This window comes from Filicampus tigris, chromosome 2 (genome assembly GCF_054856515.1).
Source record: "Filicampus tigris isolate MCC_2025a chromosome 2, RoL_Ftig_1.0, whole genome shotgun sequence".
NCBI classification, from domain to species: Eukaryota; Metazoa; Chordata; class Actinopteri; order Syngnathiformes; family Syngnathidae; genus Filicampus; species Filicampus tigris.
The window spans coordinates 18,318,805-18,379,088 of NC_141218.1; the positions used below are offsets into that span (position 1 = coordinate 18,318,805).

Genomic DNA, 60,284 nt, shown 5'->3' on the forward strand with positions numbered 1-60,284 from the left:
TAAAACCTGTGACATAAATAACACCGGGTAACACATTTTTATAAATGTTCTCGATCAATTTTCTCATCCTATTCTGAATCTGCCCTTGTTATTTCTTTATCATATCAGCGTTTAATAATAATGATAATAATAATAATAATAATAATAATAATAATAATAATAATAATAATAATATGTGATATAGTGTTATCTTTAATAATATTTATGAATGAAGGGTTAGGCTCAGAAACAGGTTGATTTTTTTTCTGAAACGTCATAGTTATTAATTACAACACATGGTAAAATCCATATTCCATAAGCTTTTATGGGTCAAACTTAAAAACGAAAAAATTCAAATATCTTAAAAACCTGACATGCAACAAAAAATATTTTTGAATCAGCTTTAAAAATATGTTTACATGCACATAAAGCAATCTCTGATTAAAATGTGCTGTTGACCAATGTAATCAAAACTTATGCAAATGAGATTTCAGAATTTCTACCACTAGAGAGCGCCAACACGCAGTGTGTAAAAACAGTTTAGGTCGGAAATGAATCAACAGAATCGAAATACTGTATCATGCAGTCCGAAATGACCTTGGGTCCCTTGAAAGACCCTATATAACTCTAAATTATTGTAATAATCTTTCTAATTGACTTTTATATCGACAATTTGTCTGACTGCATGTAAAGCAACATTGCCACATTGCACACAGAGGGAATTAACATGACAGAGGCAAATAAAAAAGGGTGAGAAAGGTTTTGTTTTTTTGTACACACATGAGGAAATGCGGCCTCATCATGGGATCTCAGCACATGATTTGTCAAATCACCATATGACATGTGTTGTGATCCATTTGAATAAAAGGAAACATGGTAGTGTGGAAAGAAGACTTAACAATGCTTAACAAATGCGACACGAGCCTTTTGACAATTCCGGTGTGGTTTTGCAATGAAACTGGGCGTCACAGTCAGAGAGGAAGAGAAGGAGGAGGAGGGAGGAAGGGAGGTGGAGGGCCTCACAAATGTCAAACTACTTCACTTGACAGAAGATGGACTTTTTGAGAGTCACTACATTAAAACACTGATATTGTTTGTTAATCATCTGCCTGACTGCTGCAGTGCCTCTCATCTTTTGTGGCACTACAATGGACTCAAGTGTGATGGAGATAATAGAAGAATTCATGGAGAGTGCATTGGTGCACTGGGTATGTCATTTAACATTTATCACTCTTGCCCGGAGAAAAAGGTCATCATTTTTTTGTAACAATGGTGTGCAGAAAGTGTAAAAATCTTACACGGCTTCAGTGTATTATTTCCATGGGTCGTTTACCATTCGCCTGTACATTTGAGCAAATTAAAATACAACATTGATGCTTACTAAATATATCAATTCATTTTGTGCAGCAAAACAAACTACTTCTGCTTTTTAAAGCGTCCTTTGCTTCTTCATGACTGAACCCCCCCCATTTCAGCCCTAACACTTCCGTGTCCTTGGCCGGCTTCTGTTTTTGTCTTGTTAAAATAAGCCAATTGCTGTGTATTCAACTTGTCTCAAAAGCAATTGTCGATTTGTTCGACATTTTTAAAAAAAATCTGTTTTCCACGTGAGATGTTAATCAGCCTGAAGGTTTTGTCCCCTTTTGCTCAATGAGGAGACTGTAAGACATAAGGGGGTATTCAGCAGGCACGTGCACAGACATTTTTGGGGCAGGTGCTCAAGCCAAACAGACAAAAAAAAAGGCACCCACCAACAAAATTAGCAAAAAATGAAGAAAAAAAATTTCATTGATAAAACGGGTCCCGGGTTTCAGCGAGCTGCTTCCCTGAGGGGCCTGTTCCTTTTCTTTAAGCTTTAGACGCCTTTCTTTTCCTGGTTTTATATTGCAGTGTTTTTTAAATCAATTAAATCAATGTTCTGCATAACAATTAGGAGCAACTTACTGAATCACCATCAAGCTGAGAACACAGTATTCATTATTTTACTGTTTTGTGACAGAGTTAGCATTAGTCTAATCATTAATAAACTAATAATATACTGTATCATTACCATTATTAATATAGCTCACCAGACTGTCAATCAGCACAACTTACTGTAAGACCTATCTTTCATTTCAAATCAGAAATATAATTTTGGTAGTTAATGGGCCTATTATTATGCCTATGAAACTCCCTGCCTCCTTTTTGTGTGTATGTTTACAGAAACACTGGGCCGGTAGCAACATCTTTTCAGTGGTACAAAAATGTTAATTGTTGCGGTTACATTTGTACCAAACAGTCAGGGATTGAAAAAAACACTGTCATTACAGTCTACAGGTCAGATGAGACCTGCAGGTGCAACAGTTTGGACATTGTTGAAATTACCTCAAAATTTTACAGAAAATATAGAAATAGATCAAGATTTTATATTTTAATATTCAGAACAAAGTCCTAATGTTCAACACTTGAACTGTTCAATTTCACTGAGCTACACATTGTAGTTTTCAAGATAATTGCTTTTAAAATTATGTCAAATTTTTTAGGACAACCTGCAAATGCCTGCCAGATATCAAAACACTTTTGGGAGGAAATAGGCCACACGTCAAATACGTCATTGTGCCTGCAGCTTGGAGACATTGTGCATCTGCCTCGAGGGGATTTTGCCAATGCACCTACTCAGCAACATGGGAGCGCTACCCTGCGAGTCATGCGCTGAATGACGTGCACCACCTTGTTTATCCTCAAGACCTCAAGCACATGGTCTCACCTCAGATGCCTAGCCATGTCCACGTTGTGTCTCTGTTTACCAACAGTGCAGGTGGGAAAAAAAAAATCTTTAAACCGCCATTTGCATTGGCAGCTCTTCTTAGCAGAGCTTGAAACATTGGCTGAGGGCCCCGTTTGGCTGCTTCTCGCTGTGAAGCGCTTTCTAAGCGTGAGCGCAACAGTCCCACCTGTCCACACGGGTGTAAGAGGCTTCTGCGTGATGGCTTGTGTGAAAAGGCTCCCCGTTTCCATTGTTGTCCTTTCCTGGCTGCCATCCATCAGGTTTGCTGGCTGCCATCCATCAGGACCAAAACCTCATGCTTCAAGAACCACTTTTTCCCACCTACAGTTGGCCTCAGGTCAAAGTTCCCCAGTGACAGTCAGATGCCCATGTTGTTATTAATCTATAATTGATAGGATATATGCAAATATCTGTATTAAGGGCAAAAAGGCTAACTTTATTTATGTACTGCATATCATAACCGCACAACTGGATATGATGAGTTTTACTTACCAAATCACCCCAGCAACTTGGGAAAGACTTGAGTTGACTTTGATTTGGTATCAAAGAGACACAACTTCATTATGACTTGCACAACATTACATGACAAGCCACTTTGTATATGGTTGAAAATCTGGATTCAACACAGTCTGCCTTTTTAGGAAGGAAAGAAAGAAAACCTTTTTTTTGTTTCATTTGGCAACCCAGTCAGTGTCACTTGTTGGCGTCAAGTGGGCAAGTGGCTAGCCAAACCCCAACAGGAGCAATTCCGAGGATCAGTAATTTGACGTAATAAATTATCTTGGTGGTGTTTTGGGCCCCCCAAAAAAGGATGGCATATCGCGTGGTTTGCAACTCTCAGAATGTAGACAAAACAACGACAATGTCTAACTACATTCATCACTACAAGACTCACAAAGGCAGGTAAGTTAATGTCACAATTTGGCTAGCAATATGAAGAGAGGTTCAGGACCAGTGTAAACATATGTGATTTTGAACGTTTACAGCTAAGTAAAACGTAATGAAAATTGTTTGAACCAGGGGCGGAGCCATAGGTGCCTGTGATTGACAGACTGCCCACCCAGTGAGATTCATGACAAATATATACTTATAAATTATTTACTAAATTTTTGAGTTGTGTTGTGTTTTTTATTTCAATGAATATTATGAGTGGCATAATTGTGGTTGTCGAAGCAAGATCTGAACTTCATGTTATTCACTTTGTCATTTTATGTGAATATACGATGTGTCGGGACAGGAGGATTGTTCTCAGTGAGAGAAATATTCAGTCCCACCCTGATTTTTCCAGGCCCGCCCATTAGCCACGTTCTGGCTCCGCGCCTGGTGTGAACCGTTCGTGTCACGATCACGTGCCCAGAACTCCAAAACCCCAAAGCAGAGCCAAACAAAATTTATGAACAAATACAATGCTTTATTAAACCATGGGAGCACGCAAACGTGAGCAAGGAGAAATAAATTCAAACAAAGAAAAACATCAGCATAAGGCTGACGCGATAACACGAAAAACCTGGATGGGCGGAGCAGTGGAAGCTAGACGCTCGAAGAACAGACAACAACACTAAACGGAAATTAATGTAACAGAAGTGCAGCAAAAGATTAACAAAGGAACTCAGCCCAATTGGGAGAAAGACAGATGAGTGCAAGAAACAAAAAGTCAAAAGGAAAGACAGAATCTAAACCAGATTGGTTTAGAAACAAAAGAAAACAAACCTAATCTAGAATTACCAAAACCGGAATTACTTATGTGTGACAAAATCAAACGACGTATTGTGTGGCTGTGGAAATAAGCAGATCGACAAAGGGGGGAACAGAGCAACAGCAACAATTTTCCAGCGACTAGCTTCCACTTCTCCAGCACCTATATACCCAACTTATTGTCATGCCAAACAGGTGTGCACTGGAGGCTCCGCCCATCCACCAGAGTCAGGGACCGAAAAAAATAACAATCAGCCACAATACATGACAGTTCGTTTCGACTGTTGCAGTTTGGTTTGCATAGTCACACGAACATTTAACCCCTCAAATAACAATTTAAGTGGAGTCTATGTACACTTTAAAAGTAGCGATAATGCACGTAAAACAGAGACAACGACCGCTGAATGCAAAATAAGATAAGCTGCGTTGCTAGCAGACAGTTGTGGAGAGAAACAAGGTGTGGAGACATTTGCCTGCATAACGAGCGGAAAAGAGTCGTTACTTGAAGATGCGTCAGCAGCATTAGGTCTGCTGTATATCGATCCACTTTGATACGACTGTAAAAAACACGTCCTTGACGAAAGTGTGTTCCACCCCTAGTAAGTACAGTAGATTGTGAATTGTACAAGTCATACGTTAATGGTGAGAAAAGCTTTGAAATAGTTCAGTGAAATGAAGAAGAAATTAGAGCTGAGTCAAAATAATTTAGTGCAATAAATTCAATCAATCATAATTATACATATTTTTTCAAAGTGTAAACATGTTTCGTGTTAGGATTAGTGGAAAAAACATTTTATCAACACTCCAATATTTGTTGCGACTGAACAAGATTATATGACTTGACGTAGAACTTCCTTTAACCAGGTAATGACTTTACAATATAACAGTGGTCACAGGCAAATATTCTTATGCTCTGCAAATAAACGTCAAAGACTTCTACAGTTTATTGACCTGTTGTGACTGTCTTTTTCATATAGATAGGTGTACATATGCACATAGGGTTTAGAATGTTAAAATGGCATGGACACTGTCACCTTGTTCACAGGTTCTTTCTTCTGATTCTGATTCGCTCGCAGGTTCTTCTCTTTGAGAAGATGGTGGAGATGGAAAACAGTGTCCCACTCTACAGCCAGTACATCGAAGTGAACTCCGTTTCCCATAATCCACGGAATTGCTACCTCAGACTGACCAATGGGATTTTCCTCAACGAGGTCATGAGAATCATGTAAGGCTTTTTGACAACCGTTACATGTTATGATGCCATCGGGCAGCGTGGTGGACAAGTTTATCTTGTTTACCTCGCAGTTCAGGTTTGGGGTTCGAATCTTCGCTTTGGTTGGAGTTTCCATGTACTTTCAAATAACTTGCATGTTATGTTAATTGAAGACTAAATTGTCCATTGGTGTGAATGGTTGTTTGTCTATATGTGCCCTCTGATTTGCTGGTGACCAGTCAGCTCCAGCTCACCTATGATCCTGATGACAAAAAGCGCTAAAATGTTGTATGGATGAATAGCATGCAATATTCTGTGGCAATTGGAATGAAAAAGGTATCCAAGCCTAAAAGGTTAACAAGGGTAAAATTACCATCAGATTAGAAAAAAATACAGCAAAGATGTATTATGCACAGGGGTGCACATAATATTTTTCATGGGGTACTCACATCAGTACCAGGAGATTGTCTTTGGTACTCACTAGTGGTCCAATGGATCACATAAGTCACGGTTCTGATCGGTCACGGATTTTGAGTCATGCATCGGATCGTTTTTTGGATCAGAAAAAAGAAAAAAAAGGTGAATAGAACTTTGTCTTCATTTATTTTAGAAAAACGGTTTTGCCCATGAAAAAAACAACAACTCCTAATGTCTAAAATGGCCATTTAGGATTTAAGAACATAACAAGGCAGGATACATTCTTATTTTGTAAGTGGCACAGTGTATAGATTCCAAGGTATCCTGCCAGACATTTTGAGCTGAATGTTTTCTTTGAATTATTTATTGAGCAAAAGTGTTTTTACAAAATAAATGAAGACGAAGTTAGATTTTTATTTTATTTTTTCCATAATGAAAAAACCTTGAAGGGCAATTTAAGGCACCTTCCTTTCAACATGGGCAGCGCATTACAAAGTAATGGTCAACAATATTGAAAAAGTAAAAAAAAAAAAAGGACAGTACTGAAAGCCAAGGAACAGCTGTTTAACTACCAGCTAATGATAACAGATGCTAGCCACTAACGCCAGAGACTAACAGCGTAATTAACCTGCGGTTTGTTCACGTCCTAAATTAGACACTGAATATGATTTTGGGACGGCATTGCGTTAGTGTTGGTGGCAAGCGTTAAAACTGCCGTAACATTGAAAATGGAAGTCATGTTAGCCGTTACGCCACCACGCGGGTCAATTTCAAAGTAAAAGTCCACTAAGGCATTGGCATCAATTACTCAATGTACTATTTGTTAAGCTTTATTTTGAAGTTAGCCTATGCGGAGGCGGTGTGTTAATTGAGTATGTTTGCAAAACGCTCTCGTACAAGCGATTTACGTGTTATCTTGAGGTTTACCAACTTCCTTTGTTGAATGCAGACTAATCACGTTGACTGTGAGCGCGCACAGTTTTTTCCACCAACCATTCTGCGGATTGTGCTCCTCCTGAACCATGATGCGTGATGCTTACCGATCACGGGTTAAAGATAATTCGTTGCAGTGCACCACTAGTGTGTACAGGTACGCAAATGCGCGTCGTGACGCAAATGATATGGTACGCATCAGTGATTTCTACCTGTACCCGTACCAGTTATGTGCACCCCTGAATATGCACAAATTTGAAGTTTATTCTATGAAGAGTTATTCAAATCAAAAATACTTTTTATTGCCTTGCATAAACTTAACATAACATTTATCACACTCACATTTACAATGGTTGCATTGTTCTACAGTCACTTTGATGAATGGCATTAATTCGCGTTCCATTCATATTTGCCACAAATATCCAATGAAACATGAAATGGGTTCTGCATACATGGCGCGCTGTTAGTCATCTCGACTGAATTCCTCATCAGCGTGTTCATTTTTTTACCACACTGAAGCCATAGCTTTGCAATTGACAAGACAGGATCTTCTGTCAGTAGTGGGCGAAAGGCTGATTAATTTGGCCTGACTTAACCTTGGTTATTTCAACAGCTAATTGCATGAGGGTTCTCACTGGCACCGTGTCAGGCTCATTAAAATTGTATTCACCGACTGCAGAATTCCACCACTGCATACAGATTTTTTTTCATCTGTGGCTAGAATGTGGCAAGGAGCTGTTTGATCAAGCGGCAGTAAATACACTTCCACGTCTACGTGACGCCTGTGATTGTGTGTCCCAGAGACCCCAACCCAAGAGTGGAGAGGTTGTACGACAGTGATCTGGACGACTGCATGCAAAGAATACAGAACTTCTCCATCTTAAATCGACACCTCAGAGCCTTCTACCAGGTAGGGGAGAAGTTGCAGGGAGAGGTCAAGATGCTACATTTGATTATCAGTAAGGCAAGCGTGACATTGGAGTGTGGAAAACTTTTAACATTTGGAATAGACACAATGTCTGTTCAAGTTCCTGAACCGAGCCTGCTTCCTGTCCGTCGGCCGAGAGGAGCCCCCAATATCTCGCAAGCTAGCTGGTGGCTAGCGTGTCTCAGAGAGCCCTGCGCAACCCGATGGCATTGATTCCAGCTACTTTAGGCAGACATATTGTGTCCAAACATGTAAGGATGTGTAGACTTAAGAAAGATGTCCAGCCCATCTTTTGGGGGTTGCTGAAGCACCCCTAAAATAAGTCCAAGCACCCCAAAATTTGAGTCATTTTAAGATTTTACTTGCTTTATGTGCATTTTTAACAAGCTAAAGTGTCAAAACAATACCGTCCTTGGTAGAAACATAATATTTTATCAACAAAAATACTGTACTGCAAGCCAAGCGTGTGCATTCCAGTCACATGAAGTAGTTTGAGTGAGTAGCCTTACCTTACTTGAAGAGGAAAGCAACCCAAACACATTTTTTTAAAGAATATGTTCCAAAAAGGCCCACTAGTTGAAACACGGTATTTTGATTAATATTGCGTTTGTGGAATATGCGTTACGCAGCGAAATCCACCCCTTTTTAGCCATCTCAGGGAGCGGCCATTTTGTCACTTCTGTCGACTGAAAATGACATCACACCACCTCAGGGCTTAGGTAACGACTAATCACGGCTCAGCTTCAGAAAACAGGTCAGCCGTGATTGGTTGTTACCTTAGCCCTGATCAGTTGTGATGTCACTTTCAGTTGACAAAAGTGACAAAATGGCCACCCCCAGAGATGGCTAAAAACGGGTGGATTAACTCTTATTCCACAAACGTCGTATTTATCAGAATGCCTTGTTTCAACTAGTGGTCTTGTGTGTATTATATTCTTGAAAAAAATATGTTTGGGTTGACTTCCCATTTAAAGCAACACTGTGGCGTATGTCAGGTTTAGTTGATTATGGCGGCGCCATGTGGACAAAAGCGGTAGTGTTTTGACAAAAGTGTACCACATTTCTCATGCGCGCCAGCGGTAGTGTCGTGAAATCCTGAGATCTCGCTGGCCTGCAAGTTGGACTGAATTACATTTCTATTTCCAGTGGCTGTGTGAAAGATGAATAGCGATGAGGTAATGAATCTAATTTTGTTTATACAATACTTTTGTTTTTTTGTTCGTTTTGGGGCTTCTGCCATATGACGCCACTAATAACACATAGACGTTCAAATTGACTTCCCTCCTTATAGCGAAAGGAGGAAGTGAGGTTGCCATAAAGCAGTTCAGGACATTTGTATTTTTTGTGTGCCAGGGTTGCTCCCATCTTCCTCAAAGTTGGTTAGTACCAGTAAAAACAATACAGACCGTCACCCCCCCAGGGCATGACAAAAGTTCCATTCAACTACTTGTAAGTCAATGTTTCATCAAAAGAGTTGTGAATTTTTTTTATTAAAGTCGAATTCTTGCCCAGTGCTGCTTTAAAAAAGGATACATGGCAGATTTCTTAACTTCTACCACACAATATCAACATATTATCATTAGCAGGCCTCATTTCTTCTGAATTTAACCATAGGTCCCTGTTTATGTCATTGTGTAGGAGTTGGCTGACATTTTCCAATCTAGGAAACATTACAGATGGTCAGACAGTACCTCTGTCCTTTTTGAATTGCAATGAGAAAAGCGCGCTTTTGCCATGTGCATGTGCTGATATTAAAGTCATGGTTATACTTACTAGCTAACTGACTGAATGCCCATTCTCATTGAAACTCTTATTGTGTGCGTGTGTGTGCATGTTTTAGCAGTAAAATTTGACCAAACCCTCCAATGAATGCCGCCCGTATGTGCGCTGGCGCAAAAATTGTCAGCACCCTTAGACTTCTGATCCTACAATCAGAATCAGGGTCGTTAACTACTCTCTTGTCTGTGATGTGAAAGATTCACCAGACATTTAGTTTCACTTTACTGTGACTTTAAGGATTATATGTTAGTAATTAATGGGTAATTAGTTAATGAGACTTGCTAATGAGGTTTGCTTTGCCAAAAATGCATACCACGTAAAAGCATTTCTACATGAAAAAGAGGTGCAACAGCTCTTTTAGGGCAAGGACTGAAACAACTTCCAGCTCATTATAAATAGAAAAGCCTCTTAAAAGGCAGAAACATTCGTCTACTAAAACATAACTCAAGGCTACAAGGGAAAGGGAGGGATGGAGGAGAGCTTTTCTAGCTGTAAGGTTGCAAAAACAGAGAACAAGATGGAAAAGTGAAGCAACTATTAGTCTCACTACAAGAGCATTTCTCCTAGGGATATTGTAAATAGTTGGAAGTGCACTCAGGGGATGGTGGAGCATTTGCACGAACAAGAAGATGAAACAGAACATTTCCTTCCTCCATTATGAAGCAAATTGGGTTATTTTCTTTTAGCTGTCATTTTGGTTGGTGCTAGGGCTAGTGTTGAGGAGAGGAACAGACAATCTATCATATAAGTTGCAGTATCATTTTTGTGCAGTTCGCATGTGCTGGTGTCATTTGAGGAAATTACTCTTCTAGTTTCGCTCCAGGAGGATTGACGAGACAAAGAAAGTCTCCCTGAGCGCCAGTCGGATGGAGTTGCTAGTCACACAACATTGCAACCACAGTTTTGGGGGTTTCACTTCCCTATTTTTAGTGAATCACTCATATTCTTGAAAGCTCAGAGCAACGCAAGTGTCTGACACCAGTGATAATTGATTCATATTAAGTCAGTCGAAGACAATGTGAATGTGTGTTTGACGCTTGGCCTCAAGGCAGCAATATTTTCCTTACTTAGAGCGGAAGTCAAACCAAACATATTTTTTTCAAGAATTTGTTCCCAGCAGGCCCACGAGTTGAGACACGGCATTCTGGTTAATTTTGCCTTTGTGGAATATAAGTTAAGCAGAAAAATGCACTCGTTTTTTGCCATCCTCTTGGGCGGCCATTTTGTCTTCTGTTGACTGAAAATGACATCACAACTGCTCACAATGACCAATCACGGCTGACCTGTTTTCTGAATCTGAGCCGTGATTGGTCGTTGTGATGCCCATGAAAAAAACAACAACTCCTAATGTCTAAAATAGCCATTTAGGATTTAAGAACATAACTTAACGCAATATAAGGCAGGATACATTCTTATTTTGTAAGTGGCACAGTTTATAGATTCCAAGGTATCCTGCCAGACATTTTGAGCTGAATATTTTCTTTGAATTATTGAGTTGAAATTCTTGGACTGGTTCAAGGAGGATGAATGAATTTTCTCATTAACCAACAATGAAAGTCAGAGCCATGAAAACTGTCGCAGTTTCAGTCATGAACAATAGCGACTACTGTAGTGATCCAACAGCTTTTATAGAATTTAATTTGTCTAAACATGAGAAACCTCAAAGAATTGACAGCCTGTTAGCGTTTTGTTGATTCTGTGGGTGGAGGTGCATGGCTGTGCTTTGGTAGTGGAGTGAATTGTCTGATTTAAAGGGGAGCTTGCAATGTGAAAACAACAGCAACATTTGAATGTAGCCTCATTATACTAATCTCCCTAGGGTGCACAAGAGCGATTCTTAAACATGGACATACATAAATGTCATGCAAATATGAAAGGTCGCATTAACACTGAAAACACCTCAACATTAGTCACGGCTGCTTCGTTGGTAGCACGATGTATTCCTAATAGTGGTACCACATCACTACATTTAAATGTGTGAGATTTTATTGTTTGGAATCTGCAGTCACTTAAAAATCAAAAAGAGGTGACAAATGTACCCGTTGAGCAGAAATGTTGCTAATTCTGCATTGTTTCCGAATCCTCTCAGCTGCCTGAGATCCCGTTGCTCTGCTTCTGTTTGCTAATCGTACACCAAGTTTTTAGCAAACAAGGGACGGGCAATTTTTCCCTCACAGATGAAAAATAGTACCAGCAAAGTCCCGATGCCAAAGCTAACAGGTCAGTGCAAGGCTGCGGGGGCTGTGACCAGCTATGAGTGTGTTCATTCCGATTGGTGGTTATGCAACACTGTGTGGCTGGCTGATGAAAACACCAGACTGTATGCTTTGACTCCGTTAAAACTGTAGTTTAGTCGTCTGAGACTGTGAAAATCGGCAGGCGTACACACATCTTAACTCATTTGACAAACATAGCTATTAGCAGAGCTGGGCATTCCGTCCAACCGACGGTCCGGTTCGTCTATCTGCCTATGAGGGACACCCATTTGGTAGGCGATAAATGATCGATGGGAAACTCATAAAAAAAGACTAAGCATAGGCGGAAGTGCATTTTTCTCCGTCTATGTAATCATCTCTCTTTCACTATTCACGGTCAGGCTGTCTCCCACAAATAGCGGGGGTCCACTGTATGCATTATTTGTAATGGACCTACTGCAGCTATTTAAGATCCCTCCATTTTCTATAGTGCTTATCGTCATTAGGGTCGTGGGTGAGTTGGAGCCTATCCCAGCTGTCTTTGGGTGAAAGATGAGTTATACCCTGGAGTGGTCTCACAGGGATCTGTTCAATATAAGATTTAATAAAAATGTGGATCTGTCACCTCTGCCTCCAGATATAATGCTAATGAGCATCCAAAAATGACATTTTAATTAAGCTGGATACAGTACAGAGGAAATCTGGTGTGTAAAAGTGCATCAATCTCAACAGCCTCCAATAGGCAGCGGGCCAAATGGAAGACGTTGCGATATGCAGATCATAATGTTGCAGATTGATTTGAATTCTCTTCACTAGTGCAGCCAGAAGCCTGGTGGAAATTTTGATTTCTGAATGTGTCACCAGGTGACTCAGCCCTAGCCTGACCCATAATTGACGCACTGATTGGCAACAATTAATCCCAACCAGATGCAGGTGCGCAGCCTGGGCCAAGGGGACTGTGATTGGAGGACAGGGTACACGAGTTGTGCTCTTAAATCCCTCTCTGTCAGACAGTTAGGGAGAGCCACAGGTGCAACACGTCACGTGAGAGGGCCGAAGTGACTGCTGTGCTGTGCTGCGCTGCACTATCCATGGGGGAGGGTGATTTTTGGAGAACCAAACACTTGAGCGACGAAGTTCTTGCCGACCTGGACTGTGGACTGCGGGTTGTCCCTCACTTGAACTCTTTTTTAACATTTTTTTTTTGTTTTTATTTTTTTAGTCTCTTGTTTTTAAATGCATGTTGTGGTGTGATGAGCTTTAATGCGACGTTGCTGTGAGGTCATAACCGCAGGCTCTGGACCGAGGTGGCATTGGACAGGGATGGCAGCTGGATTGATCGGGACCCTAAACTAACGCGATACCCATTGAGTGAGGGGTGAAAGTGGCCTTCAAGAGACCCCCACGGCGCTCAACAGTGCCTTCTATTAAAGAAACTGGTGTCACTAGACTGTTTCACCTTGGGCTAGAATAAATAAAAGAAGCAAGTTGCTGATCCTCTGTACTCCATTGACGTGTGTCATTCCTTGGGGCAAACGGGTACACGGCGGTTGGCCTGGCACCCCCAACCGGTCACAAATGCAGAACTTAAAAGCAGCTGATTTATTTTCAGAGGCAGACTTGTAGAGAGATCAAGACTAATTCCTCATCTGCTCATTTGATATGGAAAACTGCACTTCCACTAGAGATTCAGGCTGGCAGATGCTGCCGTGTAGCGTGGCAACAGATAATTGCACGTGTGTCAGCCATGTTGTTAATCCGTGGAATAAACGGCGTATTGACGATGGCGCCAAATGGTGATGTACACACAACAATAGACTACACTTTTTGACTGTCAAGCTGCAGAGGCAATTGCCCTCAAGCGTGACGACAGCAACAGCAATCTTCAACACTAAACTGTTCCGTTTCCTGCAAGATGTCTGTTTGGCTGCACCACGACTAGCACAGAGCCGCACTGCTTCACATTATACATTCTGCGCTCTAAGGCCATCGGCCCTGTGTACATTGCCTCTCGAACAGCGTGCACTTAAGTCATATGGGATGTGGCAGAGTGAGCTGTAATTGGCACTATCCCCCCGCGCTCTGTTGATTGTGTGTCCGTGGATACATGCAGGGAAATGCGAACAGGTGGTAGAGAAGCAAGCCAAAGTCCGCCTGTGGCTCTGTGACAATAAGCATTTTTTAATTAACAGCAAAATAGTTTGGTCGTCATCACTGAAGCCCATGCTCTATGCTTGGCAAATTAGCAGCTTGGTAGGAGGCACAGTTTGTCTGTCTTTAGTGTGAAAAAACCCCCCAAAAAACAAAACAAAGACTTGAAGTTGTTAATGCCAGAAATGACAGGTTTCTGGACAGGCAATGTATGACACTATCCAGTTAGATTGAATATTTCTCAGAATTTGCCAAAATATTTGTTCAAATTGAGTTGGCAACCATGCTATCTCATTATCTATCTCGCTATCTATCTGTAACTGACAAAACGGGTTGAACAAAATGGACAAGATTCTTGATATTCGTGCCAGTTATCTCGATAGTGCTACTATATGACTATGCGTTCATTAAAAACTAAGCACTTTTCAAAAAACTAAAAACATCATCATACGAATGGATGTGTAAAGTGCAGTTTTATTGGTTAGTTAGATGATGATCTCAATAAGTCATCAACATTAACATAAAGTCACTCCAGAGCATACAGCAGGCCATTGGATAGCTGAATAAACTGGATAGTTTATACACAGATATTAGCGTTTAGCATTAGGTTTCTATTCAGTGCAGTGCTTGTTGTACATCTTTTCTTGCATGCTATTTGTTCATTTCCTTTATCCACTAATGCGGCTGAAACAATACAAAACTTGTGAACCATGTCTGACTTAAGACAGGCCCTCACACATCTTTCAATATTGCCCGATGTGTTGAAAATTCTCCCTGAGGGACAGCTTGTGGCATGTATTTAAGTATTTTCCTGCCATGTTTCTGAGTGAGGAAAAGTTGATTCACTGCAGTTTTTGCCAAGCATGAGCTGCACAACACCTCACTCTGGTTTGGATCCTCTTTTTTTTATCCAAAATACCTCCAAATAATTGGAGGATGACTTATTTTTGTGCTACAAAATCTGTCTAATGTGCAGATTCTCTACCGGCCTCATCTTAGGCACGCATTTCTCTTTTTGCTAATGTCCCCACTGTTTATCTAAGGTGTGTATGTGTTTCTCATGGCTGGATTTAGCTAGCGTGCTACTTACCTATCTACCATTTTAGAGATTATTGACACTGGAAAATATCATTTCTATTTCCATTATTTCCAATGGAAGAAAATATTTTGAACAAAAACAATGTTGTTTGTTAAAGTGCTTTACATGTGTACCCGTGGGAGTGAATGCTGAACATTTGTCACATGCTGGCTCATCCTGCATGCTGGTCTCAGTGAACTGGCATCGTCATCATCATCAAAACTTTCCACCAGCCTGTTTGTGTTGGAAACAAAGAGAGGAGCTTTTGCTTCTCCAGTACTTTTTTAAGTGTTTTTTGTTCAGTAGAACAGATTGTTAATAGACCCAAGTGAAGCACATTCTGTTGCAACAGAGGGACTCAAGATGTCGTTAGAGTAGAAGAACTTCACAAAGGTACTACTTTGTGGTCATAACATAGAGTTTGTGTCAAGGCAGTGGCAGCAGTTGCATCATGCTGCTGTACGTCTCTCGTCAGGCTCCATTGATATTGTGTACTGTACACTTGAGATGTGAACAAACAGTGCTGACAAGCGTGTAAAACTAAGGGAATGTTTCCACTCGCAGCCAAATGTTTGCTCCACCCAAATGATATTTTTTACACAGAATTTGGGAGCTGGAAAACAAAGTACACTGCATTTTTATATTTCATAGTAAAATGATTTTAATTCAAATATTCAGAAACATAGTTAGGTGTTTTCATTTTTTCTAAACTTAATTCCTTTTCTTTTTTAGATTTTCACTGTCATAACACTCAGATGATTTTGTATCAGGCTTTTTGTGTGCTAATTACCACGTGAAATTAGTATAGAATGTTCAATCTTGAATGAATTTGAAAAAATTGTGAAAAAAATATATGAATGTGCGATTGGTCCATTGATGATTATATATCATACATGAATTGAATTGAATTTATTTAATTGATATACAGTCATAACTACAATTCGGATTTTCAGTAGTACAATTGCAAAATATGTTAAAATCTGGCATTATCTTAAACTCCACTTTTACTAGAACATTTGATCAATCTAATTTAAATAAAAGAAATCAACAGACTAAGATTGTAAGTAATTGATATACTCTTGCAATCCTGTCAACTTTAAAAATGCTTATTCAAATGTGTATGAAGCCAAAATGTTTTTCCCCACACTCATCACTTGGTTTTTTTTTTTTGCATAGGAGGACCTGCAGCAGTTGATTTTGATGCTTCTTCCAAACGTTGCCATCTTGGGCCAGGACCCCTTCACAGGTACAAGATAATCATGTGATTCAATCTGTGCAACAGTATAGCCATTCTATTTCATTCACCACCAGTCCTTATCAGCGCAAAGCATTACTGTGATAATGACAGTGAGGCCATGATGGTGATGATAATGGTAATGATGACACTTACTTTATCTCTGTGTGTTCAGAGGCAGCTGTGGAGGAACTGAGGCGCTTGCTGCTGCTCCTACTTGGATGTGCTGTGCAGGTGAGTCAAGTGCTATTCTCTTTCCATGTGAGGTCAAGAAGTATCACAAGCGGAGAGTAGTTGGACTGCCTGGCTCACTTGAAGATAGCAAACAAAATGTGGCTTACGGGAACCCCTTACTCACTTTTCTCATTTTTACAACTGTTTTACAACTTGTGGCCTGTTTGAAAGTGTCAGACCTATGCCGAAGACAGTTAGATTTAACTGAATTACTATGATGATGATGACTAAATACACAATCAATTTATCTAATACTGTATGTGAGATTTATGAGAGGATTATGCGCAAAAAATATTATACTATACGTTGGGTAGAAATTTGAATACAGTGTTCCCTCACTTTTCCGCGGGTGATAGTCCATGATCTCCCGCAATAGGTGAATTTGAGAAAAGTAGAGGATGACTTCTTTTTAATGCTTCTATTAATTCATTATGAACCCTCCCACATGGTTTCCACCCTTTCAAATACTTGTTGCACAAAATGAAGAGTACCGGCACTGTAAATCCTTTTATCCTTGTACTTCTGGCGGAAGAAGAAGGAGAAGAAGAAGAGAAAGAGGAAGAAGAACAACTACTAAACTAATTGAATGGTAGTCATGGAAAGTAGATTTCAGTTTCACAACCAGGGTTTACAGCGTCAAAAGGCATATTAACCCACCAGGATTGTACCTCTGGCTACAATGAGACATCGGATTCCGGTTAGGGTAGGCGAATTTTAAACTAAAAAGAAACACTTTAATGTACCGTAGTTATTAAGTGGATGTTTCGTCATACTTGTGTGCTGCGGGAGGCAGAGCGCACTCCTCTCACATTTTTTCTGAACGGAGCCTGTAATCAGCAGCCTGATGCACTGGGCTTCGGTACTCTGTACTTTGGGCACTCTGAATAACCTACCGTCACATTTGAACAACCTTCTGAGTTTCCAATCAGTCTGAGTGAAGCAGAGCGCTCGGAGCGTATTTCAGAAGACATCCACGATGAGGGAACGGGGATTTTGGGGGCGACAGGCTCTAATGTTCATGGTCTCGGTTTTTGCAAAACAAATTTGCCTCCAAAAATCTTTTCTTTTGTTGATCCGATTTAAAAGGAAGAAAAAAAGTCAGAAAACATAAAATAGTGAGAAAAACCATAATACATGAAGTTATTGGTCACAAATGAAAACCCTGTGATAGTGAAGCCGCATTAACTGAACTGCGAAGTAGTCAGTCAATCCGTCAGTTTAGTCCGTCAGAAGTCTGTTGGCCCGCCAGTCAGCCCCCCCAAAAAACGTCAGAAAATGGGGGCCCGCCAGCGACGGATTTACATACAGTGACGGATGAAAACCCCTTCCTGTCATTCATCAGTTTGTCTTTTTTAAAAGGTGTCCCGTCATTCGTCATTCGTCAGTAAAACGGGCGTCCATCAGTGTCGGACTGATGGACCGGTCCGTCAGTCTGACGGAGTGTTCACCTCTGGATTATAGGCTATATGGGCAAGTATTGGGATACCTGGTCATTCCTGCTATAAAAGAGAAAAACATTGGATGTCAACTTTCTACAAGAGTGTAGCGTGTGTCTGCAGGAATGAACAAATGTAGTTGGACCTGAAAGAAGGTCTCACATTCTCACCCTTGTAGGTCAATCCAAGGGTGGATATTATTTCCAAGGAAAAAATGATGACGAAAACAATGCTAAGACTACTACACTTCTGAAAAATTCTGGGATTGTACTTTTTTAGGGTGTTCATTAAGTAGGACTTTGTGAAGGGTTCATAAGGCAGAGTAGAGAGAGCCCAGGGTTTGGAGTGTGGGCTAACGCTGTCCAGCGAAGCACTGAAGCCTTAAAACCTTTTGTGGCATTTAGAAACTTGCCATCCAACGCTCGTGGAAAAGCTGCTAGATTATTTAAGAGAAAAGAAAATGGGCTACGGACACTGAAAAAGCTTGTCAAGCAAAAACAAAGATTGTTGAAGTAATTCAGCAAATTTATTTGTAGATTCAGAATCAAGTGCCTCCCTTTTTGGCTGTGGTCAAATCTAGTCATTGGTCATTTATGTCTTTTTAATCTTTACCCAAGACTTGAAATTGTTTTTTTTGTTGCTGCTTGGTTTATTCCATAAATTGTTAGACTAGTTGCCATCTTGTTGTATGTGCAGACTTATGTACAGTACATATTGCATGATAACTGTCATGTGACGATCACATTTTTTACAAAATTGTTTGTAAAATTAGCAGAGGTGGGCATTTTACTGAATTTTGCTAATCCATCATTCGTCATCCGTCTGTGGCCACGGTACCCGTCCGTCGTTTGACAGTCCGTCATTTTTCACGACGAACTGAATTGTAATCATCAGTCCGTCAATCCGTCAGTCAGTCCGTCATTTAAGTCCTGTCGGTTAGTCCGTCAGAAGTCCGTTGGTCCGTCAGTCTCTCCTCACAAAAAACAGGCGTCTGCCAGTGACCGCCATTCGTCAATCGTCAGCAGGGGGGGTTCCGTTTGACTGTGCCAGGGCTTCAAATGTGCTCTAAAGCTGCCTGCCGTTCACGTTTTATCCGGAGAAAGCTTCGACGGAACATGAGAAATGTGAGGGACACCATCAGAATGATACGGCCGGGATGGAACATCCTTGCATCCATCGTAAAACATGAGCTGAACCTTGAATACAAGTCTACCCAGAGTTACATCAATTAAACATACTAATGTACATATTTCATTGTTATATTTGAATGGGCCCCAGGCCACTTTGTGCAGCAAGAGTTGAGCCCTGAGGTTAAAAAAAAAAAAAATCTAATCAACTACAAATTGGTTTACTGATTGCTCAAGAGACTTTGTGTATCAAGTGTACTGAAATAAAAGATTTTTCTGTGCCACTAATGAACACACCTGATTGAGTTTATTTCTTGTATCCGCAGTGTGAACAAAAAGAGACGTTCATTCAGCAGATCCAGTCTCTGGACATCGAGACACAGACTGCGCTCGCCGTTTGCATTCAACAGGTGCGTTCAGGTGCAGGCTGAACCTAATCCACAATGACTTTAATATTATTCACAGATTGACCCTAATTTCCGGGGAGATTTTCTATGGGGATTTGTATTCTTTAAAAGGATTTAGCAAAGGGTTATTTTTCTCTTTTTAACTGAAGCGTGAAAAAGAACTCCTTTTCATTCCAGCAGCAGCAGCAGCAGCAGCCTAAAAGGACCTCCACCTGTTATACACAAACCTCTCTCCCTGCTCTCATTTTCTGTCAAACTGTCCGTTTCAATAAAGCACGGATGCCAATTGGACATTTAAAAAAAAAAAGAAATAAAAAAAACGCCCCGTGAATAATTGCCCACATTACAGAAACAGCATGATGCAGAGCAGCATGACTGAATTACAGTAACAGCATGCTGCCCATGAGTCTTTTTCATTCCAGGCTTCCTTGCCTCATAAATCAGAGTAGTGAAGAGGTGTCATCCCTGTGGGGATAGATGCACCCCTGCTTGCTGCTTACAACATGCACCTGAGGGCATTTCGGATCTTCTCTCCTTTACAAGCGATCATTGCTTTTGCATGCATGAGTGGGCCATTTATGGACACAGTGTTTTTTTTTTTTTTAATACAAAAAAGGTTAATCTTACTTGGCCTTCACACTGCTGAGTGAAGGATTAGTTAGTTTGTGTCCCACCTAGTCACGGTGTACTCGCTGCAGGTGACTCAGGATCCGCGCTCGGTGCTGCCGCTCCAGTGGGAAGAGCTGCTGGAGGTGGAAGGTGCGGACCTAAAGTTGGTATTTAGCTCCATGGCCAAACAGATCCAGAATATGTTGGCCCAGAGAGACACACACCTGGAGGTATGCAAACATAATGTAAACACATTAAGCTTTCGTGATGCATCAAACTGCTCCATTGTACTTGTTCCAATACTTGCCAGTCTCTCCATCTATTCATTTCTACAGCACTTGTCACAGATGACTTTTAGGTAAAAGGCGGGGTTCACTCTGGACTGCTTTCCAGCCAATCATAGGGCACATATAGACAAACAACCATTTGAAGTCACATTCACACTGAATTTCTCCTTCTTGACACCGTCACTCTTCGGCTGACCCCCACCCAGCGCATCGCGGAGTTGTGTCGGGAGCGGGAGGGCCACACTGACTCACCCTTGGCGCCCCTGGGTGGTCACAATGACGAGCCTCCCCAGGGTCTGGCACTGCAGCTTGCTGACAGCAAAGCCAAAGTCCGCCGCCTGAAACAGCAACTGTGAGTCTGTGCACATTAATAAGTTTACATTAAATGGGAGCACCTGCAGGCGCTGCATCACTGCCAGAATACGAATTTAGGAGGAATCATAGAAATATGTTGCTAAATCATTTATGCACCAACCCTACTATGCTACACTCTTTAAACATGACCATTTTCTTCTCCTCTGATCCATTGTAAAACAAAGCTTTTACACAGGTTTTTAAATGGTTTTTTTTTTAATAACAGGCAGTGACTATTTGTATAATAAAATCCTACTAAAGTCTCCTGAAAATGGGCAGCAGACCAGCATGGCTGCTCTCATTGATCAAAGTTGACTCCAGTTCAAATTAATTACCTCTGGAAAAAGGGTAATGTGTCCATTAGCGTTAGTTTATTTATTTATTTATTTGTTTGTTACTTCACTGATTCCCAAACACTCTGGCGCCAATTTCATTTTCCTTTAATAATTGCTTTTCACTTGTCGCCTTTGTCATTCTGGCTAAACTTTAAGGATGTCAGAAAAAATGTGATTGCTCTTTGTCTGTCTTTTAGGGATGATAAAGGTGATCAGTTATTAGACTACAAGCAGGAGATTCAGATGATGGAAGAGCAGCTCAAAAAGCTTCAGAAAAAGGTTTGTGTGGTACACATTTTAAGTTGTGTCCTTCATACAACTGAAATGTACACTATCTCTAACAACAGTACATTGGCATCAGGAATCACAATCAGGGTGTTAACAGTAACGCATTTATGGAAACATAATTATTGTATTGTTCGACTCAAACTTTGTAACCCATTCTGTGTGCTTGCTGTTTGTACAAAACTGAGCCCAGAGCAACTGTGATGTCATTTTCGACAGAAGTGACAAAATGGCCGCCCCCTGAGATGGTTAAAGACAGATAGATTTTGCTGCTTAACTCATATTCCACAAACACAATATTAATCAGAATGCCTCGTTTCAACTAGTGGGCCTGCATAGAACATAATCTTGAAAAAAAATGTTTGGCTTGGCTTCCTTCTTTAAAAATTAATTAATTACACCACAACGGCCTGAAGACGGCAGCCGACCCGACATCTGCCCGCTATGTCTGACGACCAATCCAGCTCTGATCACCACTGTAGTCCAATTTTGTGTAGCCTACTCTAAATTGTCTTCATAGCCTGAATAAAGTGTGCATGTAAACATAATGACTAAGCTGTACCACAGCGTGCTTTAAATACTGCGAGCCATAATGTCAATTTGAACATTCGACCTCACTCGAAACAGGCGACACAAGTCAGGCCTCATTCAATTGCCTCTTCATATCAGTTACACGTTTCGCTGACCTCACCAATGTACTTTATGTTCTGTATGCATGTTCATGTCTGCAGAACCGCTTACTGCAGAATGAGTCTCGGGGCCTGCGTGCTCTGCGGGACGAGCTGGATTGCGCCCGTGAGAGAGCCGCGCGCTCAGAGCAGTTTCAGAATGAGCTCCAGAACTGTAAACACAGACTGCGCAGCCTGGAGGTGACACGCACTCAGCTCAAGGTACACACATTCACACACACACACACACACACACACTAGAACACATGCACACACAGACATCTGACTGGACCATTCACACTGAAGAGCAAGCAAGCAGAACCATATCATAACATTGTTTGGCAGCACAATTCACATCATGAAGCTGCTTAACTGGGAAAAAAAAACTGTAGAAAATATGTTTGGTCATAAGAGCTTTTAGTCACACATGAGATTTACTTGGCTATGCTTTAAGTTGAGCACTGACATCCCTGTGAGGCACCACGCTGTGTCCCTGCTGTCACCTTCTCACTCTGCTTTCATTCTTTCTGCCTTGGCTCTGCGTCCCTGTGGCAGCCCAGATTAGCTCAAAGAATGACTTTCCTCCATGCCTCTGTCTCGGCTTCATTTTCCGCAAACTAAATTAAAACATTGGGGTGTGGATAATATAGGCAGTCTCTTAAAAGACAAGCCATCGGGACGTGTCCAAACGGCAGATATTGAATGATAAACAATATAAGCACTGGCAGCACGGTGGAAAGTGTGTTTTAATGAGGAAAAATATCACTGTAAATTATTGTATTTTATGTAAATAGATACAGTAATGACAAAGTACATGCTTTTTGGTTCAATCCAATTGTCATTAAGCTGCTCCTTCTGGTGTACATGCCTTGGTCACCTGGAGGCAGTATGGTATAGACTGTATAGACATCCGAATATGCATGCAGCCAAAATACTACTCAGCAGTAATATTTGTTGTTCTTTGCTGAAGATAAAGAATATACATCTGCGAATATTGTATTATTTGTCCACGTGTTGCGCCACCGTTTGCGTTCAAATATCCATTGCAGGCATGTCCAGCTCCGGCCTGCCTGTTTTCCACCCCTCCCTACTGCAACACACCTGATTCAAATGATCAGCTCATCAGCAAGCTCTGAAGAAAGACGATAACGATCCTGATCAATTGAATCAGGTGCGTTGCAGTAGGGAGAGATAGAGGACAGGTAGGACAGCGGCCCTTTAGGACCGACTTTTTGGCACCCCTGGCTTAAAGGGTCTATGTTTCCCATTATGTGTTAGAATTAGCATTAAGCTAATGTGAAATATGTGTCTTGGTTCAATAAAGGTTGAGAAACACTGATATTGACAAACAATTGTTAACCTATTGGCAGCTCAATTTTCCAATTAACCCAATAATATGCATGTTTTTGGAATGAGAGAGAAAACCCACACGAGCAAGGGAAGAACATACAAACACTACACAGAAATGAGTTAATTAACCACACATTACAAACAAAAAAAATAGGGAGAGGTCGAAATGGATTAATGCTATTTACATTCATTTGAGTGGGGAAAGATAATTTGAGTGTTTTGAGTAATAAAACAATAAATACAAATTTTCAAATGTCAACTCGCAAGAATTGTCACGTCAAAGTCAGTATGAGGTTGCTGAATACCAAGTTAAAGTCAAATAGATTTTTTTTCATCAATTTTAGCCAAGAAGGTCCCAAGTACTAAAATTGACAATTTAAGTCTGACTCGAATCATGTGACTCAAGTCTTGGGTCAAAAAGTTAAAACACGCCCAAGATCAGTCATAACTTGTGGCTGATGCTGTTCCACTCAAGCCCTATAGGTGGCAATAATGCACTTTACAAATTGGATGACACCTGACCAAAATATCATGCAATTTTAATTTTAAACAGACATTGTCAAAATTACTGAATTTTATACTGTTTGAGTGGTTATAAGCAATGCTATCAACATACTGCTGGATGATTTACAAATGTGCACATATACAGTAGACAGAAACAAGCTGCCACATTAAACTTTGTAAGCAAGTGGCTAATGAGATTTTCCATTCTCAGTGCACATGAAAAAACACATCTCAACAATAGTAAGACCAAGTCAGTGTTTACATATCCTAACAATGAAATGAATGTCCTCTCTTTGCATGCGGTGCCACCTGCAGGAGCAGCAGCAGCTGTGTGCAGCCCTGCAGGAGACCAAAGCTCTTTTGGAAGAACAGCTGGCCGATGCGAGGGCCCGATGCTCCGCGCTGAGGGAGCTGGAGAGGGACAACCTGCTGCTGCGTCAGCGGATTATAGACGTAGAAGCGGTGGGTACAGTCAAAGACATATATGGGTCATTCCAGAATTGGAGGACAATTTAGGCACAGAAATCTACATACTACATAGTATGAGAAATCTTAGTTGAGCAAGTAACAACAGAGTACCGGAAGTTAATTTGAGTCAATTTATTTAAAGGGAAAGTCAACCCTAACATATTTTTTTCAAGAATATGTTCTATGCAGGCCCACTAGTTGAAACACAGCATTTTGATTAATATGAAATATGAGTTAAGCAGCAAACTCCACCCGTTTTTAGCCTTCTCTGGGGGCGGCCATTTTGTCACTTCTGTCGACTGAAAATGACATCACAGAACTTCAGGGCTCAGATAACGACCAATCACGGCTCACCTGTTTTCTGAAGCTGAGCTATGATTGGTCGTTATCTGATCCCGATGTCATTTTCAGTCGACAGAAGTGACAAAATGGCCGCCCCCATTGATGGCGAAAAATGGGTGGATTTTAAGATGACTTAACTCATATTACCACAAACACAATATTAATCAGAATGCTGTGTTTCCACAAGTGGGCCTGCATAGAACATAATTAAAAAAATATGTTTGGATTGACTTCCGCTTTAAATAGGAATGACTTTTGTTTGGACGCTGATTCCACCACAGGAATTCATCCTATTACACACATACGTGACTCCATAGTGTTAGCCATTACGTCAGAAAATGATTTTCACAAAATAATGTTATGATGGCCAAATACAATTAAGTCATTTTCGTTCACATCTGTAACAAGAATGCCTGCATACACTTGAACCAATCACAATGGTTCTCTAAACAGCAGGTGCACTCATTGCTTTTTAAAGGCCACATTTTCTGTCAGGATCAGAAGTGCAGTGCTGCTTAAATGCTCGTCAACAATCACCGCAGAGTCATTACCGCACATGCAGACACTCTTGCACTGAGTGAAGGTCGCCCCTGTGAACGCATGACCTTTTGCACGTGGAGAACATTAATTACCATTAGATTCCCACTGATCCTGCCCGTGTGTCGCAAGGTTGGAATGTTTCCGTCTTAATGAGATCAGTTCTTTCATAATGGGTAGATGCACTTATAATTTGCAGAGGGATTTCTGTATGTAATTCATGAATATGCATTGTAAATATGCTTATAGTGTAATCGGTTCTCTTTTATTGCCTTTAGATGCACTTTTAATGCTTAATTTTTGTCAACAGCTTTGTGAATGGGATTTGATCTGTCTCTGGTTGTTTTTCTTCAGGCGGTAGTGATTTTAATAAAATCAAATTAGAAAAATGGGGCCAGAGAGGGATATTTTTTTCACCGAAAAAGTGGTTCATTGTATTTAGGATGGAAACTATAAACTCTGCCTTTTTAAGTAAATATGTTTCCCTCAATACGTCTTTCCTTGTGCAGGAGCGTGACACCGAGAGGCAGCGTGTTGACGAGCTACTGGAGCTGAACGTGAGCCTGGAGGCGGACCTGCGGCAGTGTGGCGGTGGCAGTTGTGCCGGCATTCCTGCTACGGTGGCTGCTGCTCACCGTCGCTTCCTCCAATCAGAGGAGGATTTGGATGAGGAGCTGAGTGAGCTAATTGGTCAGAGCGCCTGTTTTTCTGCACCTTGTCATTTAAGACATTTTAATTAGCTGATAAGAGGAAATATGTTGCGGACGGATCGGGCCTGTTGTTACAAAGCATAAAATAGAAAACAGTATGATATCATATATGCATTCAGCCATTTTGGTCCTCACCTTTGGAATAGCCTGCCAGAGGATGTCAGGTCTGCAGAGACTGTTGATATTTTTAAGAGGAAGCTCAAGACACACCTTTTTAGTTTGGCTTTCAACAACTTTTAAATAATTTATCTTTTCTTTTGATTGAAGATAATTCTATGTTTTGCTTTGAATGTTTTAAAGCACTTTGAGTTGCATTTTTATGTATGAAAAGTGCTATATAAATAAAATGTGATTGATTGATTGATTGATTGATATCAATTTCTCCACTTTTCCCATATCAGCTCTTTAAAAAAAAATGTTTTTCATCCGACCAATACTCTTGATGTATTCAGACCAGAAGCCCCTGAGTGTGGAAGTGGGCGAGGCGTCAACGCTGAGGCTGCTGGGAGCAGAGCAGGAGAATGCGAGGTTGAGAACACGCCTGGAGGAGCTACAGGCTCAGCAGGAGGTCAGAGGTCATAAAGGGGCAGGGCGGTTTTGATGCTGTCCCTTTCGTACCCTAGCCATGTGATTTGGCATTATTCTTGTGCCCTTTTGGCAAAATGAACTAACAGACAACTGCAGTTTGTTAAATACATTAAATGCTGTATACATTTTGCCCATGCACTTTCATCCTATTTCTCATCTTATCGTTTCTATGGTTACATGAGTGCAGAGAGTTCCTTTGAAAACTATTTTTATGACCTGCCAAAAATGATTTAAATGATTCTGTAATGACAAAACGTTTTCTTATTTAAATATTTATGTGAGGAAGTGTTTTGGGAGTTCTTTTCAAGCTTAGTTCATAGAAACAGTAAAAGAGGCACAAATGTAGACAATTAATAAGACAATAACAGGTTCTGACAGTTCTCTTCCCCTGTGTTTCCATTGCACTCTCCAGTTTCACAACCTCAAGAATGAAAATGCCACTCTGAAGCTCCAGCTGGAGGAGCTAATGGCCAACCTGAAGCACACAAAAGGCAAGCAGGAAGACGCCCGAACGAAGCAGTCGGACAGTGAGGATGGCGAGACCGGCGAGAGGGGGGTCCAGGGACCTGAATCCTGCAGGGGCCAGGGGGAAGGGATGGTGAGGTTGATGGAGGAGAGGGAGCGCAGACGGGAAGTCATCGTGACGCAAAGGGAAGCAGGGGTCGGGGAAGAGGTTCTCCATGTTAAAGGTGAGAAAGCAGAAGCGCGTGATGAGGCGATCCAGCCCAAAAGAAGAGGAGAAGCAGAGGGTGACCACATCGACATTCAGGAGCAAAATGAGTTGAAACCAGAAACGGCCTCATTGGACATCCAAAGTAAAGGATCGCAACAAGAACCCACAACTATAGAGCAGGCTGTGCGCAGCCTTTCTGGTGCTGATGCTGCTTTGACAAAGTGTCTCCACGAGGCCCAGGAAGAAGCCGACAGGCAGGCCTCGGTGGCCCAGGAGCTGCGCTCCAAGCTGGGTGTGCAGAGCAGGAAGTTGTGGGAGGCCGAGCAGAGGCTGACGCTCCTGGAGGCCGAGCTGCAACACCTGAGGAGAGCTGCAGAGAATCTCGGGGAGGCCCGAAGGCAGATCGAGGTATGGATGATGGAATGAGGGGAGGGAGCGGACATGGGATTGCGTTGGAGATTGATGGAGCTAATAATGGCAATCAGGAGAATGTGCGGCTGGTAGCAGAGATGATAAATTGGCAGCCAAACAAAAGCGTGCATGCATTGGACACGCATTGAGTTTCTTCGAGGTAGCCAGAAGTCATTTAAAAAGGACAAAAACAACAAGCGCAACTGTGACAACAGGCATTTATCATAATACACATGTACTGTATACAAAGACACTCATCACTTTTGATTGCACTTTTAGCATTACTCTTGTGGTTATAGTGATGTAGTTTCACTGCATCTTACAGTCTGTATTTTGAATACATTTTCCCCTTCCAAAAATAAAGTACCGGTAATCAATATTAGAAACAAACTACAACCACAAAACGTCACTCAATCATTGCATCATCACATATTCATCGGTATGAATGCATTTATAAAGTAAGAACGCGATTATTAAGTTTCTCTTATAAGGTATGCTATAAAAGTGCTATAAAAGATTCGTCTGCGTCATGTTGTCAGAATGAAATAAAAGCAAAGTTCATCAGGACATAACCTCTGTAAGTCACAATTCACCATACTGAGATAATATACTCTGAATATGAGGCTCTCATTACTCCATAGAGGTATCCTGGCGTAAAACACTCACTGATAATAGTATTTTCAACGAAAACTGAACAGACAACTCTGGCTTCAGCTGCAAGAGAAACCACTGTGAGTCCTGGTTATTTTAAGCTATCAGTGGGTAACTAACAAATGAATTTACTAATTGAAAACTATATTTGATCTATTATTACATATACTGTTGAACTAATTCTAATGACAGTACCAATCAAAACTGAACATTATTAATTTTTTAACATTATTAATTTGAAAGGCAGACTTTTTTTTTTTTTTCCAAGGCACGTGTAGGATCTCCATAGATTGTGCGGAATCCATGAATCCACCCACCATCCAAATTTTTGACTTGACTTTAAGGACAAAAGCTTAGCCAGGGATGGGCGAGGGTTAGCTGGCTTTTCTGGCTACCAACCGCCTTGCTGCTGGTACTTGGTTGAGACACAGAGATCGTATCGGCAAGGCCATATGTCTGCACTACTGTATGTTTGAGTATGAAGCGTTGTCAGTTTATTGATTTGTGTCACGTGCAGGTGCAACGCAACAAACACAAACCGATAGAGTGTTTGAATGATATATGTTTATACTTCTCATCTAACTACAATCAAAATATTTCGATCTATCCTAAGTTGGAACACAATCCAAAATGAAATCGTTTCAATCTTTTTTTTAAGTTAAAGATTAGAAAGTTGCATATAAATGTAATGAGTACAATGTAAGCTGAAAAATAAATCACTCCAGTAAAACCACAGGTTTGTATTTAAGTAAGGTAACAAATTATTTTTACTTTCTTACTCGACATCTCTTTTGCAAAGGTTGAAGTTTAAAAAAAAGTGAAAATAAATTAACGGAGTGTCACATTTCTTTGTCCATCTGCCGCTCCCAGGTGCACGGAAGATGGCAAACAGATGAACAATTCCATTTTGATTAAAACTGTGAACACATCCTGTATCGTCAGTGGCAGTGCTGGTTTGAATGGCACCCTGTGCAAGAACCGCCTTTGGCTACCCCAAATTTCTGTCATTGTTCCAGTGTGAAAAGTCTTTCCTGAATGGCCCATCTGGTTGCATCCACAACAGCACTGAAATATGGAGCATAAAAGAAACATTAAAAGGGATCATAAAAAACTATGCTAATAGGGTTAGCATTTTCTTTTCTTTTCTTTCTAAATTGCGCACCTGATGGTTTTGACCTTTTCCTCTCCACGTTTACAATAAGTATAACTTACATGAATTACCCAAGACCCTCTACCCTACATCTTTTCTACAGAGGATGACTCCACAAGTAGGTGTAAATTCCCCATAAACATGGCAACAATTGTCAAGTCATGCCATGCCATGCCACAATTAAAAAATCATTTCCTGTAGTGATTTATTTTATAATTTTAGTTCATCTTACCACTTCCCCTGCAGTGCTGCCCTGTGTGGCTGCACATTATGCACATGCCAGAAATCAACGCTGCTTTTTGGCACCTTTGTCCAGAGCCTCACCAAATGTAATGGGCTATTCTTTGACCAATATAACACTCCTCTACAAAGATTTGTGAAAATGTCTTTTGTATTTTTGACTTATCCTGCTATCCTGTATGTGTCTTATTATTGACTGCTTTAGAACGTTACATAGAAATTTACAAAAGGTGATTGACCGCCACTTTGGTCAATTCGACCCAACTTTTTGAGTTACATTGAAAACCAAAAAAGTTGACCCAAGTGTTGGTCGCTCCTTTTTGACCTAAGTAATTGGACTATTTGAAAAAACCCTACACGTAGGTGTTTAAGAATGTCGGTACTTTATGAAGCTAGGAACCTTTAGAAAACTTTCAAATTATATTTAGGAGCGCAGTATATTCTTATGATTGCTGCAGCTGCACCTGGGTTCAAAGAGGAAATTGAAAGTACTGTATGTATGAAAATGAATATAATGTGAATATAATGAGAAATATGCCGAAAAGTTAATACATGAACTGTTTGTGTTTTGTATGTATATATGTTTTATAACCGTATGTGTCCTACTGTTGACTGTTTTACTACAGCACATCAAAATGGTGGCCTAAGACTTTTTCATCGTACTGTTTACATGTGTACTGATGATGTCACATAACCTACCACGTTTCTCTCGTCTCACGTGCGTGTGCCAGGTTCTGCAGTCTGAGGCTGGGGCCATGGAGGAGGAGCTGTGCCGTCTGCGGAGTCAAGCCGAACTCCACAGCATGCAAACGAGTGTCATCGCCAGCCTGGAGGGGGAACGGGCGTCACTGGAGAGAGACAGGGACACACTACGCGGCACCGTGGATGCCCTCCGCGCCGCCCAGCGCAAGGTTGGAGATTATACAAGCACACGCACACACGCGCACATACACAATACAGTCGTGCCAGCAAACATCCCATTACCACGACATATATATATATTTTTTGGACTGTGACAAACTGACAACAGCACCAAAAGAAACCAGAGAGGAGAGTCGTTAAAGGCTTTTAAAGGCATGCTTTTCCAGAAAGGTTTAGTTGAAGCATTGACTTTGGAGCTTCCACTCTCTATATTTTATACTCCTGTGCCAAACAAATATTGTTTCATGTGTTAAAGGGTGCACTTATTTATGTGGTGACAAGAACATCCATACTCACAAAAGGTCACTGCACTGCTTATTACAAGCACTTTAGCTTGGATGTTCCACATATTCCCATTTCTTATGAAGGATGTGAAAAAGAAGACAAATTCTCCTCACCAAAAAAAAAAAAGTGATACAGAGCAACCGTTTGTGTGCTGTTTGCAGAAGAACTGTAAGTCATCAAAGGGACTGCAAGCTAAGGAAAAGAACAGTGCTTAGTCAGCATGAAGGAAATACCATAAAATGGATCCATGAATACCTTCAATTTAGGATGTTGCACCTTGGCTTTTTCCTCTAATACACAGCAGCGATAGAGAATACGTTGTATATTTGTTCAAGTTAGCTGCAATAACTATAATATTTATTTATTTTTTTGTCCAAGAAACCGTTTGATCAATGGACTTTGAGATCTTCAGCATCCACGTTTATTATTATGGGGCGGGGCTTGGGGGGTTGATATTTAAAATTGCGTTATAACGCAATGCTATTGCGTTTTATTGCAAAGCTTTTGCATTATAATGCAACAAGTTTTCATTTTTTATTGAGTTATTTCACAATAAAAAATCATTTTTGCAAAATAATGCAGTGTTACGTTCGGAGGAAACCAAAGACTTCCCACTTCAGGCCATAGCTTTATATTTACGGCAGTAGTGGCATAAGCATTAAAGACGGTTTAGAGAGATTTTTACGCTCTATAGATGTCCCAGACAAGGATATACTTCGCAAGCAAAGGAATAAGGTATGCACTACAGTTAGTTAACAAAACAAAATTGCTATTCACCTTTTTCCTCGTCAGTACATGTGTTGAACCACTAGAGGGCAGACTATGCATGTGAGTATGCCTGTGAGGGCAAACTATTCTTGGGAGTGTGATATCGCAGAAAAGAACGTTGGTCTTTCTTTTTAAAAGAACCCAACACAACACGTCAGTCGGTGCTTGACCCAGTTAGGGACGATTACAGGGATGTATGTAAACCCACTTCTGTCCATGCTTAGACTGTGCTTTTAAAAAAAAAAAATTCTCATCCTCCGTCCCCAAAATGCACCTGGGAATTTTGAACATGTTCAAAATTTCAGTGCAACAAGAAAAATCTGTAAAGCTGTTGGCGAACGCTTTGCGAACATTTGCGACATTATACAAACCCTGGCGAACTCTGACGTGAACACAAAATTCTCTACCTTTGAAAACACTGGTTAGCACGTCCGCCTCACAGTTCAGAGGTCGTGGGTTCGATCCCGGCTCCGGCCTCCCTGTGTGGAGTTTGCGTGTTCTCCCCGTGCCTGCGTGGGTTTTTTCCGGGTACTCTGGTTTCCTCCCACATTCCAAAAACATGCGTGGTAAGTTGATTGGACACTCTAAATTGCTCCTAAGTGTGATTGTGAGTGCGGATGTTTGTTTGTCTCTGTGTGCCCTGCGATTGGCTGGCAACCAATTCAGGGTGTCCCCCGCCTACTGCCCGAAGACAGCTGGGATCGGCTCCAGCCTGCCCGCGACCCTTGTGAGGACAAGCGGTATAGATAATGGATGGATGGATGAAAAACACTCGCAACTGTTCGCCGCTCAGTGGGACAAACGGCTTGATCTGAGACACTCAACTCATTGTTTAACATTGACAAACAGATCAGCACGCATATTTATGCAGTTCAGACATTTTAACAATTGACACTTGATTGTTGATTTTACAATAGATTAGCCAACAAATCAAAAGGTTCACACACTATGCTTATTATAAACCAATAGGGCATTGTCCAATCACTTCTATGAATAATAAAAAAACTATATATATACAGTATATATACAAACAACTACATTTAACCAAATTAGCACACGTAATACTCTTGCGCCTACAATACTTTTTCAGATCGCAATAATATGCAAAAAAAACAAGCGTGTCGCCTGCCGGCCAGCACCTGGTTCATCCTGCTATATGCTTGTCTTAAAGCTATGCAATTCTGTCCACACGGACCCTAACCTAAACTTTGTAACCTTCCGAGCCTTTGTACAATCGCAAGGACTCACCAAGTGGCATCTGCCATCGGAATAGTTGGAAAAAGCACTCCTGGTGCATCTGTGATATTCCAACCTGTCCACTCATTATGTCCGAGATGTGACTTCACTTGGACAGAATATTTGACTGATAAACTACTGCCGCTATGGTCCTGTCAGCTTGGCTGGGTAAACAAACACATGCGGAGATTAGTTGCGTGACCTCCGGAGCGCTATAACGAAAATGTCTTCTACATCGTGGTTGGCTGAAAATTGTCATAGTATATCGTACGGGTGTGTGATTGGTCCGCAGATGCCACAATGACATGATTGAGTGACAACTCAACAAATGACAGAGTAATGTGCAATTTCATGACATAGGCCCTCTCGAGTGCGCTTCATGAACTGCAGCAGCAAGTGAATGACAGAAATTTAAACAAGTGGCAGAATAATATGAAACTATTTGACTATACGCCTTCCGATAGGCCCTCTTTACGGCCGCGGCGCTGCACAGAACCGCCTGCGGGTTGGTCAACTCATGGCAAGAATGTAAAGTGGATGACAGAAAAATCAACAACTTTCTTTTTTGTTTTTTAATTCTCATAGCCCCTGACTTCCCTAGGTCCCTAGGCTCAACAAGCCCAGGTAAGCCTGTTGGTAAAGGTGGCCCTGGGCCTCGGTACCCATCTCTAACTATGAGCAAGTAAAACCTCAATGAAGAAAAAAATAAAAAACTGACACTATCCATCAAAGCTGAGCATCAATTTAGTTGTCAAGGCCTAATGTTTGATCCAGATGATGTATTATTACTACTACTACTAGAATTGTGCAGTGGAATCTCTCTAGTCTCTTGATAGAGCATGAGCTCGGTATTAACATGGCTGCAGTTCATATGTCTTGAGGTTGTGTTTCTCTTCTGACAAGCAAGGTGAGTAGCAAATACTGAAAATTAATGGTGACTCAAGCATATACGCTCTGTCCGCTTCAGCTGCAGGGAGATGAACATGAATGGGAATTTACAACTCACCAACCTCCTCTGTTGCTTCTTGTGTTGGATCACTCTTTTACCTGGAAACACAACAATGCATTTGGTTATTTGTGGTGATATGATACAGTCAACTGATATTCTCACAGTACTCCAATAGGACATTATTAAAAGAAGGCTAATCTGAGACTTCTGACCCAGAGTCAAAGTTTGTATAATGTTGGAGTCCATAAAGATATACTGACTGGCCGGTCGTGAAGAATTTTCAATGCCGCTCATTCCCTCAGCTGTGCAGCTTGCTTTTGTCTCCTGAGGCCTGGCTCGTATTTTCAGCATCACAGACAAGGTGTCATTAATGCTTTATTTGCTCTCATATTCATGTAACGCTAATGTTGTTCAGTTCATCTGTTATATGATGGCAAGCTATGTGTTTTTAGCTTGTGGTGCTGCTTTTATTTGTCATATAACTACTTTAGTCTCGTGATGTGACAACATAAGTAGATAATAAGCAATCAGTCCAAGCAAATGCCCAATAAAAAGCCAGGGCATTGAATCACTCTCCTACCCTAAAGGCCTTTTCACACTGCGCTTAGCAGGGCGTAGCACACTGTTGACTAATCCATCTATTGTTTGTCTGTTGTGCGGTAATGCGTAAGGTGGGAGTTGTGAGAGTGAGAGAAGGGAGAGGGTTGGCGGGGTGATTTCACAGTGGTTACGACTTACGGTCTGTCATCCATCAATCGGTTTATTTTTCAAGCCAAACCAAACTATAATCTTCTGTCGGTCAGTCCGTCATTAACCGCGCTTCCGTCAGTGAACATAAAAAATCTGCCAGTCCATCAATCGTCAGTCTGGGGAAAAAAAGGTCCCACAGATGAAACATCCATCCATACATTATGTGAACCGCTTTTATTAAAATGTTAAATGGAGTGCACTATGTACATCATAATGTGTCGGCTTGCTGCTCAAACACTTACATTACACTCACATACAATTGACATTTCACATAGCCTACACTTATTTGCCAACCTATTGAACTGTAAGTGGGAGCCTACTGCCACTTCAACTAAAGTTTCACTTTAAAGTTTTCCTTACCTTAACCAGAATCCCGTGTCACATTGTTGCCAAAGGTACAATCCTGGTGGATTAAAATGCTTCCTAGTCCTTGTGAAAACTGGAATAAAGTATCCAATACAACAAAGGAAGGTTTATTTTCCTCAAATTCAGCTTTTTTTGTTCTTCTTCTGTCTTTTAGCAGTTGGCAATCAAATTTTGATGCATTACTGCCACCTTCTGAAATGGAGTGTGGGGGGCTGCAAAATGCCGTTTCACAACCTCCTAACCCCATTCTTTCCAAAAATAAAAATAGAAATGTACAACTTAATTAAAAAAAAAACTTCTCTGTAAAATTGTCTCTGTATTCAAAGCTACTTTATTACTTCTAGTCACCCTGAGTAACTCATGATTCTCTTTTCGGTGCATACCGCCCCCTGCTGTAGACATACAGTCAATGCAGTTTGGGTAGCATTTCTGTCTCTCGTCAGCAAAACGGGCACCCGTCAACGATGGTCAGGTTAGGGATGATTACACAGAAGGACGACAATCCACTTCCGCTTAGTCCGTCGTTTTTTTTTAGGTTTCCCATCTATCGTCTAACGTCATCAAAACGGGCGTCCGCCAGTGACGAGTGGACGGGCTGGTCCGACACACACGCAGAATGCCCCGCTCTGGTTAATACTGTGTGTTTCTTTTTATAAAGTGTGATACTGTAAATACTGTTAATAGGCAACATGTAATTTTGTTTGCGTTTGTTGAGCTGCACAGATTAATGGCATTGTCATTCATTTGAAAGGGAAACATGATAGAAGACAGTCAGGCAGGTAGACATCAAAGCACCATTGTATATCCAATAATTATTACCGTGTTCTGTTTACTTAGAGCGAACAGTTAGCGCTGACCACTCAGACGCTCAAGGTTGAGTTGGAACGTCAGGGTCGAGCTTTGGAGACCTCTCGCCGCCGGGAGGAGGAGCTGGAGGCAGAGGTACGTGATGCCGGCCTGGAGGCTCAAACCACGGCCAGGGCCCGGGACCAGGCGCTGCTGGACGTGTCGCGCTTGGAGCAGGAGAAAGAGGCGTGCCAGTCGGAGCTGGATGGCCTGCGGAAGGAAGTGAGGCAGCGGGAAAGGGAGGTGGCCAGACTCAGACAGCAGCTGGAGAGCACCAATGTGGCGCTGGAACACAGCAACCAGCGAGTGAGAGCCTTGGATGCTGATCACAGGTACACGCGCACACGCACCCACACACATGTGCATACATACCCATACACCCCCACAAACACACACACACACACACACACACGCACGCACACCCCCACACACACACATCCACACGCACACGCACGCATACGCTCATAGGTGTGAACTGACCAATAAACAGTATTGATTTGTGAAAAAATTTAAAATTGGACATAGCAGGTTTTACTACACTTTTTTACGACACCAGTGACTGTTATTGACGTGATGTGCAAAACATCAGAGTTCTTTGGCCCATGAAGCATTTACATTATAAAGAGTACTTGTAATATTTGTTTGATTAATTTTCTTTTTTCCCCTAAAATTGCTTGAGTAAAATGTAATCATTCCTTTTTAATTCATTCAAAAAATGTTATTAAATTATTCATTTATTGAATACCGTAACTGGAAAGAATAAAATACACATATGTACTGCAATTATTAAATCAAACAAGTTGACATGAAACAGTTAACATTTTTTAGATTGTATTTGATAAATTATTCATAAATTAATTATAAGGAAATGAATACAAACAATCTAATAAAAAATGAAAATATTTTTGTAAAATCAAACATTTTACATACAGTTTGTTGTTTTGCCCCCTTAACGTTATGTATGAATGACCTGACCTAACTGTGAGTTTTGAGAATTGAATGTGGCATGGTAAATGGTAAATGGTCTGTCACTTGTATAGCGCTTTTCTACCTTTCATACTCAAAGTGCTTCACACTTTACCTCATCTACCTACTGATGATGCAGTATCAGGAGCAACTGGGGGTTCAGTATCTTGCTCAAGGATACTTCGATATGGTCACAATGGCCGGGGATCGAACCCACAACCTTCAGGTTGGGAAACGACCGCTCTACCACTGAGTCATGCCGCCCCCTAATTGTGGCCCTCGAGCACAAGAAATGTCCAATCTGTCATCTTTATAAGGTTTTTTATAAATTATTAAATTTGTTAATCACAATGAATTACTTGGTTAACATTTCTGATAGGAGCAATAAATTGAATAAATAAAATTAACCTACTTGCCATATAGAGGGCTTTCCTTCAGCTTCAGGTAGCAGCTCATTGTAAATAGATACTACAACCACAAAGTGAGAGAGTAGCAAACAATTTAAAATACTTTCAAAAGGGTGACATGAATGTAAAATTGGCTGGAACGGACATTCCTGTCAACTCTGACCGCATTCAATCTGCCAGTGACCTGATCACGGCACGTGTGCATTTACGTGTGTGTGTGCACGCAGGGGCGTGTGTCAGGAGCTGTCTGCGTCGAAGGAGCACTACACTCGCCTACAGGAGCTGGAGCGAGAGCTCGACACTCGATTAAGTAGCCTGGAGGAGAGTAAACAGCAGCTGGAGGAGCAGTACACAGGCGCACAGGCCAAGATTCAGTCACTGTTGCAGGTGTGTCTACATACAGTATGTATGTGTGTCTGTGTGTGTGTGTGTGTGTGTGTGTCTGCTATGGGAGAGGGGGTAGGTTCAGTATTACAGCGCAAAGCTACTAAGGCAAATACATAACCGACCATTGGCTCGGTCCCTTTTGGACCAGCGGCTGGGTTTAGCCATTTCGGTCAATTTGGGTTACTTTTAGCCCAGCAGTTTTAAAAGTGTAGAAACCTCTCAAAGTATGATTAATCCTCAAACAAGATTTCTCTACTCACACCGCTCTTGTATTGGATCTCATAAGGTAGTGCAGCCTAGCTACTGTATTAATATTGGCAAAAATGAAGAGAAGGAATTAGCCATATGTTAACATAAAAAATAAAATTCAAACATGGGAAAAAAAAAAGGAAATTGATTAGGATGGTGTTTTGATGACAAGCTATAAAAGAGTAAAAGTCATGGCATTACCATTTTTATCGTTCTGGAAAGTTCTGCTTGTTTGGCATTAGTTTGATTGATGTCTGCTGGTGAAAAACTGAGCTTAATTCATTTCATTTATGGCGAGGAAACGTTTGTAGCGGGTGCTTTCGGGAGGAGAGGTGTTTGAGTATGGAAGTCACAGCTCATAACTTTCTAGGTTTATGATGATGACGACTGTCTTTTTTTCGTTGTTGTCAGGATCTGTCCAACGAGCAGACTCGATCTCACACTCTTACTTCTGAAGTCCAGCTCCTCAGCCAGAAGCTCCAAAAAGCTGAAACTCAACTAAAAGTCGCAATGGACTCTCTCAACCAATCACGGGGCAGAGCAGAGCCGCCCGCCTGCCCTCTGAGTGAATGTGAGCCTCAATTTCAGTTGGGAAAGACGGATGAGGATTGTGCACCTCGTTCCTCAAGCCGAAGGCATGTTTGTCAGACGGACCAGCGGGAGGCATCGATGCCAGATCAAGACAAAGGTCACGACCTTTCTGTGTCCCCCCATGATGCCGCAGCAGAGACAGAGAGGCAGCTCACTCGCAGGTTGTTGGAGCTGGAAAAAGAGGTTTGTATTTGGGTTGCATTGGGCTTCGGATCTGATCTGCACGACGTCTGCTTTGTTTATGTGAGGGATAATGATCCATATTATGTGGAAACTCTTTTGCCAGAGGGCTTCTTGTCGACTCTCCACTCAACAATAGCGTCCACTTCCCGAGCGCAGCACTTTATTTTCAGTAGCTTTATCTCTCTTCATCACTTTCTATAATGTCACCTCAGCGACTCTTCATCTTTCTTATCTCCGCTGCTTCTCTTTTCCTTTTTGTACCCTCGCTGCCGTCGACACTTACTCTTACTAAAATATCACCAACATTGTTTGCACAGCCTCCAAGGTCAGGAATCTTGTTCATTTTATTTGCAGGATTGGAAGGCAGTGAGGCGGTTGTATCAATCATATGCGGACACCGGAATGATTAATGCTACAAGTTGTGGACAAAGTTGTAATACCTCAAGTATCAGCATCCGTCTTGAAGACTAGCAGACCATGCACATTTTCCCCCCAAAACAAAACATTCTAAAATAAAATCTTTAAGACGGTTCAAACACAAATTGCACTCGGGAAAATCTCCTGAGTATTTTGTGTAGTCCAGTTTAATATAGAAGCACCTGATTTGTTTTTCTAAATATGTTTTATTCATTTAAAACCTAACCAACTCAATTCTACATACGCCACTCACACTATAATTGGATTTTTGTGCAGCTCTATAAGTGCATAACTTTGAAACAGATGCAGACTGCGGGAATCATATTACGTAATGCATTCGCAATGCAAACTAACCTCGATTCCAGTTTTAAACACTCTGCAGGGTCATCTGCACATGTAGCGGAAGCTCAAATAATATATTTTTGTAGGTGTGCGGCAAGAAGACGGCACCGAGAAAAGACAATGTGTACATGCTGTAGGAGGATGAAACATTTACCGCCTGTGCTGTCTTTGTTTCCTCACTCTGATCACATCTACCTCAGAAGGCCGTGGCGCTTGCAGGACAGGAGGCTTTGTTGTCGCGTCTGTCTCAGTCCCAGGAGACGTGTGAGCACCTGAGGGAGCAGCTGGAGGCGCTACGCCGACACTCGCTCAGCCTGCAGGACTCGTGTTCCCGACTGCAGACGCTCAACACTCAGCTACAGGTGACAGAACACGCAGGGCAGAAGGGATGCCTCGTATTTCAGTCTCGTATTAGTCGGCGGTTCTCCAAGGTTATACTTTGGGAGATTCAATACAACTGCAAAAATGAAGAAATAACAATACTGTGTAGAGCCACTTGTTAAATTTAAAGACACACTTTTCAGATGTAGCAGGATTAGGAATGTATCAAGCACAAGGCCCCCAAAGCCCCCCCCCCCCAAAAAAAAAACACCAAAAAAAAAAAAAACGACTTTTGGCAGATGTTTGTGAATGTGGTTGGTTTGTTTTTGTAGAATGTTTGATTACAAGTTTAGGATTTTCACAATAAAGGTACAATACAAAGCAACAGTGCCATGCAAATGACAGCTTATAGTCTTGTTTTTAAATGTTTTCTAGTTTTTTCCCATAGTGTAAATCTGGACATGGTTCTCTACCTGAAAAGTATATTTTATATTATAGTAAACCACAGTTTGAACATTAACGTGCTTTGGACTAAAGGTAATGATTCAATGTCAATGTATTGCAAGTAAAAGTCAAATAAACAACTTACTGAAATGAAAGCTTAAGAATAAACATTTCTTTAAAAAATTAAAGGCATGTATTGTACTAAAAAGTTAAATACAACTAATCTGTACTTAGGCAGTGATTCTTTTACATACCACAAGAGGAATCCCATGAACCACTGGCATTGAGAATCATTGCTGTAATAGTAGCAAATGCTAATACTGTATAGGGAGAATTTAAAGGTAATGTGAAGCAATGGGAGGAGCATGGTGGTTAGCACATCTGCTTCACTGTTATAAATTCTGTGTTTGACTCTTGTCTCGGCTCTTGTGGAGTTTATTTTCCCCTGTGCTTTTGTGGGGTTTCTCCGCTTAATCTGACTTCCTTCCACATTAAAAAACAGGCATTTTAGGTTCACTCAAGACTGTCTATTGTCCATAACAGGCACCATAGAAAATAGATGCTTGGATGGACTAAGTATTTATTGTTAGCAATTCAAAGCTGCACATTTGCAAAATTAAGTCACTTCATAAGAACCTTAAATTACTAGGACTACTGGTATTACTACGAGTACCATCATTAAAAAAAAATAGGGGATGTAGCGTTGTTGACTGCCGCCTTAAGGGCATGAGCAGCCTTCAGAGGGGAGAAAGAAAAACAAATTAGTAGCGCACACAAACACCATTATGGATGTGAACAGATAGAGATTGAGAGGATGCTGTGGGAAATCCCTCAGGCAGTCTGGGTCTATGGCGCAACATATAACTAAGGCATGATTCAGGACACGGCTGGGTCGGCCGCCCCAATGTGCTTTAATAAAACAGGAGAGCCCTTTATTAGCCCCCTAGAGGGGAACTTTAACGTTGACACATTTATCGAACATGCTACAAACACACAGGCTGTTAGGAGACATGTGCACAAACACGATCCTTCTAGCAACTACTCATACAGACATATGCTGAAAATCACCCTTTTTGTTCTTTTATAGTACTTCTTAAACGATTCACATTTACACCAATGGACAATTTCGAGTCTTCAATGAACCTATCATGCATGTTTTGCGGATGGGAGGAAGGCCGCCGCTAAGATTCAAGCCCAACTAGTAACCACTAGTTTACCTTGCTGCAACAAACTGGTGCCGTCTTCTGTAATTGGCCCGCAGCGAGTAGTACAGTGCTTCAGATTTCGTGTACAAACACACTTTATGGCTCTTCAGATGAGGAGTTTTAGTTAAAAATTCTCACGGTAACAGCACTTATAATTAGCTTTGTAGGACTCTCAAAATCCAGGGTCATTGATACCCATTTGCAGTCTGTCATTGTCAGTGTATGCTCCATTGACATACTACTAGAGGGGAAGGCCATTCTGCACCGATTTATGCCACCACTATCACATCACAATTACAGAAAGCATCAATAATATCCAAAAATACGACATGACAGCACACAACTGTGCCACGTGCAATTTAGACCCAACATTTAGGAACATCACAAAAGCATTTAAACATGATATTGTACACAGAGCTGGGCATTTTACTCAAAATTTGGAGCACGTTTATCTCACCTTCCCCCTACAACCGGGGTACCCTTCCGCTGTCTATTTATCCATCATTTTGTCCGGCCGGACTAAATAGAAATCGCCTATAGGCCGGTTCGACCATCATTTTAAACTGGCTTTTGTTAGCGTTTCCGCTCTGTTAATAATCATCATATTTGTTGTGTGTGTTGTACAATCAGAGCTGTGACGGACCGGTCCGCCTATCTCCCTATGACAGACGCCCATTTTGTAGGCGATAAACGATGGATGGGAAACTTACTTAAAATAGTCGGATTAAGCCCATTTTTTTCTGTCTATTTAATTGTCTTTTTTCACGCACCAGTTCCATGGTACAAATATTAGAATTTATGCGGTAAATGTACACCAGTGCTTCTGATTTTATGACTCCTCCATATTCCGTCAATTTACACAAACAGGTGGAACAAGCAACTGTAAACTCCCATCAAGCAGCGGCGCTGGCACGTCACAGCGAGAGCGAGGCCCGGTGCGCGGCACTAGAGGCGGAGTCAAAAGTGTGGGCACGAGAGCGGGAGGAGTCGACTGCCAGGGCGGAGACCCTCAGGCGGGACCACGAGCGTTTGACGGCGCTGCAGCAGCGACAGGAGACAGAGCTGGAGGAACTTCTAGACAAACACTCGCGCTTACGGAGCAACAGCCGCAGTCTGGAGGCACAACACAGAGAGCTAGAGGCCAGGTATACACATGCAGACTACATCTGCTGGGAGTGCTGAGACACAAGCATTCTTTAATGCACCGAGACAGTCGTCTGCAATAAATGTATGGTGGTGTGAATGCTTACAGCCGAGCACGCAAATACCGTTGTGCGCCCAAAAATAAATGACCATTTGCACAACACATATTACTGCTATTATTGTGCGTGTGAATGCTGAGAGACAAACATTCAAACAACTGCTATTATGCATCACATCAACCATGAAAATGCTGAGAATCATTCACACCCCCGCTACTGTCCATTGCCAATTTATTTTGTAAATGCTGAGACAAGCACTCACACTACTGCTGTTATTGTATTTGTGAATGGCCGAGAGACATTCACACCGCTACTGTTATGCATCAAAAACCTAGCGTGTAAATGCTGAGAAGCAATCATTCATACCACGACTTTTACGAGTTAAATATACTGTATATATATTGTGACTGTTGATAGATAAGTGCTCAAACTAAAGCAGTTATTGTGCATGTGAATTCTGAGGGACAAACATTTAGCTAGTATGCATCAAAATATTCCTATGTAAATGCTGAGAGACAATCATTCATTTCACTGCCATTATGCATTAGCAACTTATTTAGAGTGCTGAGAGACAAGTGCTCACACTACTGCTGACTGTGCTTCTAAATGCGGAGACAGTTATTCACACTCACCACTTCTGTTATGCATCAAAACTTACTAAATGCCGAAAAGCAATCATCCACAGCACTGCTACTGTGAGTCCAAAATATATTTTGTGACTGCTGAAAGACAAGTGCTCGAATTGTGTTGTGTGTAAATGCTGAGAGGCAAACATTAACACTCCTGCTATTGTACATCACATGTAAAATAAATGTTGAAAGAATCGGTCATGCCACTACTATTGTGCATTAACAATTTATTTTGTGAATGCACTCACACCTTTGCTATTGTGCATGTACTGTAAATGCTGAGAGACAATCATTAACCCCATTGCTATTGTAGATCAAAAACATACCATGTGAATGCTGACAATTGCTCAGACATCATTCACCCCATTGCAACTGCCCATAAAATGTCCTGTGAATGCCGAGAGACAAACATTCACACACACTATTGTGCATAAAAAACGTTAACTGTGTCCATTCTGAGAGCCAAGCACTCAAACCTTTGCTAGTACATTATCGTGCATTAAAAAAAATCGTCTAAATGCTGAGCGACAAGCATTCGCACCAATGGTATTGTGCGTCAAAAAAAATTCTCGCTCAGTTTGATTTGGCTTTGTTTTCTTGAGCAACAGACCTGAGTTATTACTTTTCTCAGTCGGCACACTTATATTTCCACTGACGCAGCGATATCACGGCATCACTTCAGATCAGCTGTTTCCAGTATCCAATCAAGTTGATGTCATCTTTATCCCTTTGCCATTGCTATGATATGCTCTGATGCATTAGCCCATGTTCATTTCATTTTCTTTAGCATTTTGGCTTCGGGACATTTTTCCGTATATTCACGTGCAATTGCTTTTTCTGCCAAACTGTGGTTGTATATGCATATGTGTGTGTTGTGTAGCTACAAAGAGCTGGTGGACGCTAAAAGCCAGCTGGAAGAGAGAGAGCGAGAGATGAAAATGGAGAGAGAGGAAATGGAAGCAGAAGCCCAGAGTCGATTGGAGCAAGAACGGGAGTTGGAGAGGCTGAAAGAAGACAGCGAAAGGTGACGAATACTTAGACAACGAGTCGGCATTCAGCTCCCCTGCCTCATGAACTCTCACATTCAAAGTCTTGACATTATTGCTTTACTATGGATCCGAGGATACAAAACAGGAGGTGGGTTCAATGCAAATGCAATACAGTGTGTATTGCTCATTGACGTTGGCGCTAAACAGCGGAAGCGAGGAAAAACAAAGCCGGCGACAACAGGAAAGGACAGCAGATCAGAAAAATGTGTTTGGATGCTCATGTATTGTACAAGTAACTTTCAATTTCAACTTGAGGGCACCCGTTTCATGACATCCCATTATGAGTTGTCACCATCATATTGACAGGACTGATTAATGACGCCTTTGTAATGATAGGCTGCCAAACTGGAGAACGATGTCCTCGTGTTGTGGTTGGGAGTGCTATTTAGCTAATAGCTGGTCTGCAGTTTCAAATGTGCCCCTTAGACTCGTTAATCAGCATCCATTTTCCTAATCAATGATAGAGACTTTAGATTGTCCACCCATCCATTTTCTAAAGCAGTAACTCCCAACCACTGCGCCAGATCATCAGGTACTGTATACTGCTTTGTTAATTTATCCATGCCAGTGACGTATAGTGACATGCAAAACAATTAAATTCTGTTCCACTGCATGGCAGAAGGAGTATAACCAGTGTATCCAACTGTTGCCCCGCATACAACAGATTAAGTCATGAGATGCACACACTGGGTACGAACTATGCGCGTGTGTTGAAAACAACCACATTAGTTTGCCTTTGCCGCTAGCTTAATGCCAACACATTGGAAAACACCATAAACGGGCTAACGTGGAGCATCAGTGTCGAGGTGTTTAAGTATGGATAGTTGAACACAAAAAGTGCAGCAACACATGTAAAAGTAATATAAAAATATGACTAAAATTACTTCATTTACCGAGTCCCTTACAGTAATTGTGAAAGTCTTCTTCATTTGTGTCTGCATGTCAGTATTACACTGCCCCCTGGTGGCCAAGTTGGCAAAGCAGAAGGAGCATGAAATGAAGTAATCATGATGCATAAACTGTCTAATTCTTTACACTCAATTCAATTCTCATGAGTAGGGATGGGCATTCCGTTCTAGGGACGGAAGGGTCCGTCCGTCCGTCCGTCCCGGACAGATTGCCATTTTGTGGACTGACGGATGACGAGAAATCCTTTAAAAAGGACTAAGCAAGGACTGAAGTGGGTTTTCATCCGTCCCTCTAGTCGTCCTGAACTGGGTCAAGTACCGGCTGACGTGTTGTGTTGGGTTCTTTTAACAAGAAAGACCATGCCTTTTTTTTTTGGAGATGATATTAAATCATTTTTGAAGTGATATCAAATGTATTTTCTCCATAGTTTTATAAGTTTGTGTGTGACTCATTATGCTTTGTAATATAATAATGGGTTAATTTTGAGAGCACATGATCCAAAGCACTCTGCAGGACATGAGCAATGAGTAAAGCCCTGATGTGTGTGTATCTTTGTATGTTTTTAGTGTGTGCATCTGCATTTGTGTTCAGGCTCCAGGCCCAGCAGAAAGAATTGGTAGTGTACCAGGCAGAGCTGCTGGCTCAGGGCTCCTTGTTGAGGGGGGAGCTGAGCGCCTCCCTGCTGGAGAGGACTCGCCTGGAGGGGGAGCTCAGCACCCTGAGGGAAGCCAACCAAAGTTTGGACCTCAGCAACGCTCGCCTAACCAGCCAATTTCAGGTATCAACCCTACACCTGTGTGTGCATCCTTTCACCAGCAGTACTAAGATAATTGGAAAAACAGACCTCCACCAGAGGTGAACAATGCAAAAAATGTGATTGATGTTCCACTCCAGCACAAAATGGATGCCTTTGGCTAAAACAGCTGAATTTTTACACACTAGCTTCATCTGTTGGATCTGGTCAGTCACTACTTGGGCCCAATTCATTAATTTTCTATCCATAGATTCACAGCCAGAGCTCACCTGTGGGAAATGATTTAATTTGACTCAATTGTTGTGAAATGTATTTTTTTTTTTAACCAAAAATAATATATTTGTGATCATTTACTGTATCTATGCCAGAGGTGTCAAACAAATTTTCGCCTCAGGCCCATCATCAGTTTGCTTTCCCCCAGAGGGCTGTTTACACTGTGAAAACTATTCCAATATATAATTATCTTATCTCATTGTTACATACAGTATACATAGTTGCCCCACAGTTGAGTGTTGTGACAGTACACTGTACTGTATAGTGCTACAGTGGTGCCTCCTTGAGATACTAGCTTAATTTGTTCTGCCATGCCATTAATCCCTTGCAGCCACCACAAAAAAACAAAACAAAAAAACAATAGATATTGCAATATGATTTGCAATAAGTAAAATAGCACTCTATAATATTATACTTTATAAAAACATACAGTAATGATATTTGACAATTGAATTCAATGTCTCATTTTTAACTTCAGTTCAATGGACATTTTCAGTATAATACAGACATACGGATACACTATTATCAGTCATCCTTCACAGAGGATAAAGAATATCTATGTGAGTATTGTTATGTTATCCGTCTATGTGCAGTGCGTCTATGTGCCGCTCCACCCTTTGTGTTCAAATACCCATTGCTTAACTCATTCACTGCCATTGACGTATTTATTTGTCTTTTTACAGTCCAGTCATTTATTCCCAAGAATTTATTTATATTTGTTTCAATTTTTTTCAAACGTTAGGGTAAAAGAGGGTCTGAAAATGTCTAGCAGTGAATGAGTTAAAGAAATATAACAACACGGCACTTATGCTATTCATTGGGCCATCTAGAGCATTCGTTTGTGCCGTTGTGGGATGGAAAGCAGCCAACTCCCTGCCAATCCATTGAAATCAGTGCGGTTGAAGCACAAACATGCTTGAGATTGCGGAAGCAGAAAGAGACTCGCTAGGGTCCGTGCATGACATTGGCGCGCGCAAATGGCATTTATACAGGTGAACTGAGCCTTGTGGATGATGCAGTCAGCCACGCATGTTAACTCGGGTAATTGACCGGGTGTTCGTGTGTGCACAGCACCCCAGACCGTTCGCCAGTCAACAAGACTTAACTAAGCAAATTCAGCTTTATTAACCACTACATGACCAACAGCAACGTACTGTAACCGCAAAAAGTCCAGTCCTCTATAAAGTTTTGAAGTTTTATGAAAATAGGTTATCCGTTTTTACATAATCCTCACTAACAAACAAAGTGACTAATGATGCTCTGCTTTCCGGTGCAAAACACAACCACCATAATAAACATATTAGATATCCAACAGACTTATAACTTTGCTATCAAGTGAATTATTCATGCACGAAACGCTAATTGTACCCTCTGTGGGGAGTGCCATTACACAAGCCAGAAAATAATTAAAAGGCATCTTTTTCTAGAGCTGTTGAGTAGCAAACGGCTCTACAATACATAACATGTCTGCTTGTAAACAAGACCGATGTTGTGGGACCGCCGTCGATTTATATTGACCACCGAGGTAAATTAAACTTCACAACTGTAGGGGGAGCCCCGGAGCAGTACACCCACTTAGCCCTTACTGCTACTTCACCGCTCAATTCCAGTCTTAACTAAAACAACCATTTCATGTGCGAGCTCCTGTATTTGCTCTCCATAAAACCCACAGAACTCACAAGTGTAGTAAAGAGAGGAACACACCTTCAAACCTGCAGCCGCACTCGGGTGTTTAATATTGCAGTTGCCGACTGAACATTTGCATGCAAAGAAGGATTTAATGCTTCACGGTGGAGATACTTGGAAACGTTACACTCTTGGAATAATAAAGCTAATTTATTTGAAGCATTATTGGGCTATCAAACCAAACATATTAGAAATTTATGGCAGGTTTTAGAGGCTGTTTTACATAGCCGTGGTCAGGGTGGAGTCGTTAGCATCTTATCAGAGCAGACTTTCCTCACACCTGATGGAAGCTGACGTCTGCTTTGACACATGAGGAAAAAAGTGATTTGTAGAGCTAACTTCAAATCAGCTTTAATCTTCTATGTAAGGCTGTCAAACGAGGGCTATGGTTTGAAAATGCTCCTCGCGCACTCAAGTCTGAAGTTGCTTGTGGGATTACAGACGTACAAATTGACTTTCCATAAAGGGGCCAAGCGGGAGATGTTTTGATTGGCTGCCTCAACCCGCTCCTCTAATGAAGAACATTTGGTGTGCTAATAGACAAGAAACACCAAAAACTATGCCAGGATCGGGCATGTTTTTCCGAATTATTCAAACTGACCGATGAGGCACACTTGGCTTGTCAAACTCGACAAATTAGCTTTGGTATTAATCAATTCAAGTGGCCTCCCAGTGCCAGGTAGCAAGCAGCTTGTCATTCTCTATATCCATTGACTTATTCCTTTCATCGCTTTTTCCCTTCTTTTCTACGTTTCCATAACGCGTGACAGAAAAGCCAATAAATAGTGGCAGAATGCGAATGGAACGGTGCTTTTAATGCAACGTTTGGAGCGTGTCAAAACTCACAATCAACTTGCTGCAGTGCTGCTGCTAACTGTGAGAGGAGAAGTGTGAACGAGAAAATCGGCGTCCTAAGACAATAAGATTGCTCTCGAGCAAGGGGAGGTTATTTGTCATCTAAAATTAATAGAAGGATTTTTTTGAAAGAGGTCATTTATTGTCTATTAAAACGTGGTGTGAAAGCTCAGTTGCAGAAAACAACTGACCTTACATTTTTCATTTCGAGGTTATTGTTGTGTAAACATACCCTATATACTGTATGAATGGATGGACTATATGTTTTTCATATAGTGGCTGGGAGTGTTTATCTATAGAGACTACCAGGCTTTTATCAGGAGTAAAGTCTCACAATATACACATCAATTTTGTTAAGTGATAAAACAATACATGTTTTCTTTCTAATGTTTCTCTAGTCGCTACACAAATAAACAAGACTTTTAAAATATAATGTCTTGTATTAGCTGTTCTCTATGATTATGCCCGGCCAACTGCACATTTTGTATTAGCCTGAAGTGTAATCTAATTAAAAAAAAAAATGCATGACCTGCATCTGAATGTTATGAGAAAGTTAAAAAAAATGTATTGTATTCTTTAAATGATTTTTACAAATACACGTTTTTGTATTATAGATGTAAAAAAATAAAATAGGATTACAAGATATCACACTACTTTTTAACATTTTTAAAAGGGGAATGTTACAAATATTGGCTATATTGATGAAAAATAAATTTAAATGATACAAGATATCACATATCTTGTTAAATTAAAAATAAAAACGTTATGTAATGTTTTAGTTTTAATAATTTGAAAAATTACATAAAAATTGTCACAATTTTTAATTTAATTTAACTGTTAAAGAATGCTGCAAGATATCACACTACTTTTTTAACATTTTTTGCATTTTTTGTTACAATAGATTGGCTATTTTTATTCAGAAAAAAAAATATGATGCAAACTTTCACATATTTTTCAATTAAAATAAAAAAGAAAATAAGAAAATACATTTTGAAGGACACAAGGACTCACACAAATGCGATAACCCTTTACCTTGTCACCCATATAATAAAGCAAATGCCTTTTTGTCTTCATACATTTAACTGCTTTGTATATACTGATTGATTTCTAGTATATTGGGTTTGCCTATAGCATGTTTCACAAACAATCGATGAAGTGGTCCTCCTCTTCCACAATTTTCCTCATGTCTTCAATGGAAACATTTGGGATATGCCTGATATTCAACAACACATTACAGCATCCGTCACTCACTAAAGGGTAGATCTAGGTTGCTCTATTTGAACGCTTTGGTGTTTATCCCGCATCGAATAAATCCACTTTAAAAGCTTTCTGTCCAATTCCTCTCCCAACAACGAGGCACGCTCTATTCCAGTTAGTATGACTGATTGGCTGAATGCAAACAGCTGCACTATCCTATTAAACTCCCAACTCAGCTTTACAGATGCCATATCTGCAGTGTATGTTGTGAAATAGATGTCTCCCACAGCACATGAAGGCACTAGTCATTGAAAAGACTAGATGAATATGACGTCATGGGGTTTATTATAGCAGAGACCCCTATTTGAGGAAATATGGTACAATGTGCCGGAACACATCATTTGCGCCTCCTGTTTTCAGTTTTTACAGAATACTTAGTGACTGTAATGTTCTTGCATTACAGCAACAGTTGCCAAAGCACTTTTCAGCTATTTATTAAAAGCGGAGAATCGTAAAAAGAAAGGCAATGAGCAAACTCAATTAAGAGCTGTTGTCAGACACAGCTCACCCCCAGACACTCGCACATCAACCCGGTAGGCCCGCCCTCTTAAAAATGCACGCATGTATACAGACAATACAATACAATTTTATTTAGATAGCGCATTTCATAACAGCTAGAGCGGTAACAAAGCACTTTACAAACAATACAATAAATAGAACAAAAACAATAAAAGGCTGTGACACATGTATTAATAAATATAGCCATAAATAATATATAAATATAAATAATGAAGGCAATAAATTGACATAAAACACCATATACAATTGACACCGGAACAGAGCCGAAAATTTCAGGTCTGATCAGAAGCCCGAGAAAAGAAACCGGGTTTTAAAAATCAAAATTTTATGCTTGCAATTTGTTTGTGTGTTCAACTACATTTAGAGTAGGTTTGAATGAATTTGAATATTTTTTTAGGTGAGCATAAAAACTATAAAATTCTTTAGAAGCCGCTTGAGAGAATTGACGTCATGGTGTCTTTAAGAACAGAGGCTCCTATTTGATGAAATATAATGTATATTTTTGAAGAGTCAGTGTGTTCTGGTCTTCCTCGTATGTGTGTGTGTGTGTGTGTGCGCGTGTGCGTGCAGCTTCTTACGCAGCTAAAGGCGAACATGGAGGAGGAGAATCACAATTTAGCCGAGCAGAACCGCAGTCTGCTGAGGGAGAACCGGGCCCTACTGGAGCAAAGCCTGGAGCGCCGTGACCTGCACTATACGCAGCAGAAAGAATATCAGTAAGTACACGCACACCCACACAGACAAGCACACGCACACACACACACACACAGAGCTGACAAGAGAGGATCAAGTGGATTGAAGAGTAAATCAGGTCTTGTTACATGGGCTGCTGGGCTTCTTAACAAGATTGATAGAATTAAAGCTACAAGCAGGAGCAAATAGTACATAACGTGTTGTGTGGGGATGTTTGACTCTAGGTGGGGGTGTGCGCGCATGTGTGTTCATATGTGGCACAGACGACACGTGCGCAGGTCTGTGTGTGTGAGGAAACCGTTTCACAGTCCAACAGCCCCCAGCATTGGTGCTTTTAAATGTTAAATAGACTGGTTGCAGATTATCCAGAACTAATAGCAATCATGCAGGGCTGCTTCACTCTTTAAGACTAATGAGTCACATTGCTCCCGAAATGACATCATTGCCCTCCCAATTTCTTTCCAGCAGTGGTTATTTTTATTCAGACTGAATGTTGTTCTTTATGTTGCCAACGAAATACGACTGCAAGCCTCTGCAGTACACGACTTCACACTAGTAATAAACTATAATCAAAATCATAATAAACACATTGTTAAAATGTCCCCAAGAGTGTCAATCAAAACTGTTGATTGTTTTCTTTTCTTGTGTGAAGAAAACCCATTTGACACAGCTTTTGGTTTGGACCCAGTTGAATGGATGGATGAAGTAGCCAACGGTCATGTTTACTTTAGAAGAGAACCCCGTGCACCCGTGACATCTGTTATTAGAAAAGCAATTTAATAGCAATCATCCGCAGAAATACATTCAATATTCAACCGCACAGATGACAAATTAATCTCTCAAAAATAAGAAAAAGGGGCAAAAACAGTTCCATTATCAAAACGGAATTGCATGATGATTTGCTTTCTTGTGAAAACACACTTCCCTCTGAAAGTATTGCAACAGCAAGGCCAATTCCTTTATTTGTGCTGCAGATTGAAAACATAAGCGTTTTAATTTAAAAAGATGACAGATCACGTTTTTATAGACATATACAGATCTTGTGGCATCTCAAGGGGTTTATCCCACATTCATAAAGAATTTTCATCATCATCTGATAGAAAACTTTATTTATAGACAACATTATTTATAGATAGAGATAGCATTTTTTGCCTTGAGATAAAGTACACGTGACCCAACTTACAAGTTTTTTTGCTTTGACTTGCGATCAGAAATCTGAGATTCAAGCATTGTAGTGTGGTAATGAAGTCAACTCAAATCATTTCGCAACAAGCAGCAGTTTGGCAGGTAGTGAACAATTATGAACAGTTAATGCTAACACCCTAAGCCATAGATGGGCTAAGGAATAGCATCTAATGTATCTGGCAGCGTTACTGAACTTTAGGTAGTAGTTATTTGAACACGAACGGTGCAACAACACACGAAGAAAGACACGCATATATTCTTTATCCTCTGCGAAAAATGACTAATTGAAAAAATGGAGTCACTTATAGTAATTGTCAAACTCTTCTTTATGCTTGCATTACGCTGCTCCTAGTGGCCAAGTTGCAGATACCAGAGGGAGTCGCAAATAATTATCTTTGATACACAAACTGTTTAATTAAACTTGTCAACACATTTTAAATAAGTTTTTTAGTCAGAGATACAAGTCAAATGTTCTAGTTTTTGTGGCGCTGATTCCGAATCTACCCTGGTTTTTTCTGAAGCTCATCAGGATTTCAAAATAATGATAACAATATTAATAATAACATCAAAAGGTGATATATTCAGTAATTTATAAATTTAGGTTTAGCTTCTAGCAAAATCTGTACCACACAAGCTTTGTCAGGTCAAACTAAAAAACAAAAAATGTAAATATGTCAAAAGCCTGATGTGGTAGAAAAAAAGTTTAAGACATTTTTTAAATCAGCATCAAAAATTTGGTTATTACAAAAAAGAATGGATTATTGGCATTTCCATTCACTTTAATGGGGAATGGTGATTTTAGATACAAGTGTTTTGTGTGTCTTTGGTGTGCTCATACACTCTAAAAACTGTTGGGTCAAAAATAACCCAAACTGATTCAAAATGGGACTGATACAACTTTTTGGGATGAATAACCGACAAAACAACCCAATTTTTTGGGGTTGTTTGTGGGTTATTCATTTGACCCAACTTATTGGGTTAAATGAGTAACTTTAGTTTGGTCAGTCACTTTTTGACCCAACTGTTTTTAGAGTCATTTAGTTATCTTTACAAATAGTGCTCTTGTCTAGGTGATGTGTCAGACCAAGATGTAAGCCAAAAAAAAGTTATTCGATCCAGATGTAAGTCTAGAAAAAGTTCTCAGTCTACAGAAAAAAAACGAAGGAATTTACTTCACCATTGAAATGCTTTTGTAGCAGTGCACATATGTGTAAATTCAGGAAAGAACACAATTTTCAGTCTATTGAGTACTTTGGGGATATTTTGTCCCCAAATCACTGGAGACCAGTTGGAAAAAGTGATTTTTTTTTTTTTCTTCGAAAAAATACAAATGTAAGTAGCCGACCAGCAGTGTGCTAAATCTTCTGGGAAAAATAAGAGTCTATAAATGTGAACTCCCACTTAGGTTCCAAGCGTCTGACATTCCTCACAAAAGAGCCGCACCGCTAGAACACAAAAAAAACGGGCCTTGATACTAAACTTTACGTTCCATTTTCCAGCGCTGAACCCTGTTGACCTCTCTTAACATGGCTGAACTTCTCCGCCCACAGTCGAGCGTCGACAACTTACAGCCAGCCCAGAGTGTCGGCGACTTTTTGCTTCACTATTTTATTTTCATCCTGAGCCGTTTATCATCCAAGGCAGGTCTGCAGTTGCAGGCTATTTTTCAGCCTTTTTCTCTTCTGCTCCGTCTGTGCCTGAAACCTTGATCAGCAGCACTAAGCCGACTTTTATTGTGTTCTCCTGGCTTAAAAACAGCTCCGAGAAAGTCATTTGATTGATGTTATTGGTAGAATCTTGTCAATAAATGTATGAAATGGTGCGGTGATCTTTGTGTTCCGCTTCAGAGAGAAGCTGAGCGAGCTCCGTCGGGAGAAGCAGAAGTTGGTTGAGAAGATTATGGACCAGTACAGAGTTCTGGAGCCCAGCGTGCAACATTCGCCTTGGAAGGCCAAGTACTTCAATAATAGTCACACACGATTCCATCTGTGACACTGGTTGAAATATACACACACACACACACACTCAAAACACAAAGCGAACCATGTAGTATGTAAGGAGCATTTACTTTCACCCTGAACACATTTTCATGCTGCCCACTGAATTATGTGAACCATCATATTAGGCCTTCACTGTGCATTCTGTTTTCCTCGAAGGAAATCGAACTGGATTGCAGACCGGATGAAGAAGCTCATCAAACCCCGCGGAGGAGCGCGAGAGGGACGCGGCCTGGTCACGGCCGCTGGCAGTGTGGAGAACCTGGCCGACAGAGCCCAATTCACATCGGACACACCTCAGCGTGGTGAGGGCCGCGCACCCCAGCGCTCTGTCTGGCTTTTGCAAGGATATTCTAACACGCTCGCCCCCATCAAGCGAGGCCACAGGCATGCATAGACATCACCTCATGACTAGCAAGTCAGCTCAGCACCCTAAACCGAACCCTTTCTCCTTAAATCCTTCCCTCGCGTGGTCGCCTTTTTGCTGCAAAGGGAGGGGCAAGCATTCGCGGCACTTCATTCTTCTCTTTATGCACTCTGCACTTTCGCAAGATTACTTTCACCATATTTCACGAGAAGCAGCCCTCGGTCGTCTTTTTTTTTTCTGCGTAGTAGTAAAACATACAACAATATTTCTTTGGCTTCGAGATCACTTGAATTTGACCCAGAGGTTGCCATCTTGAATGGTCACATAGTCCCACACACGTGATCCATGCAACTTTAAGCAGCTATGCCGACGGTGCTTAGTGAGCGGAGAACAGCGTCATCAATGGCACCGGGGCTTTAGGGAATAAGGGCAGCTGCTTCCAATGTCCGGTAATCAATTTGGCTGTGTTCACTCCCACAGCGGCGCAAACGCCAATTTTCTAAGTGCACCAATCTACAAAAATACCAACAGAGAAAACTCCACCAATGCGCAAAGTTAAGGCTTATATATATATATATATATATATATATATATATATATATATATATATATATATATATATATATATATATATATTTTTTTTTTTTTCTTAATGCATTACAGAGTTAATTTTTCTTGCATTGATGCATTTTATTCCCTCAGGACGCAAGTGGCACCGATTCGGAGGCGTGGCCCATAAAATGTTCTTAGATGGCCACAGTTGAACTTCTTACGCTTCCCTCTCCTGAGATTTTTTTTAATTTCTGCATCAAAAGAATGTTGTTTGCTCTTAGTCACAGTGAGAGCTCTCCTGCCCGTAAGAATAATAGCGTGATCAACTTTATCCGAAATGGCCTCGGTCCAAACCTGGCAATTAACGCAATGAGCAAAGAGGGTCCCTTAAGGCTCTAATAGCGGCGGTTAAGTCTGTCTTTGATAAGCTGAGACGCTTCGGTCTTTGTATAAATAAACCTCCGCTGAGATCAATGTTCAATTTATTATTAGCTTCTAATGCTTTAATCTTTACCTTCTCAACCGTGGGTACAATTGACTTCTTATATGAATCAATGCAGCGCTTTCAAAAGGCAATGCATCATAGTTCCCCTTACAACGATTACACATTCTATTGTCGGAGGGGAGTAAAAAGCTAAATGACACAGAGCTGTTTTGATGCATCAAAAATCATTTCAAAAACTCCAACATGGGTGATTCAAAAGAGAAATCATTTTATTAATTGCATTCATTTTTAATTATTGGATGAATACTATTGTTATGCTTTGCGTGTCAGTCTGCAGCTGCCTCTCTTGAATCACCTCCATGGTAACCAGATGCAAATTATTTGGAATCAGCGCAATCTCATTTTAATTATAAAGTGGGAAAATCTTAGTAGGGCTTAGAAGGGCATTTTTTTTATGTTTCGCAGGTTTAGTAATACTGTACTTCACACATTCATTAACAATCCCCTTATGAGCGAGCACTTTGCTTAGTGGCAGAATGAAACTCTTGAGAGGAAGGGGGGAAACTTCCTTAAGTAGAGCTGGACTCTGGGGGGCTTCTACTGAAGATGAAGAGCGAGCGGGAGGAAAGCATTGTGTTCAATGCATTTTTCAAACACGTGTACACTCAGAGGACGCTTCATTAGGTACGACTGCTCAGTCCAATGGGAACCAATATCAGAGCTATGTCAAAAAAATGTTCCCTTGCAAAGTCAATAATACTATTTTGGATTGACACCATGCACTAATTATTATTATTACCTTTATCATTATTGTTAGCATTGTTCTTGTAGATTGCAGGGGTGGTTCCCAAAATGTTGTCAGTGGGAAACTTACAACAAATTAAACAATGTTGGGTTGTTTTCCTAACCCACTCAATTTTGAGCAGTTTGGGTTAATTTTCCCCAAGGTTGGGTTAATTATTTTGACCCAGCTGATTGGATTCAACTCCAGTAATAAAGTGCAGCCTCTCTGACATTGTAAATCAAAACTGAGCATTATTATCGTTAAAAAGGCTCACTTTCATATACATAAGTACAAATCAACTTTTTTATGCAACCAATTTTTACTCATATGATCTGCATGACTAAGATTGTTTTGAAACCACATTTCAACAAGTGCTCTCCACTGCTGAAGAACACATATTAGCACAACTAAAAATATGCTTGAAATGGTTATTGATGAAATGCGTTCCTTGTGACCATTTATGTATTATATAGTTTCCTGATACACCATGGCCTTGAACTGCCTCCAAAAATGAGAATGGAGGTGGGCAAGATCTGAGAGGCCACTTCCAAGTAGCAAACTGAAAACAAATCTGAGCATCTGGAAACTACTTATCTAACCACTGATACACGCAACTACCAGAATCCGATGGCGGTCCATCATGCTGAAAGTATACTTGGAAGTTACCGTCTTTGTTTATTAGTGACGGGCAAATAATGCTTTCTCCCAACTGATACCTTGGGGCTTACATATTTCCATGGAGGACACAAAAATGAAATGTGATTTCAAAACAATGCCAGACATGTAGAGCATATTATATACTGTAAATAAAATGGTTTTAATAAAGAATGTTTATTTTTCCTATCCACTGAAATGAATTGGATACCTTCTTTAATAATAATAGCAATAGTAACAATAATGGTGGCAGCAGCAGCCGAGTTAGTAATATACAATACTGAGGTATGTTTGCGCAAATATGCAGAGGGAAGAGAGGCGACAGCAGCTCAGTGCATCATGGGAAATCACCCAGCGGTCTTTGCATACGGTCGAATAACAAAGGCATGATTTACACAATGGCGAAGACTGCTTACCGCAGCCTTGCTATATGGATTTGCAAGATTGCAGCCTGGTTGTGACAAATGCATGCGTTTGATATTCGTAAGACCGGTTGCCCCTTTTCCGGCAAATCCATACCATGTGTAATGTTTGGGTGCATGGAAATGTAACATATCCTAATAAGATTACGGCAAAGGCCTAGGCCAAGGATGTAAACCACATTGTAGTTATGGTTTCCCTTCAGGGCCATTATGACAACCATATACAGTATAGGAAATGTATTAGCATATTACAGTATTACAGTACAGTATACAGTAGTGTTTCCCAACCTTTATGGCGCAAAGGCACATCATTTACTTAAAACGGAAGTCAACCCGAACATATTTTTTTTCAAGAATATGTTCCCAGCAGGCCCAGTAGTTGAAACATATTAGTTAAGCAGCAAAATGCACTCGTTTATAGCCAACTTTGGGAGCGGCCAGTTTGTCTTCTGTCGAAAATGACATCACAACTGCCCACATCGACCAATCACGGCTGACCTGTTTTCTGAATCTGAGCAAAAACGATTGGATTAACACTTATTCCACAAACGCAATATTTATCAGAATGCCCTGTTTCAACTAGTGGGCTTGCATAGAACATATTCGTCAAAAAAATGTGTTTGCGTTGACATCATCTTTAAGAGAAAATCTCATGGTACACTAGAAACCAAAAATGTCACAAAAAGTGGAAACACAGGACAGTCAAAAGCATTTCATTATTGTTTGTCACTATACTCACTATACTATACATAAACTACTGGTGGCAGAGATAGATGAAGAAAGAAACATGTTTTTGTAGTAAATCAATAATATTCGAACCTTTGGAAAGAAACACTTCTCATGGCAGAGAAATGTGCCAAGACACATCGGTTGGGAATTACTGTTAAACAAAATTGCCGATGCGATTTTTTAAATGATCAACTTTATGTTATCATGTTATGTTAATAACATATGAACTCATTGAATTTAAAATCAATAGTCATACAAAATTGGAAACTATTGTCCATTTACTATAAGCAGGCTTTTAAAACAGTCACAGTTTTTAAAAAAATGCAATTGTGGTACTTGTGCTGAAATGAAAAGAACAGGCAAGAAATATGAAGTAGTTTAAATTCTGTCAAACGTCAAATAAATTAATGAGGTATATCATATATGTCCCCCCCCCCCCCCCGCCTTGAGTTTGACACCTGTGCCCCAACCTATAGTTTATCATTGAATTCTATGTTTAAGAAGAACTGAATAAGATGCATTGACTGCAGGTCATCCAGGATCAACATGTTTTATGCATTATAGACATTGATTATGTATAAAATACATCATAAAATTGTCCTCACATTTTGCAGATCCTTGCAGTGCTCCAGGGTCTCCATGTCCCTCGAGAAAAGCTCCAGTCCACACAGAGCCGGAGATTTCTTCTCCCACTAGTCTGGTCCCACGCTCAGGCTCCGGGGGTCGTCGGAAACTGGGATCCCGTCACGGTTGGGGTTTGACCAGAGGCGGCGTCGGAGTTTCTCAATCCTTCAGTCCGGGCGACCAGAAGACCCCGCCTCGCCTCCGCCTGCTTTCCGGTCAGAACACCTCCACGGTCCTGTGGGAGAGCGAGAGCGGCGAAATAAGCGCACCCCAGCAGGCAGCGGAGGCCAAAGTAAGCAGTCAGGAGAGCCCTGAGGAGGAGACAAACGGAGGTGAGGAAGAGGAGGAGGAGGAAGAGGAGGACACAAGATAATGCTATAACAGGTGATGAAGTCAGAGATGATGCATTATTTATGCTTTTTTTCTCTCTGTTTTACAGATCAACTTTGCAGCAATGACACATGAAAAAGACTCATGGACTTACTCCACTTACAATTGTTTAAGGCATCACAGTGTCAGGTTTACTGTTTTAAATAAAGTGAATATTATACGCAGTATTTTGAATACAAGTATGAGGAAACCCAATGAAGTGATGATCCCCGCAAAACTGTTTTAGTTGTCATCAATTTACAGTAAATATATCAAGACTTTGCCTTCAGAAAGGCAATTGATCGACATGTTTAATTGTTGTTTCTTGCGGTTGTAGTTTGCAGCGGAGGAAGCACGGTGGACAAGTTTAACATCTGCTTCACAGTTTTGAAGTTCAGTGTTCAAGTCCGGGCTCTGGATCTGTGTGGAGTTGGCATGTTCACCCTGTGCTCGCTTGGCTTTTCTCCACGTACTCCGACTTCATCCCATATTCCAAAAACATCCATGATAGGTTTATTGTAGACTCTTAATTGTACATAGGCGTAAATGTGAGTGAGATGCTTTCACTCGGAAAAATTGCTGGGTCAAAAGTAACCTAAATTGGGGGAGACAGTCATCCAGGCGCTGGGTCCAAAAGTGACAAAGCCATTGCTGGGTTATTAGATACAGAAAAGAAAATACCCACTCTGATGAGTTAAAGCTACAGAGAAATTGATTTCCAGGATATCAGTATAGCTGTGGTTAAAAAAAAAAAAAAAATACTATCAGCAATTATATTAGCAACATTTTTCGAAGAGGAAGAAGCAAATCCGAATAAACGAAATAAAATAAAAATGCTTTAAATAAATTAAAAAAAAGAAAAAAAAAAGAAACGAACTGAACTTACAGCTTACAATTAATTGTATCAAAAATGGTCATCCTTTTTTTCAATTAATATTATATATGAGCTGTCGGGTTCATTT

General features: G+C 40.8%; 1 protein-coding gene and 1 long non-coding RNA gene across 7 annotated transcripts; one reads left to right on the plus strand and one right to left on the minus strand.

Annotated features, from left to right (window-relative positions):
- The first annotated feature begins 990 nt into the window (after nt 1-990).
- ccdc88b (coiled-coil and HOOK domain protein 88B) lies at nt 991-59,510 on the plus strand. Of its 5 annotated transcripts, none has more exons than XM_086015556.1 (27): nt 991-1,187; nt 5,518-5,666; nt 7,806-7,914; nt 16,312-16,381; nt 16,545-16,603; nt 19,493-19,576; nt 20,272-20,412; nt 20,676-20,821; nt 21,356-21,437; nt 22,175-22,333; nt 24,281-24,427; nt 25,822-26,002; nt 26,475-26,590; nt 27,023-27,691; nt 30,467-30,646; nt 35,848-36,188; nt 37,457-37,616; nt 38,277-38,639; nt 39,599-39,760; nt 42,236-42,513; nt 44,080-44,223; nt 45,749-45,935; nt 51,072-51,217; nt 54,227-54,334; nt 54,536-54,681; nt 58,944-59,285; nt 59,393-59,510. In XM_086015556.1, the coding sequence occupies exons 1-27, from the start codon at nt 1,128-1,130 to the stop codon at nt 59,416-59,418; spliced, it is 4,755 nt and encodes a 1,584-aa protein (XP_085871682.1). In that variant the 5' UTR covers nt 991-1,127; the 3' UTR covers nt 59,419-59,510. The 5 variants fall into 5 exon arrangements, with proteins under 5 accessions (XP_085871682.1, XP_085871675.1, XP_085871687.1 ...); XM_086015561.1 differs by lacking the exon at nt 991-1,187 and adding an exon at nt 4,725-4,855 and having other exon boundaries at nt 5,516-5,666; XM_086015549.1 differs by lacking the exon at nt 59,393-59,510 and having other exon boundaries at nt 58,944-59,326.
- Nucleotides 29,071-35,236, minus strand: LOC147151669 (uncharacterized). Of its 2 annotated transcripts, none has more exons than XR_015082299.1 (4): nt 35,005-35,236; nt 33,956-33,992; nt 30,435-30,562; nt 29,071-29,410 (listed from the first exon to the last, which is right to left on the minus strand). It is a non-coding gene; the product is annotated as an uncharacterized LOC147151669 (long non-coding RNA). The 2 variants fall into 2 exon arrangements; XR_015082305.1 differs by having other exon boundaries at nt 33,952-33,992.
- Nucleotides 59,511-60,284: the final 774 nt, after the last annotated feature.

Coding starts and splice junctions, on each gene's coding strand:
- ccdc88b (XM_086015549.1), top strand. CDS start 1,128: ATGGACTCAAGTGTGATGGAGATAATAGAAGAATTCATGGAGAGTGCA. Junction 1,188..5,517: donor AGAGTGCATTGGTGCACTGG/GTATGTCATTTA, acceptor ATTCGCTCGCAG/GTTCTTCTCTTTGAGAAGAT. Junction 30,647..35,847: donor TCCGCGCCGCCCAGCGCAAG/GTTGGAGATTAT, acceptor CTGTTTACTTAG/AGCGAACAGTTAGCGCTGAC.